The sequence below is a fragment of the Triturus cristatus genome, chromosome 11, assembly GCF_964204655.1.
Source record: "Triturus cristatus chromosome 11, aTriCri1.1, whole genome shotgun sequence".
NCBI lineage: Eukaryota > Metazoa > Chordata > Amphibia > Caudata > Salamandridae > Triturus > Triturus cristatus.
In genome coordinates this window covers 500,075,692-500,147,780 of record NC_140594.1, presented here as the reverse complement: position 1 = coordinate 500,147,780, position 72,089 = coordinate 500,075,692, and positions in this window count along the sequence as shown.

Here is a 72,089-nt window from a genome sequence, read left to right as displayed (position 1 = left end):
CTCGGCCCCTACAAACATATGACACTACTCGAGGAATAAGCACCCTGGGAAAGCTACCAACGCAACCTAGATGCATGTAACCGTGTGAGCCCTACACATAGCTCCCCCCAAACAATGATGTACATAGTAACTTTCACACTATAAAGGAGACATCTCCCCTGAATCTTTAAAGCAAACATTGCTCATCTTTGCATTGACAGAACCCTTCATGCCTGGGATTATTCTAAAATGTGCCACATATTAAACCCGTCTCTTTATAGAGTGGCTCTGTCAGTAAGTAGATCATGTAAAAGGTTTATTTTGAAATTCGAGACAGTCTCTTTCATTTGTCTCATCCATTTCCTCTAAGTATATTTTATTTTTATTGAGAAGATCCTTTGTATTTACACTGGATTTTCTTCTATGCTCAAGTGGGCCTATCACACTAGCACACCATTTCATAAACAATATCACACACACAGTACATGTCATCACACAAACCTACAATTGCGTATTACGCGCTATCGCTCACACCCCCGCACCCTCCACACACACACACACAAAGCATCCCACAAAACACACACCTGCCAACACCAACACATGCATCATAAACTATCATACAACATAATCACATTAACATGCACCTGCACGAAAGTCGTTTCTCACACCAACAAACATCCATATCACACAAAAGCTGTAAAAATAATATTTTAAGCACATCCAGGCTTGTCTTAATGTAGCAAAACCTACACAGTGAACATAGCTTTTTACCCTTCAGACACAGTGAGAGCACATATTTAAAATGTATAGTATATCCCTTTTTTAGGTCTCGCCTACGCAGCACGCAAGCGCTCCTTTGGAGTGACCTCTTGGAATCACTCCATACTTTCTTGTAAACTCGTGCATGTACTGCACTGTTTCCAATGAGTACTCGTGTATGTACGGCGTTTACCTTGCGGGAGCGAGCAGCGACACCATCTGTTTGCAATTATTTCGCCTGCCGCTGCTCGCTCCCACAAGGTAAATGCTGTACATGGACTTCCGGCCGCGCGCCACTGAAACCCCTTTACAGCTTTCGTTGCTTTTAAGATATGCTGCGCCTTAACAGAGACCATCCATATGAAAATAAGCTTTTTTCCTGTCCGAACTGTACATCCCTTCTCAAAGGGAACACAAGCAGCCGAAGGCGCCGCGGCACACGGAGCTCCACTGAAACCCTTTTATAGCTTTCGTTACTTGTTAAGATATGCTGCGCCTTTACAGAGACCATCCATATGAAAATAAGCATTTTTCCTGGCCGAACTGTACATCCCTTCTCAAAGGGAACACAAGCAGCCAAAGGCGCCGCGGCACGAGGGAGCTCCACTGAAACCCCTTTACAGCTTTCGTAGCTTGTTAAATATGCTGCGCCTTTACAGAGACCATCCATATGAAAATAAGCATTTTTCCTGGCCGAACTGTACATCCCTTCTCAAAGGGAACACAAGCAGCCGAAGGCGCCATGGTATGGGGGAGCTCGTGCTGTGGCCTCTCACCAAATCAGCACAAAAGCCGTGGGCTCGCTGGTAAGTTTTTGATTGCCTTACTCTGTTTCTAGACGGGCCTGTGTCATCACAGACAGGATCCACACACGTGCAGAGCAGTCTTGTCTCTCCAAAACGCAACGTTCTTACCCAAATGTACAGGCCATGTGTGCTCTGGACGGCAATATAAACAATACCACATACTCTGAGTGGCCCTGGGCATGCCCCTGCCACTTGGGAGGCTCATTTAGGCAGCACAATAGTGATGGATGGAAATGATTGAATCCATGTAAACTGCTAACAATTATTTTTGCCACAGTCAGTTAGAAAGTTTGTTAGCTTGCCTGCGTCATTAAAGACAGGGACTAACCATATACAAATTAATCCTAACCCTGGACAAACGAGGTTTTTGCTGCCTGTGCGTCTGCCCTGAAGGCACCTGGTTGCTTTGCAGGTGAGCCTGAGGCCAAGACTTGCCTAGTGGCACCTAGAACGGAACGGGGTTGGCAGTGATCCATCTGTTGCTGAGAGTAAAGAATGGGCTTAGTGAATGTGGTAAATCGATTGAAGGCTGGTAGAGGGAGTCCCCCTCATCTCCCACTCCTAAGTACCTTTAGGCCCAGGATGTTGGACTCGGTGTGACAGGGCTGGGCGAGAGTTCTTGAGGAGATGCAAGTGCGTCGCTGCATCTATATTAATATGAATCTGATCCCCACAGGGAGCCGTGACACACGGCCGGAGCATGGGCCATGGTGGCACAGCGGCAACTTTTCCCAGCACCGGTTTTGTACCATGAGAAGCAATGAACTCCAGGGCTGGGTTTTGCACAATAGATGCACTGCTCAACACTGGTGCTGTGTTGTAAAACTCTACACTGAGCCAGCGAATGTGCCCAGAAAAGACTGTGGCATGCATCAAAGGAATCAACAAATATCTGCCCAGATAAAGTGTGGTATAAGGTGGCACTTGAAGTATTGCAGTAACAGGTCAATGATTCTGACCCCTTCAATCTGTGTTATCTCCCTATTTTCTGTACTTTATTTCCATCCTCTTTGTTCCGTTAGTTACTCGTCCTTTTGGTCTCTTCCTATTTCAATTCAGTCCCATTTGACGCAGGCTTTGGATTTTACCTGTGTATCTTTTCCTCCACTTACTCACCCTCTCTTCACCCTTTAATCTTCACCTTGTTCTCTTCTTTACTTTTTTTCTCTTTTACTTTTTCCTCCCAGGTTCCTCTCGCTTTCTTTCTGTCTCCTCCTTGTCACTTTACGCCTCCTGCCTTCTCTGCATGCCCTTTTATCGTTTCCGCTGCGCACCTTCCCCCACTCTCTCCCAACGTAGCTGCCATCTCTCTCGTCTACTTAGCTCTCCTGATAGAACTGGCGATGTTCAGTTTGCCGTGTGACAAGTGCTTAATTTGTAAAATATGAAGTGCAGGTGCTCAAATGTTTGTCGGAGGCCACACCTACTTTTCTCTGGCTCCACCCACTTCCTCCACTGGCTCCACCCACGTCGTCAACTGGCACTGCTACTGTGTGCAACAATGGAAAATAAGCCAAATCACCCAATATCAAATAAATGTGTTGTATAACGGGAGGGTCAATAGGCACAGAATGATCAACACAAGTGCATTTTGCTATTTGAAATTAGAATTCATGTAACTTTCCTCACTGCCATGATGAGGATGCACTAGTAAACCGAGAGCCGGCTATCATATGTACCCCAATATGTGACCTAATATGCAGACTAAGTTGTTGTTGTAAGTAGAGAAATATTAAAGCCTATTACAAGAAAGGTTTTTGTGCAGTGCATGCGGAACTTTTCCATGTCGTGGTGCTCTCATTGTGGTGATATGGGAAAACGAGGCACAGAGAAATACTGGCTTAGAATCACACAATTTTGCCAAATGGAGAAGCGAGGATTTATCCCTGTTTTGCTACTTTCACTTGTGAAATTTAATTTAGGCATTAGATGGGTGTCTCTTTCTTTCTTTAGTTTTAATTCAAAGGTAATGATGAGTCTTCTATAGCGCGAACTTGACCCGAATCCGAATATCAGAGCGCTTTACAGAGCACAAGTTACGTTACATGAGGACACACATTCATTTTTTGTTAGGCAAGGGGAGATTGAGTGATTTGCCCAGAATCACAGGATGTATAGCCTCATTACCGAGACTCGAACCCAGTTCCCCCGGTCTGAGGTCGAGCTCCCTAGCCATTAGGCCAACTCCTCTCACCTGTTAAAAAGCTTAAAAGTTATAAGTGGTAATGCTTACATTCAAAATACACATTGATAAGTGGAGCTGCACATCGTGCAAACCACATCATATAGATGTTTCTTCATGTACACTTCTTTTTATGCGGTGGCTTGTGGCCTTCACAGAGTGATAATGCACAGTGGTATAATCCAGCCCACAGTTTTTGAACAGGGGGCCACTCTCGTGGAGAAGTGTGGCTCAATGATTAGAGCGGCAGACCCTGATGCAGAGGTCTAGCCTGGGACCAGGGTTCAATTCCCCGCCTCGGCAGGTCTTGGGCTCAAAAAATTCCACGGACCTGATAATTCTCGCCTCGGTGCCTATTCCAATCATGGAGTGCAACTCTGGGCAATAGCTTGCTTAATCTCCACAATAGCCCCCACAACGCTAAGGATGCCTTGCCTCCACCTTGGGGTGCCCAGGAGTGGACGCCTCACAGGGAAAGCCAGGATGGGTTCCACAGCGGTATTCATACAAGCGCCTTGAGACCCTTGTGGGTGAGTAGTGCCCTATACAAGTATCAAATTTACATTTACATTTCTCTTTCCCCTGATAAAAAACACTATCAGGGAGATTAAGCATCACTCCATCTCTTTCATGCTCTAACATAAGTTATAACATCTGTGCTCTGAGCGCCAGGGATCGAGGCGCAGAATCAGAATAACATTATTTTTCAAAATCAGTGACGCCGCGGCTGCCCTCAGAAATTCGTCCGGACTCAGTTTATTTTACAAGACCCGGTCCCTGACCAGTCCGTCCAGCATCAGTGTACGATTTTCTGGGAGCGAGAAAACTCGCAATCTCGCCTCGCATTCATATCATAAACTGAACCAACTGACCCTGATAGACTCTTGGAAGGAAGAGAGGCCAGAGCCAGTAGGGAATGTTTAGGCAAGGCAGCCAGGGTTATTACGTGACATCAGAGCATGCCCGGCGCCGGTACCCAGCAATTTGTTGAGTTACTGAGACCAGACACCATCAAGCAGAAACTAAACCAAACTGCGTTTCGTCGTGGGGAACAGCCCGAGAAGTGAAGAGTCAAGTGAAGTAATTTGTGCGCCACCGCGCGCCATTTTGGACTACAAGTACAACAGTGGCTGCTGTGCGGACAAGCCGGGCAGGGCCCGCCCCACCCTTGGCTTTACACTACTGCGGCAGGCCCTATCGAAAAATCACATGGTTAGGACTAGGAGGACGGTTAAAGACAAAAGTGTGTGTACCACCTACTACGGCCGGCGGGCCCCGCAGTGGCTACTAGGGCAAGCAGGCACAGGCACTGGCTGGGCAGGGCTGGCAGTCAGTGAATCTGGATCGCGTAATCATATTCAGTATATTGAATCTTTCAATCAAATCTTTAAATGTGGGGCCGACGGAGGCTAGCTGCCCCGCCGGGCCGCCAGTGCCACCCCTACCACCACAGTGATCAGGTGACTGACGGTCGGGTCGTCACGCCACCCCCACCCCCCACCACCACGCTCCAAAATGAAATGCTGCGTTGGTTTTTGTGGCAAGGCAATGATGGCATATTAGCATCGCTAGTAGCAGCTACTAGTACAGTACAGTACTACTACTAAGTAGGTTAGTACTTAACTTACCGTTGTCTGTGGTGGGTCGGCCGGCAGAGACTCACTCGGGACACACTCACACCGGCTACACGTACGGTCTTTTTTCTTTAATAACTGATTAGGCCTGCCTGGTGCTGCTTAATACTACCAGTCAGACACAGTACTCTAGTGGATGTGGCTGATCGATGCTCTCAACGCCACACTGGGTCGTCGTCGGGTCGGGCGCGCCAGGCCGACTTGACGCGATGACTCGTGGTGAGCTGCCTGCTGTGCACCTCGGTGGTTATGCTCGGGCGTGGCTTTGTGAAATAAATCTGCACACGTTGCCGCACAGCCTGCCCCTACCCCATCAGAACCAAAATCCAGCCCAAACCAGTGTCCTCCGGCCCTCCCACCACATGCAAGAGGCTAAGGCCACGGCGGCGCGCAGTGCAGTGCCGCCATGATTAACACAGTTATATTTAAATTAATAATGATGAATCTCTTCTGGGGGCGGGGCTCAGGGCAGGTTAAGTGTCCCACATGGCAGCACTATTAACCGCTGGCGCAGGCTGACTCACTCGGGAGATGTGATGTGAAAAACACAATGCTGCTGCACGAGAGAGAGGACAGTAGTAAGTTACAATGAAAAATGTGATGTGCACGCTGAGCCTCATGCGCAGCAGATGCGTGTAGAGTCAGAGTCAGGCTGTAGACCCGGCCCTGACAAGGAAGTGCCGGTGCTAAGCACCGGAAAGCACAGGCACAAATTAAGCCCAGCGTGTGACCTCATTACAGTCGACTGAACAGAAATGGGAGCTAAAGTGCTTCATGGATAATGTTGGAGGCGTAGCACCGAGACAGTGGCAGAGCTGCTGACTTACACAGGGTTACATATACAAAGTCGGAGACAGAATAGAAGCTACTGTTAGTCAAAGGGCTGGGTAATGACATGCCTGGGGTCACACCCAGGACCGGCAGCGCTTCTAAACCCAATGAACAACTCCGCCGGTATTTCAATTATAAGAAATATATCGCTGTCCAGCTTATGTCGGCAAGATAGCCTGGTGAGCTGAGCACTCGATACAGAATTGTGACCTGCACATTTGGAGTTTGAACCCCGGTAGGGTCACCTAAGCCTTTCATCCTGCCAAGGTCGATAAATTGAGTAGCATTAAAATGGGTCAGTTTGTAGTACTTAGCAAAAGAAAAAACAAAGTGTGCGCGGCTGAATTCTTGGTACCCCTTTTTAGGGCTTTTTACTTCTCTTGCAAATATGTGATGAAATGGCAAAAATAAACTGCATTAGCCCTGTTGTAAAGGGTTGGGACTACACATTGCATCCTGGCAGCACTGATGAGAACAACCTAATAAAGTCCTTCTAAACAAAAAAAAAGTACATTTCGAAGGCACAAGTGAGTGAAAGCAGACTCGTTAGTATGAATTGTGGTGCAACTTCTAATACTGGGAGTTCACTACATCAATTTAGTACAGTTACACAGAATGTGCTGCTTGGCTAAACACTTACAAAGTCCCAAAGGCGAGACCTATTGGCTATGCCAATGCATGTTATATCATATGCACTGTACACTGTGGTTGTGAGAAGGAGCGGGACTCTAATATGGCCGATATTTCAGCATACATCAAGAAGGAGGCGCGTGTTCTACTTTCCCCAGATGATAGGGTGTGTGGATGGCCACACCACCTTCATGACAACAGGGAACGCCCCCAAGAGAAAAATTCCTGAAGGAGAAGGGAGAAACACCCCCCCCCCAACACCCCTGTGAATCTGAGAGACTACTTGGGACTTGGTCTTTAGTTTCAATATTTCTTTGACTTGAGGAACTTCGATTTTTGATCGCGATCGAAGCGACCCGCCATTTTGTGCTCCGCCGCCATTTTGTGTTGCCATCACTCAGGCAGCACGGCGAACTAAGTCTATTCTGCTTTTTCTGTAGCCTGGTGTCGAAATACACCTTCTGCCTCAATTTGCAAAGCTGGTGTTAGATCTAGCCGAGTACACTAATTCCTGTCTGGCTTTTCTAATCCCCGTCTCAACTATCTGTTGGTTCACACTATTCTTCCCTAACTTTATCTTATCGTCTGGCCTTCACTGTCTTCTGCTAGCATTCTCTCGTTTCACAACTGTTCTCCAAAGCGCACAAACGTATCTCGCCACCTGCAAGTCAGTTGTAGACACATTAATGAATTAACTTGTAGGGAGGGATGACAAACACTGTTGGAGGAGAGGCTTCTTCGAGTTACTCGATATCTTTGTTTTCCAACTCTTTCTATTGGACATGTCTTATTTTCGAACTTTCCTTATTGGTTCTTTGTGTGTGTATTGGGTGTGTTTCTGGTTAATGTATATGTCACCCATGTACTACAGGAGATTGTGCGCCACAGAGTGAAGTGGCAGTCTCCTGAGAACCTACTTTGTGTACTTCTAGGATAACTGTACTAGTTGCAGCTAAATAAACCTGATCTTCTAACGCCGACAGAGTGTCCCGTGTCTCTGTGTAGCGAAGCAGGAGAACTCCGAAGACATTGGGCGTACACTGCGCCGGCAGGTCCAAAAGGTTCTGGTTCTTCAGACTGCTTTGTTTTCCTCAATAAACAAATGAATAGATATACTCTTCAAGACACTGACTACTTGTGTCCCTGCTTTGTCCCGTACCACAGTGGTCTTACAGGAAACGCTTTGGGGGTGACATATTAAATACTGAAAATGGGTTTTCTTACATGGCAAAGTCATTATGTCCTTCTATGCATCATCACAATATCTTCAAGGTGCAGCAAGAGCACAGTGGTGGTACTCATATCAGCATATATTTTTGTCATGTCATCATTCACATGCACCAACATACACACCATCAACCTACCAAACAACACCACTCATACGTCACAAACATCAAATCAACACATACGTCAACACATGCGATCTCACCAATACACAATCCTCTCCAGCGTCCACACAGTCACACTCACCAACGATAAAAGCACATGAGTAAATACACTCACCACAAGACCAACACATATCATCACACCTCTACTCCAATCGCACAATTAAAGCATCACACACATCATACTCACTTCCTATTAAAAACAATACAATTAAAAAATCATTACTGAGGGGTGTAGCCTGATTGAGCTAGATGACGGACACTCACTAAAGAGCTCTACGACCAGCCTCACTGCTTTGCTGCTGGCAGGATCCCCACACCCAAACCTGGCAGCAGCAACAAACCTCAAGGCTCTGAGGAGAGACCTGCTGGTATCGTTATGATCATGGGTATCTTTGGAGTAGGTGAGTGGTGCACCTCCAAGATTATGAGTATTCCAAGATGGCGGCTGAGTGACTCACAACGTAACACCCAAGGCTCCGCAGGAGACCCAGGGACTGCAAGAACTCAACACGGACACCATTCTGCAGGTGATCCAAGCATCTCAAGCCACCCTTGAGTTCGAAATTGGAGAAGTCAGCTTCAATGTTGCGTTCCTATGCCAAGACCTATGAAAAGTTGCAGAGTCACCAAGCAGAAGTGTGAATGTCCACCCTAGAGGATATATCAGGGTAACTCCAGATGATAGTCTTTCCAGCTCTCTTCAGTTATCAAACTCTTGGAAGAGAGGATGGAAGATGCTGAAAATAGGACGCAGAGAAACAACCTTTGATTCATGGGGTTTCCAGAGAGGATGAAGGGGTTTGTCCCCCAAAAAGTTCCTCGAATCATGGGCCCTATCTCTTTTTCCATCAGAGCAGTTATCCTCCTGCTTCCTACTGGAGAGAGCACCACAGAGACTTTTTGCATAACCCCCTCCACCCGGGGAGTGCCTCAAAAGGTCCTTATCTCAAAGGTCCTTCATTAAAAAGATAGAGAGAATATTCTTAGAGGAGCGAAAGAGCAGGGGACCATCCTCTGCCAGTCATCCAGCATCCTGGTATTTCCAGACTACACCCAACTGGTCCAGAAGCGAAGAAAATCATTTGATGTGGTTAAACAGAAACTGTGAGTAATGGGCCTTACTTTTATGTTTCTTTTCCGGGCATGTCTTAAAACAATCCATAACTCCCAATCCGTTTTCTACAATAGTACCTAAACAGGGAAAAGACCTCTGGTGCCCTCCTCTCCATCACATGAGAGACAACCTTAATGGGTGCAGCAGTAGGAGAGAGGCAGCTATGACTAGAACTCCAGGGACATGAATATAAGGACATAGACGAGGCAAGAAAAAGAGAGATTAGGCTAAAAGTCTGGGAAGATTTGTTAGTTGCAGCTGCCTCAAAGAACAATATGAAGTTCTGGGAGGTAATAAATCAACCTTTCTTCTCAGAGCAGATATTCCCAAGGTTGTCAAACAAAAACAATTAAACATTGAAGTGATCCATGTCATGAAATGTTGTCAACATGAGCCCAATGCATTTCGAGAACATCGTCCCTTTGTCAGGGGCATATCTGTAAACAATATGTACAAACAAAATTATAAGTACAGCAGTGGATCAATATATGATTTATACTTTCTTACTCAACAACCCAATCTTGATTGCAATGATTGTTGTTATTCATTATATCGTGATTTACATTCCACATGTTGTAACATGCCACAATATTTGTCATTATCACAATGTCCTGACAAACCAGTGTGTAAATCTGGAGTCTTAGAAACTCCTAGTGGACATATAGTCCAAAATGTCCCAAATTCAATACACCAATATGAGAAAAATCTCCTCCTAAAACTACTCACTCAAAAACATGAAGAATTGTGATGATAATTTCACTAGTGCCTTGGTGATCTAGAGGTAACCAAATAATACTATCTAACACAATGAGAATACATTGTTTAGCTAGACATCACCAGGTGAGTAACTATATTCAAATAGATGAATTAATGACATACCAAAGGTCTTGAAAAATTCTGCTGCCTGTAAATGGGATGCATCACAGTTAGTGCTTATCGCCTCTTAGACATTGATTTAGAATTAAATATAGCGCAACACTAGAGTTAAACGCTATGAGCTGATAACAAAGCTTACCAACAGTCTTCCACCAACGCGTCTAAGTAACTTTCCAGCAAGACATGAAAATGTCCGGGCATTCATTTTTAACAAAAAGGCCATCTCGCTAGGCCCCGTTCCAACCATAGGGTCAACTCACCGGTGAACGCTGACACACAAAGCCTCCTGGGGAAGTTCTGGACTTGAAAATGCTCAGGGTCCATCTTTTAAAGAACGTCACTCGAACCGTGTATACCGTGTGATCTGTCGCGAGTTTCTGATGTGAGTAAAAAATGCTCTGTCCACAATCCGCACCATCTTGGAACGGGCTGTATGAAGCGTTCTCCAGTGATACGAAAATATTACTAGCATGTAAAATTATGTTATAGAATACTGCAAGCACACTTAAAGCCTTAGTAATTGTAAGTCCAATGATCTCCCAACCAATGAACTCCGTATCCTCCCATGTGGGTATCTACAACGTATCGCCTTACATCAAACCGATGAGTTTGTGTCTTAAAAATGTGGATGTATACGACGTACCACCTTACATCAGCACCAGTCACATGTGGCCCTGAAAGCAAGATTTGGCCCCCGTCTAACGACATCAGCAACCAGCTCAACTTATTTTCCAAAATAATACAATTGTGCTACTGATTTATGCTAGAGCCATACCAACTGGGAATGTATCCTCTTCGTAGTGCGATAAAGTGATGATAATGAATCATAACACGTCAATGATGACTTGACAGTCCTCTGTCTAGTCAAGTCTGTGATTCATCTGGCATGTCCACTATGTAATGCTCATGCAATACGAAAGAACAACAAATTTCATAACATTGAATAATCATGAATAACCAACATTACAAACCTTATACAGGAGCAACATGCATATAATTCTTATACTATGTATCCTAATCTCTGGTGATAACGTTGACAAAATATATATGTATTTAAGTGTCTTCATGCTCTGGTATTCAAAGGTGTACTATGCCGATGTGTGTGAATTTTATAATTTGATGTCTGCTCACTGTTCTTAGAAAACAGCTCATTTCTAGCTTATCATTGAGCCCTTTTGGTTTCAAGGTGTCAAGTTTCTTTATCCAATACGTTTCTCTTTGTAGTTATTGTTTGTTGCTATCCATTCCTGTAATGTTCTGTACAAGCTGCACAATCTGGAATTTAATTTGAGCGATGGTGTCAAGTCTAAGGGGTGTCTCCACCACCTGCTATCCTCAGGAGCGAAGATAGGATCCCACCTCTCCCATAGCGTACAGTCAGCTCCTACTCATAGAGCAACAGGAAGACCCACTCATACCCTTAGGGAGAGAAGAGACAACTCAGGACCTCCAGGGAGAAGACACAACAGTTTCTGTAACAGGAAGGGAACTCAGGTGAGTAAACTGCAGGGTATAAAGGAGAGAAACAGAAGATAAACAAGAAATCACTAATACAGCAATCCAAAATGTGTAACCCTAATCACTAAAACTCATATGTCTCTTATTGTGTGTGGTCCCACACTCACCTTAAAATGAGAAGGAGGTCCGCCTGATATGAGAAGACACAGTCAAAATAAGAGGAGGCAGCACCCTTGCTGGAAACACTCTGTCCCAGCACGAGTGAAATGTACAAATAAAACAGCAGCAGCTTTCGTAGGTAATATTCTCTTCCAGCACAGCAAGTCACTATTCTGTTCTTATCAGGCTGAACAGATTAACCCACAACAAAAAATAGAAGTCTCCTTTGTATTCTCTACCAAAAAGAATTATATCAGTTTAAGGGTTGTCAGCGTTTCCTAGCGCAGAATAATGAAAGGAAATTTAAGGAAGTCTTTATCTTCCGCAGTTTTTCGGAAGGTCAGGCGCCTTCATGAGCTTAACGACGATAATTGAAACCAGCAGGGAGGAAATTATCCCAGCGGGGCAGAATCTTGCAGCAAGTCCGGGAGAGCGTGTGGACCTGTACAGGATGAATTGCTTTCTCGCAGCAACAGGCTGGCGCGTTCTCAGGTAGGGACGGAAAATAACGCCCCAAAACAAAAAGTCAATAGTCTCCCAAGAGAGGTTTCAGGTCGGCGCTTCCTAGCGCAAGGAAGGAGACAGGCAAATGCGATGATTAATGGATTTCCAAAGTGCGTGCTGCTCAGCACAGGAGGTCAGGAGTCCGGAGAGTCACGGTGGTTCAGGACAGGCAGGTTCCAACGGTAGTAAGAAGCCAAGCAATTTGTGTGGGGGAGCGGGTCTCATTTAAACACAGGGTCAGCTGATACCTCCTTAGGCAGCGTGAGATCACACACAATCTGCTCACCCACCCAGATGCATTGTGGTACTAGCAGTGTAGTGAGATGTGGGCCTAAGACTAGGTGCAAGAAGATGGGCATGTAACAGATGGTGTGTCTGCTTTCTGCCCAATGTGTGGCAGTTGTTCCGAATCCTACTCTTATATCCAGTTATTCTGATTTTGACCTTTCTTTCTGTTTTGCCTATGTATAGCATACCACACGGGCATTTAATCGCATACATAATGTTGCTTGAATTACAGTCTGCATTATGACGTAAAATTATTTTCTCACCAGTACAAAGATGATTAAGTATGTTTCCTCTCATGACATTGCTACAGTGGATACAGTTCAGGCATTTTCGCATCCCTAGAAATGTTTTGTTCCGGTGTACCGGCTGTTTGGATAGTAATTCTTTGATATCATTGGATCTAGTGTATGCTAACATTGGTCTCTGAAGAAACACATTTTTGAAGTCTGGTTCCTGTTGTAGAAGTTCCCAAAGTTTTATGATGATGTTCTTAATTTTGGGGAAAATTTTGATACAAACACCAATCTGTTTGTTTGTTCTTTGGGTTTATTCTGTAATAATTCCTTATGTTCTAACATCAGTGCCTTTTGTTCCATACTGTCCAGTAAGTCATCTGGATAACCTCTATGTTTGTAATTTTCGTTGAGATCTGTCAATGTAATCCTGCGTTCAGTCATGCCCGATGACAATCTTCTTGCCCTTAAAAACTGTGAGTTTGTATGGCAGGTTTCTAGTCAAGCTCGGAGGGTGGACACTTTGAAACAGCAGAGAATTATGTTTTTTTGGTTTTTTGTACATGCTAGTTTGGAGTCCATCTTTCGTGACTTTGATCCATACGTCAAAGAACAATATCTCTGTTTTGCTGATGCTATAGGTAAACTGAATTCTGGGGTTCCTTGTATTCAAATGATTGATGTTATCCAATAGTGTCATCTCTGAGCCAGTCCAGACCAAAAGAAATTAATCTATATATCGACAGGAGATCACAAGGTTGTCAATCCATTGTGGATGATTTAATACATATTCTTCTTCAAATTTAGCCATGAAAGTGTTTGCGTAAGTTGGTGCCCCCGCAAACCCCATAAAATTTCTGCTTAATGGCAGATAAAAAGCCTTCTTCTACTCAAAGTAACTGTGATGGAGACAGAAGTGAAGTAACTCCAGCAAGAAAATGTTATTTGTCCCAATGGATTCCTGTTGAACCACAGCCCATTCGATGGACTCCAACCTTTCTGAATGTGTAATGGATGTGTACAGTGAACGAAGTCAATTGTGCAGAGCAACCAGTTGTTGGTGTCCTTCTGTGCAATCATTTCCAATTTTTTCAAAAAGTCGGTTGTGTCTCTAATATAAGTTCACCACGATTGTACAAATGGTTGTAGGAATGTATCAATAAACCTGCCTACAGGCTCAAATGATGATCCACATCTTGACACTATGGGTCGAAAAGTTGGGTTGTGTCTGTTTTTGTGGATTTTGGGAAGCATATATAGTTTTGGTCTGCATGGGTGTGGAGTCGCAAGATATTGTTTAGTATTTTCATCAATCCACTCCATATTTAATGCTTTCTCCAAAAACTTCTGTAGCAACTTCATAATTTCCAAAGTGGGATCCATGTCAAGTAACATGTATGTAGAGATGTCTTTAACATGTTCTGAAACTTTCTCTTCTCCTCACCAAGGCACTAGTGAAATTATCATCTCAGATCTTCATGTTTTTCGAGTGAAATAGTTTTATGAGGAGATTTTTCTCATATCATTGTTTTGAATTTGGGACATTTTGGACTATGTTTCCTCTAACAGTTGCTAAGACTCCACTTTTACACATGGGTTTGTCGGGATGTTGCGATAATGACAAATATTATGGCATGTCACAAGAGGTAAAATGCTAATCATGATATAATCAATAACAACAATCATTGCAATTAAGATTCGGTCACTGGCGTAACGAAAATTGAGGAGGCCTCCCTGCACGGTACAAAGAGGGGCACCTCCAGGCTCAATCAGGAGCTCTCTGGCTGGAGTGCAGTGCCAAGTGGGCCCCCTGGAGCTTGTGTCCCCCGCCCCGCACAGCAGGGGCTGTGGGGGCCTGCGTTACGCCCCTGGATTGGGTTGTTGATTCAGAAAGTAGAAATCATGCATTGATCCACTGCTGTACTTCTAATTTTGTTTGTACATATTGTTTACAGATATGCCCCTGACGAAGGGACGATGGTCCTGAAATTGCATTGGGCTCATGTTGACATAATTTCATGACATGGTTTACTTTAATGTTTAATTGTTTTTGTTTGACAATGTTATCTACGTTAGTTTTTAAATATATAACTCAAGATAAGCTTTCAGGAGAAGTTAAATTGCTTATGTTTCTGTGAAAGTATATTAAAGCACAGTTAACAAACAGGTATTATTTTATTAAATTTGTAAAAATAGATGTATATCAGCTTTGAAGTGGTGCACACCTTGTCCTAGAAATCAGGTGGTTTCTGGCCTCATGTACATGTTAGACAGTGTTTGGCAGACACAAGTGAAGGTGTAGCACACAGATCATTCAAAATATTTCAGATCTTTGCCAAAATAAGATTTTAGAACAAAAGGGAGTGCACGATCTACCCACACAGTATTACTGGCATTTTTAGAGGCATAATTAGTGCATCTATCCTTGCCTATTGAGGTAGTTAGGCATTGAAACTTTCAGCACCTAGGAAATCTCCTGGCCTGAACAAGGTGCCAGTAGACAATTCATTCTACAGACCAGGCATCTATCTGTGGGAACCGATTTTAACCAATGTCTTAGGATGGGCGGTGGAGGGTAAGATTCCTGAATGCTGGAGATCTGCCACCTTAGTCCCGATCTTCAAAAAAAGGAGATAAGCTATCACCAGCCTGTTATAGGCCAATCTCATTGGTAGACGCTACTGCTAAAATCCTGGGGTGGCTAATCTTGGCTCTTCTAGAAGCTTGGGCTGAAGAGAACAAAATGTTAACCCCTGGCTAGTTTGGATTTAGACCAGGCATTGGCACCATTGAGCAAACTCTAAATTTGCATCTTATTATTAGTAAGTATATAAAGGCAAAAAAGGAGGCCATCCATATGGCTTTTATAAATATATTGAGTGCTTTTGACCTAGTAAAACAGGGACAAACTCTGGGTAATAATGGAGAAGATGGGGTTCAAATTTGATCTCCTTACCTTGTCAAAACGTTTGCACCACGATTTAAAGATTGGTGTGTTATGGCCCATTGGGGAAATTAACATCACAAATAAAATCTCTCAGAGGGGTTAGACAGTGATGCATTTTAGCCCCATTTCTGTTCCTGGTATATATAAATGGCATAACTGAACATCTTACAAAAGCTGGGGCAGCTGTACCAAAGATGGGTGAGCAGTCACTCCCATACTCCTATATACAGATGAAGGGGTTTTGATTTCCCGCACACCAAAATGGTTTACAGAAATTACTGATGCTTTTTACAGAGTATATGGAGGGGGATTTAAAAATAAATCAGTCAAAATCATATATTATGACATGCAGGTCTACACAGAAACAAAAATAAACCCCTAAGAATGGAGGGTCTATACTATAAAAGGCAAAAGATTTTAACTATTTAGGTATAACATTTAGCTCCAATCGAAGTTGGAAAGCACATATTTTAATGACATCTCAGCAAATGGGAAGGTATATGGAAGCTATATCTTGTTTTTCAACGATTTTAAATCACAAACCTTTGTTAGAGATGATCACCTAGTTCAAGTCCAAATGTATTTCGGCTGCCATTTACTGGGCTGGTGTTTGGGGGTACCAAAATGTGGACACACTGCAGTGCATTGATAATGGTTTTCCACGTAGGCTATTGCCAGTTCCTTAAAACGCCACAAACCTTTTTTGCCACAAAGAGATTGCCTTATCCTTTGTGGAGGACCAAATAAAAATGGCCCCACTTTTATTATGGATCAAATGTTGGCTGAATCCTGAAGCACAACTGGTGAGAAAGTGTATCTCAGATGTCCTATCTTTAGAAAATGCGATTAAGATACAGTGGTTGACATATGTAAAAACCTTTTTTCTTAAATCAGGACTCCCTTAAATGTTTACACATCCCTCACTGATTAAGAGTGATGAAAAAGATATTGTCAAATCTCGCCACGCGGAGGTTTGTATGAGTGAAAGACTACACAACATGCTGAGATTGAAGACCAGGAAGGTGCATGTACCTGTAGCCTCGGTCAAACACGCCAAACCATACTTGTCTTTTTTTGAGATTCCAACCCATCGTTTTTATCTGCAATCTTTTTGATTAAATCTCAGGCATTTTAAATTCATATTCAACGCAAATGGAAATACAAATTACTTCCATGCCACTGTAACTATGTTTTAAAGCAAAGTATGTGCCACTTTACTTTATTTTTCCCTTATACTCAAGCCCCAGAACTTCCTTTTTAGAACCTTTATTGCGCCAAGCTGATTTTAAAATGTATATGTGCTGCTATGGAGTTTTTTTAACAAAGACTTTCTTTGACAGACTATGCAGTTCTGAATTTTATAAAGAGCGCATTACAACTGAGAAACCAATGTGAACAGGTAACCCTCTAACTGATTGTAAATCATGTTCGTTGCTGATTTTTATATTTCCTATTTTATATTTATTTATTTATTCATTTTCAGCTATTTAATACAGGAATTGAAAAGAATCAAAGACATACTTGATTTTGCTTTATTGTATTTTGTACCCACATTTTCTCCTTTTATGGCAAAATATGCCAAATAAAGATGGTTTGAATTGACTAACTAGAATCCCTGGAGAAGGCGCCTGCAGAAATGGAAGGATTTTCCGGGGTAGAGAAGGGGGAGTCCCACAGAAGCAGATGCGAGACTGATACCCCCACAAGAGAACAGACTGAGCCCCGCGCACATTTCGGAGACCTGGCCTATGATCAGGACCCCGCTTGATGCCAAAAGGACACTCTTCATGATGACTTTCCTGGCTTTGGATTGAAATCATCATGAACTTCCCACGTCAGTATCCTTCCTCCGCCACCAGCATAGAATCCTACCATAGATAGTGAGGTCGGACCTAAATAGTCTACGTTGTAGATTATAGAACTTTTGAGTTCATTGGGGTGACAGATGCTTCTAGGGTAGTGGTGGAAGGAATTTAGGGGGCACTGGGGTTGGTTTTGTTTTTTTACTTTTAACGTTTTCATTTCTGTTAATGCTCACTTGTTAAACATAACACACACCTGCCCTACCATGCTAACAGCTGTCACATGATTCAGACGGACCTTCTAGGGGCTGGTGCGGATGGCTAGAAGGTGGCGCCCCAACCAATCCCAGTATACCTACTTTTCCCCTGCATCCCATATGGCCACAATGACCTGGAACATCAATTGGGCTGACTTTCGCTTGGGTGGGGGGCCTATTAGACCTGGCATGGTTTTCCCTGTCTTTTTGCTTCTGGCCTCTTTATTTTGATTGCGTGTTGGACTTTGTTTTTGCTGGTGTTTGGACTCTGGGCACTTTACCACTGCTGACTAGTGCTAAAGCGCATGTGCTCTGTGTCTAAAATGTAACGGTATTTGGTTTCTCCATGATTGGCATATTTGATTTACTAGTAAGTCCCTTGTACAGTGCACTACCTGTGCCTAGGGCCTGCAAAAGAAATTCTACTAGTGGGCCTGCAGCACTGATTGTGCTACCCACATGAGTAGTCACCAAACATGTCTCAGGCCTCCCACTGCAGAGCCTGCATGCACGTTTTTAACTGCTATGTCGACCTGGCACGTACACCGACTTGCCTGGCCCAAACCTTCCCTTTTACTGCATATAAGACACCCCTAAGGTAAGCCCTACATAGCCCTAGGGTGCTGTGTATTTAAATGGTTGGACATGATGTGCTTTTAAGTTTTACATGTCCTGGTAGTGAAAAGTTGCTAAATTTTCTTTTCACTTCAGCAAGGCCTATCCCTTCCATAAGTTAGCATTGGAGCTGCCCTGTAGAATTTTACACGGGTATCTTCCAATTGGGAGCTGATAGAAAACTGGAGTTTGTTGTCTCTGGACTTACAATTTAAAAACATCTTTTTGGAAAGTTGTTTTTTAAATTACAGCTGGCATTTTCTTACTTTAACCATTCGGTGTTTCTGCCTGGCCCTACAATACACGTCTGGGTTTGATCACAGTTAGGCTTTGTGAATTGACTCTAGACAGTCACACACAAAGGGAGCTGAGGTGTGAACACTTCTGGCCTGAGGACATTTCACCAGGAAGAAGAGGTGTCTGGGCTCTGTGGACAGCCCGCTGACCCTCCGGGCACAAGGGAGGGCGGTCTTGCAGGGTAAAGCGAAGCCCTACATGCGTGGACAATCCAAAGACAGACTCCAGAAGATAGTGTGCCTTGAGCCCACGCTGCTGCACATTGAGCATCAAAGGAAACAAGATGGATAGACCAAACAGTGGTTTGCATCACACCAAACCTCCTTGCACCAACTCAGCCTTGAGGAGGCCAAGAAATATTGAATAGCAACTTAAGCGTGGGTCTATGAATGGGGTGATAAGACAAGGAAACTACTTCATTGGCTCGTGACCCGGGAGGCCACAACCTGACTTATCAGATGATTAGGGAAGCTGAAGGAGATACACTTACTACACCGGTGGAGATTGTGGCCGCATTCGTCTCATACTATAGTAGACTGTATGCATAGTGCCCTGGCGCCCAGCGTGAGAGCACACACCCTCTCCTTAACGACCTCACCTTAACTACCCTGGCAGCTGCATCCAGGGCATAACGTCCGATTTATCTGATCAACACTGAATTTAAAATCTACGCCAAAATGCTGTCTGTGACTACGTCCCTTGTTAACCATAGAAGTCTAACGAGGCCCCTCCATTCGCCGAATGGAGGGCAGCAATGGACCATTAAGCTTAGCTGGAGGAGCCGATATATCGGGCACAAGGCTGCCCTACAAACATGGAAAGATTTAGGAGAAGTGGGGGTCTTATTACGACTTGTGCGTGCCCTAATAATGAAATGAGGCTACTGTTTTCCCTTTAATCATTCTATTACAGTGTGCATGTAAGATACCCTTTCACTCTGTTATTTTGTACAGGGAAAATCAATTAGAATTTTTTTAATTTTGTTAATTTAAATAGACCTTTGCTCATACGTGAGCGTTCATATGTATATATTTTTCTGTAATAGGGGCTTTAGAAAAACCTGTTTGTCGTTCTCCACCTTACTAAAGCATTAAAACGGTGCAAATATATTGGCATTGTGCTTTGCGCAAGTTCAAAGAACAACTATTGCCAGTCCTTACCTTACCTGTATTCTTGATTCAAATCAATTGAAAATAAATAAATTAACGCATATCACATCATATTTTCTCTACATGAGTTCGCACGGTTTTCTATTTGGGTATTTCATTCCGGACTTTAGAGATTTATATGTTCCAGGTAAATTAGTAAGACTTAGTTTCCTAATAAAACACACTTATCACAAAAGTAGAATCTTTTACGGGCGCTAAGAGAAAGGTGTGTCACAATTTATAAACATTAAAAAAGAAAAAACAGTTGAAACTGACTTAAATTAAAAGGGCATGAAAGTAAAACTGCCGTGTATGGTTTTTCCTTAAGCTCCCAGACAAAAGAAGTTTCAAGGAGGGCTTGTCTCTCCAAAAACATGGGATTACGAAGGTAACATCATCACAGGATACAGGAGGGAGTTCTAAACAAACGAGAAGGAAATGTAAAATGTCCCTTTCCTCTGGCGTCTTAGTGCTCTTTCCTGAGAGTTGACTGTGCTGGGAGGCAGCCAAAATGGCGGTGTGTTTGACTGTAGTCAGGCAAAAAAAGCATGAGACATTGGGGATATCATGACTTCCTTATTCCTTTTGAAATAGACCTATGTATCTGCCAGTGCGCCCAAGCGCTGTTAGAAGAGATGGAGATGACTGCAGCAACCCTATCAAAGACACTCTGCATTAGTGCACATAAACATACCAAATCTGTTTGCACCGTTTTATCTGCTTCTGAAACAAAGAGCGTTTGCCCCACACTATTGTTTTGGCCCATGCCAAAACAATGTACAAGGCGATTGAACACTTTTTTGCTTTGTTTATCAATTATTTTCCACCATACAAATGTGAAATAAGAGAGTACATTGGGGAAAAAATAAAAGTGTTGTAAGTTTCATCACTGAAATTGCACAAATTGTGCAAATTCAGTGTCCTCTACTCTTAAAAATATAAAGGCTATTCGAAGATTACGATTTTTTTCCTCAAAAAATAAAGTTGATTTATCTAATAAACAATTTGCGATATAAATGAGACAGATCTTCTTTTTGCAATTTTCTCTACGGCAAACATATAGATGCAGTAGAATGGTGCAAAGGGTTCCCTGTTTTTTTTTTGCACTAGTAAATATTTCTAAGATGTCCCCTTGTAACAGGGAAAATTATGATCCAAGTCTTTGACTATACTTTTCCAGACATTCTTAATTCGGTTTCTTATTAAAATTCGTTAATTTGAACCAAGACCACAGGTTCCAGACCGCATTACATTAAAAGAAATTTTTTTAAAGTCAATATAAGAATCTGCAACATTTTTTGCTAATTCCTGTAAATGAAAAAGCAGCAAACTCTTTGCACCAAACAAATGTTTTGCACCTGGGCAAGACATAGAGAAGAGTCATTCCACTCACTATTTTGTTGTTAGAATAATAAGTAAAAACAAAACATTTCTCTCCTTTTAAATTCAGAATATTAGAATAAGATTTAGGGAAAACGTGTATTTATCACATACCAAAACGATGCAAATTTAGTTAGCATTTATTTGTAAAAAATAAAAAAAGGTTCGTTGTAAACCAGTGTCTCTGTGTTAACACTCTATTAGACATAGACACTCATTTATAAACAAAGAGTATGTTATTTATGTTTAGCAACGACTCCACAATCCATTACCTTCCTTCACTTTTGCCCATGGCCAAAATCTCTGTAATAAGTACACGAGCTACATCTATTGCAAAACTTTACACCATGACAAATCTTTCTCTCATACAGCCTTACTGGAAGCCTATGTCCATAGATATGAAACCATCTGGAAATCTTACAGTGCTATATTTGTAACAAATGTTAATTTTTAATGGACAGTCAAAATAACGAATCTGAGGCACAGAATACAGCACTGGAACATTACAGATCTCAGTGTTTCTGCCCTTTTTCCTTTTGAATTAGTGACGCTTTATCCGAGATGTGTGTTTTTATAGTGTTTAGTCTTGCAGAGCTCTTAAGTGGTAAAATTATGGATCAGCTGTGACCTGTTCCTCTAGTCACGTGTTTTTTGTTGTTGTTTTTTTTTGCATGATGCTACATGTACTTTTATGTTTTTTTAGTGTAAATGTAGGGCTGCAACAACCAGTCTGCAAAAAATACCTGGTTAAGGTCAGTTATTCACACATGATATGTGATCATTTCAAAAGCGCCATTACCAATCCCAAACTGGAAAAACAATTAGGGCTACCATATAACTTCACGTCTCCAAGGATGCAATTCTTTAGTCCTGGGTTTTTCTTTCACAAATCATCGTTTTCAGTTGTGTTCGTTGACTGGGATAAACTAAAGTCAATCACTAGCTGCTAGAATGCATTCGTTTAATTATCGAAAACCTAGGACTGCAGCACCACTTCCAGGATGATAAGGTGTCATCTTGAAAACGTAAAAATATTTATACTGACTTGGGAGCCAGCATAGTATAAAAATAAGGAATACTTTTTTTTTTCTCTAGCTCGGCGTGGGTGGCACTGTACTAATTCTGTGCTTATAAACTTAGTGTTGTAAAGTGTACCATATATATAGAAGCTGCTCTCCATGCTTCAGCATCTAAACCTGAAGCATGTGTGTTAGAGACTGTTTTAATACATTCCTGGTTTGCCTGAATGGTATACTCCACTGAATAACACTCTATGCAACTCCCTCTTTACTACCCTATCCCACTTTACTGCACTCTACTTTCTGACACACCAATCTACCTTACTCTACTCTACTCCACTCTACAACACTCCAGTCTACGCTACTCTGTGCCACTTACCTGTACAAGACAGTATGCCACTCAACTTTACTACACTGTAATACACTGTACTCCACGTCACTCCACGATAGAACACTGTAATTCACTCTGTGGCACTCCAATATACTCTACTTTACCACACTTTCCAACACTCTACCATACGCCAGACATTAAAGTTGCAGGGCTTTCCCCTGTAGTTGAGTGAGGCGTTGACCGGTAAACTCGAAGAGTGATATTTGGAACAACCTTGAGGTCAAGCTTCCTTAATGCACACTGCACAGCTTTCTTTAAAATACTCATGGATCGTTCTACAAGGCCATTGGTCTGGGGCCAAAGAAGAGAACCTTCTGATGCTTTACATTGAGATGGTTGAGAAAGTCATTGAACTCTTGCCTATTGAAGGGCGGACCATTGTCAAATTTCAAGATCACAGGGCACCCCAAGTCGCAAAGATGCCATCTAATCTTTCAATAACTTTTTCATAAGTGATGGATGAAAGATCTTCCACCAATGGAAAATGGGAGTACTTATCAACAATGACCATAAGGTGATGTCCATTCTCAAGAGGACCAAAGAACTTGATAGCACTTCTCTCCCAATTATGGTTAGACAATTCTGACATGTTCACAGGGTGCTGTGATGAGACATTTACATAAATGGCAGGCCTTTAGCCCTCTGTTAACCCTATCATTGAGATAAGGAAACCAGACTCTGCCTGGAAGAGCTCTCTTTGTGGCAAAAAAAACCTTGTTGCCCCTTATGGATCACTTCAATTATTTGCTGTCGTAGACTCTCCGTAATGACAATACGTGTACCTCGCAAGATGAGGCCTTCCTGGGTTACAGAAAGTTCATCTCTGACATTTCAGAATTTTAATTACATCTCTGTCACTGGGGATAGGTCGACAGTGCTGGTTCTACGATTGGTGAGCAATAATGCCTTTCAATTTCAACATGTCACTGTCTTTGCTCGTGGTAGTGACAATTTGCTCTAATTACATGGGAAATGGTGTGCTTGATTTTCCGATGAAGTTTATATAGGCTTCTGCTGTCTTAGATAGGGTACCAGGGCATTGTAGGGACACACTTGACTAATAATCAGCAGGATTCGGATCCTTCCCTGGACGGTGAAAGATGGAGTGGTTGCATTTCTGTAATCTCAGACTCCAATGTTCACTACGAGGAAGCATTTTGGCTTTTTGATTGCCAAATATTGTCAGTAGTGCTTGATGAATGATCACTACTGTGAAAGGTTTCTCATATAAGAACGCATGGAAATATTCACAAGCCCACACCTCTGGCAAGCTTTCTTTCTTAGGTTGTGAATAAGCACGTTCAGTATGTGACAAGATTTACTGGTGTATGCCACAATATGCCGCCGGGCACTCAGCTGCCTATTGTGCTGTGCAAGGATTGTGCCTAGTCCAAGAGGGCTAGCATCAACTGCAACCTCGGTATGATGCTTGGGATCAAACTAGGCCATTTCAGTGGCATTCTCGATGGCTCACTTGATTCTCTTGAAACTCTCTTCACACTCATGTGACCAATGAAACGCAACGTTCTTTTTTGTCAGTTCTTGTAATGGTGTACTGACCGTAGCAAAGACTTGTATGTATCTAGAACAGTAACTGGCCACCCCAAGGAATGAACGTAACATTGAAATGTCCTCTGGGGGATAAAGCTTGCACTTTAGCTGGATCGGGTGTCATACCCCCATCAGAAAAGGTATGGCCAAAGAATTTCGAACTTGACCTGTGGAATTCACATTTATCAGCATTCAAAGTCACTCCAGTATCATGTAGCTAACATATTTGAATAAGAGCTTTGTCATGCTCTTTCGGAGTAGCTCCAAAAAACAAAATGTCATCACTATAGTTCAAGGCATTAACAACAGACAGAATGATACATTGAATGATGAAGTGGTAAAGTTCTGCAGCATAGAATACACCAAACCTCAGTCCATTATAGCGAAACAGGCCAATGTGTGTAGAAAAGATTGTTATGTACCTTCAATTCTCTTTAAGTTCAAACTGGTGGTATCCTTTGTTTAAGTCGAGTCAAGAGAAAAACTTTGCACCATTCAATTGCATTTCAGTAATGTGTGGACTTAGATGTCGTTCTCTCTTGATTGGCGTATTGGCCTGCCGCATGTCAACAAAAAGCCGTACATCTCCTTCACTATCTCTTTTAGGCACTACTACTATGGGAGATACCCATGGGGTAGGAGCAGTGCAGCTTTCAATTATATCATTGTTGAGCAATGAATTAAGTTCTCTTTCAACAGCTTCTTGCAAGTGAAACACAATTCATCTGTCTCTTTGGGATACAGGATGAACATCCTCATTTATATTTAATTGTACTTTCATAGCCTTGAGCTTTCCTAACCCATGGAATAATGAAGTAAATTAACTTACTATTTAATGAAGAGCAATTATATTATATTTTACTGATATCAGTCCCATTTCAGCAGCAGTGTTAAAACTGAGCTAACAGGCACTTGAAGTCATGCTGGGAAGTACATGAATAGGTACCACGGTTTTCTTGTGCTTCATCATGGCTACAAAGTAGCCTTGACTTTTTAAGATGTCTACACAGCCCATGTATACACTTTAGTTTTCAACTCCATGATTTCTGGTAAAGGAGACAATTCACAATATTTCTCCTCAGGCATAATGTTTATCGATGCACCGCTATCAATAATAAAAGGTATCAAGCACCCATTTATCTTTAGGTTAATCTTTGTACAATGTTTGTAAGTCTTTCGTGCTTTTTGGTGTCAATTTTTCTTCAATTTGTGGTCTTTCTCACATTCGACTAGTGCCACATGCATGCCTCTCTGAAGTAAATATCGACTTTGAGCAATTATCATTATCCCTTTCACTGGAACCTGACACTGAGGAACTCTTTGACAATGATTTAGATGATGATTGACTTTGTTTGGTGTTGATCCGCCTCAGTTGATGTGATCGCTTGGCCTTGTGGGAGCGCATCAAACGTCGTTGATGAAGCGCTCAACCATTTCTTCTTTACACAGTGACACACTTAATTTTCACTTCAACTTGCAATTCATCACAAAATGGTTCGCTTTGCCAAAGCCGTTGCAAATCTGTCCTATGGCAGGACACCTACGGTCATGTGGAAAGGACAATCCACATCTGAAACACACTTTCTTTTTCTGTTGTGATAGCGCTTTGCATCCCTCAGCTTTAGGCTTGGGCATACTTTTCCTGATGCACTCTGGGCACCTCAAGCCTACATGTAATCGACTTATCAGTTAGCACGTTACTCAGCTCAGGCGCTGTGAGGACTTGCTCCAAGCTCAGAGTTTCCTTCAGCATTTGTAATTGAAAGGAATCAGATAGACATCCATCTATAACTATGTGGTGGGTAGCTTTCTCATCATTAAATTCACTTAACTTACAGTGCTTTGTGGGGAGATCCAGTCCCTCAAAAATATCCTCTATGGTTTTATCTACTCTCAGGCGTTCTTGACTGAAGATGTATTGTCCGTAATCTACATTTGGAGCTGGATTGAATTTGAAATTAAGGGCTCATTTGATTTGATTGCACGTCACTTCACCATTTTGTGGAATCTTTTTCTTGACTTCTTTTACAGCTTCACCAGGCATGTTCTTCAGACACTTCATATTTTTTTTCCATACGTTTCATCTGTGGCATCTATGAAATCCTCAAAAGTCTCTATCCAAGCAGTCCGTCATTTGCCAAGATTGTGTTTTTTGGCAATATCAAATGTTGATGACGGTTTAAAAATGCTGCAGCAGTTAAACCAGTTGAGGCTCTTACTGAAGGGGAGAGTATGTGCTGTTTACTTGGATCTGTGCTATTCATACCATCTATAAGTTCTTACGACATGCTTGATTCAGGGTCATCTTTGACAGAATGAGAAACCATGACCCCACCCTTGCTGTCTATTAGAGCTCTTTATCTTGACAGAGATCTGTGGAGTTGTTTTGGACCACTACGTGACAGCTTTGCTTGTGTGCAGCTTTGTTTAGGGACAGCACCTTAAGCACAACACTGACACTCTCTGTGGGGCCTCTTCAAAGCATGTCGTGTTGCGATGACTCATTTTACTTGCTTCGGTAAGTAGCCAAGTCTTTTTGTATTCGAGTGGTTTGATAAGCAGACAACGTTATGATATTCAATTGACTTTGCGCTTAAATGTCTCTACGTAACCACCCGGTTGATCTCTGCTTCATAGCACATCATATTACAGCTTAATTTGCATTGGATTATCACCAAACGCTGCCTTTCACTCTGTATGACATATTTAAAAGTAGCGCTGTAACTTTTCCATTAGATTCTCAGCCACCGATTCGTAGATTTTCAATTCTTTATCATTGAAAGCTTTGCACAGACTAGTGTTCTGCTGAGACTCCACAGGTTCCAGCATTGGTTCTGCACTAGACTGCAACACACATGGCACGCAAATGCAATTTGCTGGACCACGGAAAACTCTCTGAGCGAGCACTGTCGATCTAAAGGTTACTTATCCCCTCCTGTTCACCAGTTGTAGCGTCCTACCCAGCCTGAGTGCTTCCCAATTACTATGCCAAACATGGGGAGTAATTATACACCTGATTATTCTTCAGCGTGTAAGCAAGAAGTCAATGTTCTAAACCTTCGCTTCATTACCCTCAAGCTCCTACTTCATGGATCTACGGAGTCCATCGAGAACCAAAAGACTTCCTTCATTCTTTATATACACAACACTACAACCTTCACTTCATCTTCAGAAATATTTTCATCTTCACCACTTTCCTCCTCTGAACCAACCAATCTCAAAAGGCAGTCTGCTCATCTGTGTCAACACATAGGATGAATTCCTCCTAAAACATATTCCAGCATGACTATCATCCATTCACAAACACAGTTTGATGTAGAATGTATTCCATTCTTACTGAAGAGTTCTTTCATTGGCTTGTGGAAGGTTTTGAACAAAAAAGCATTAACCCTACAAAAAATCATCCATCTCATTATGGCCCAGAACATAGCTAATGCATCTCTTTCAAACCCTGAACATTTGGTATCAGCCTCTATTAAGCTCCTAGAAATGAATGTATACTTTTACCTTCTTTTCCTGTTACCTGCAATAATACAACTCTGAGTACCATGCTTCCGGAATCAGTTAGAACTACACATTTGTGTTTGTGATGAAAGCATTGTAGGCAGGGAGCCTATTCTGACCTACCATTTACTGCTTACAGTTCTTGCTTACAGACTTCACCCAAATCAAATTCTACCCCCTTCCTCTTTCTTAATAACCTTCTCATCCACTGAGTGAGTACTGGGAATCAATTTGGTACAAAACTTTGCCATACCAAGAGAAATTATAAGCTCTTGCTTTGACTGTGGTAGAGACATGTTTTTGATGGTACTGATTAATACCTCTTTTGATTTTATTCTTTCCCTGGCAATATGTGTCCCAAATAATTCAGTTCTTTCTCCATAACTTTTGACTTCTCAACCTTTAATGTCTACTCTTTTTATTGTAACCTTTCCAATATCTGTCCCATTCTACCATCATGTTCCTGTCGATCTCACCCAAACACTGATATGTCATCCTGCTTCATCCTCATTCTTTTAATGCTCATTAGAACTTTCTTTCTTGCCCTTTGAAATATAGATGCCACCAAAATTAAACCAAACAGCTTTCGAAGAGCCTAAATGTTGCGGTGATGAATGCTATCGGGCACTTAGGGCCCTCATGTAGTTTCTCCTGGTAGTACTCTGATGCGAGGTCTATTGTTGAGATTTGTTTTGCTATCCCAGCATGGACATCATTTCTGTGCTATTTAGAAGAAGGAGCTTGTCTACCATCACACATTTATTGAGTTTACACAGGTCTATGGATAGTCTTATATCAACCCCTTGTTTCCATACCAAAACAACTGGGGCCAACAACGTAGTTGTTTGCACCCCTCTATAATTCCTTCCTTAATTACGGGCATATGTATGAAGCCTTTTTCCCGTTCGCGAATGGGACGATTCTCAGAATTGGCCCGTTTGTGATCGGGAAAACGCTATTTGGGATATATCATTCCAAAAGGCCCTCGCACAATAGGGAATCGCAAAATTTGTGATTCCCTATTCTGTGAATGCATTTAAGGGATCGCAAATTGCGATTCCTTATATGCTATTCTGGAAGCACCCAAGTTGTGCGATTTTGCCTTCACAAATCGCAAATTACTACCTACTTCAAGTTGGTGGTAATTTGTGGTTTCTTTGAAAAATTCACTTTTTTGCATTTTGCAAAGTGCCATGTGGTGCACATACATGCCCTTAGGGCATGTATGTGTGCCACATGTGCACAAATGCTTATTTTAGGGGTGCAACGTGGTGTCCTTTTGACACCCTTGCACCCTTGAAATTGCATTCGCAATTTGCGGGTACATAATGGTTACTCACAAATTGCTAATGTCTTCCCATTCATTCCTATGAGCCTCTAGGCCCATAGGAAGGAATGGGAAGGTATTCCTTAATTGCCAATCGTAATTTGCGATACGCAATTAAGGAATATGTAGGAATCGCAATTAATATTGCAAATCCTATATACATTGCCTTTTGCGAGTCCTTAATAGCGAATCGCTAAAATTCGCTTTTAAGGACTCACAAAACGCTTTCTTCATACATGTGGCACTTAGTCTTTCCAATTCTTTTGTTACTGGCTCTCTAATGGTGATGGGTATGTTTCTCACTCTGCATATCTTTGGTTGGAATCCTTACTTTAGTTTTATCATATATATATATCTATATAAACTCCAGAAAATGTTCATTAAATACTTCTGGAAGGTTTTCCTTAAATATGACTTTTTCACTCTCTGTGTTTGTCACGACTTAGATATAGGTCCACTCCAATAGAATAAGAAATAATCCCATGAACTAAATCCAATACACCACCATAAACTACCAGCCTTATATGAGGTTTATACAACTTTATAGATCTTTGATGTTCCTTTCAATATATCTTTTGGGATAGGTGTTAGTTTGGCTTCTGAATCAAGCAACATTTCCACATCACCTTCTCCCACTGTAACTTTAGCAACTGGTTGTGCTTCCCTTCCACCCAAGACGATTTCCTAATTCGCTCATTGATCTTAATGATCTCCTTTGTGTTTTTTGTTAACCTGCAAGTTTTTAAACAAGCATTTACAATGCAACGGTCTCGGCATTGTTAAAGTTAGAGCTATTGGCATTGCTCATGACAGTATTTTTGTTTATGTTTTTGTTTTTAAAACATTTAAAGAAACGGCATTGTTATTTAAAATGTGAATAGCTTAATCACTCTCAAATTAGTATGGACACTCCCTTGAACTAAAAATGTGCAGAAAGAGCCCATTTTGGAACTGCCCAAGACCCGAATGTGTATTTGTCCGAAGACATATGGTTTGGATTTGGTAGCAAACATTTGAACCTTTTTATATTTTAGATGATTCCCTGAAATCTGAGGCACACTTCAGAGCGCAAAATTCAGTTATTTTGAAAAAAGATTGGTATAACAGAATCTAGACACTCAGATGAGCACGTCATATGGTTAATGATGCCTTCTGAAAAAATCTAAATTGTAATTTTTGAAAGAACAAAGCAATGCTCATCAACATCCTAACCACCCACCAGAGTAATTAAGTCACTAGATTGGCATCTTTTATGGACATCAAAGGTTAATGCTTTGTCCAGAGCTCTCGGAGGGTGAGATGCGTCCACAGGTGACTGTCACAATCTGCATTTTAATGCTGTCGCTTTACCCAGCAGAGCTTCGCCCAAGGACATAAGAGCGCTTTACAATGAACACAGGCCACCTCACCCTTTGTTTTCGGTACAGGGAGATTTGCCTGGATTCATAGGATGCTCAGCCCATGACACGACTGGAATCTGTTCGCCCTGTTCCGTGGCTCGGAGCTGTGGCTCTTGCCCACGTCACCTACAGCGAAAGCTCGGCTCGTTTTGGGCTTGAGGTTCCAATAGGACCTCCTGCTGAGCCAGGGCAAGCTATCAGGCTCGAGCCTGGCTGGAGCTTCCAGCGGCTCGTCCACTTCTACAACAAAGTGTCGGCACGTGACAGCCTCGAGAATCTCTGGGTCGTACTTTGCAAAAAAACCAAAGATGACACATTTTATTAGAATACGCCTTCAAACCCTAAGCTGTCCCGGCGTGCCCCGGAAGTATGCCGCAGAACACCGAGAGCGTTGTCGGGCAGCCCTCCCCCTTGCTGGTGGCTGCGCAAGAGAACACAATGCGTCAGGGATGCTGCTGTTACTATGCGGACCAGTGCCGACCTGTGTTTCTTTGTATATAGATTAGGCGGAAGTGAGAGATGCGATGCCTGAATTTGGAGCTGCGACCTTGTCTCCTGGGGTGAGGCATGTGAGAATCACCCACTCACACTGCAGGAAACGGGGTTCTGACACAAACAGTGAGGTGTCTCTACTGAAAGACGAGAGAGCTGGATCTGAGGCAGTCTTGCGTGACTGTGAAGGCTTGAAATGCCTCGCTGGGACAACATGGCATGCCAGTGCTTTGGAAAGGCCTCAAGAGCAGGAGGGAGTCAGTCCCCCCCATCCAGGCATTCCCGGCTGCCCCTGTGCTTTGGGGCGCTGCGGTGCTGTTCTAACATTAGCTCCCTGGCAGCACTACAGTTTCTTTCATGTGGTCCCGTGGCTCTCTGGAAGCCTCCCTCTGTGTCTGCTCTGCCCATTGACCCCCTTGGCTCTCCGTAGGCCTGGGGTGGGCCGCTTCATGTCACACCCCGTCTAGGCTGGATGCCGAGTCCAACTCCTCTGGCAGGCAGGACCAGGAATCCTTATCTCGAGGGCTCCAAAAAAAATTCGTTTCTTGGTACCATGTGAGGATAATTGTGTTTGTGCCCCTCCCTGAGCCCCCACCACCTCCAAACAAGGAATGAAGTGAGTGTTAAAGCGCGCGTACTCGAGCTCCGAAGAGTTCATTGCAAAGTCGGGGCTGCAGAGGATGTCTCGCCGCTCTCCCTCTCAAGGCCCCGGGGCACATCGTTTTCAGAGCACTTTGCTGAAGTAAAGCCGGCTCTTTAGAATCTCGAGCCATCACACACAGTGCGCTCTTTTACTGTTTTCTTTCAAGAGGCACAAGAAGCGATGCCATTGGTAAAAAGAAGCACACCACTGCCTTTCTCCGAGGCGAAGCAGAAATGCCTCGGAGAAACGCAGTGGCGTTTTCGGATTCGAGGGCGTGTTTTGCTTTACTCTCCTCTTGCCATTGGCTGGAGGAGATAATTAGAAAAGTAACGAAAAAACACGCCCACGAATCCGAAAAGGACGGGGCCTGTTCGGAGTGACAAAGCCTCTTCTCCAATGGCTGGCCAGCATTCAAGAGGCCAGCCAATGGAGAAGAGGGGAGAAGAGGGGCGGGTTCAAGCCCCTCTTCTCCAAAACATTAAATCTCCGACTTCCGGTTCTGCCTTCAGCAGGCCGACGGTCTTCGACCTAAAAATGACCTTCTTTCCAATGAAATCTGATGCTGGCTTACACGGCGGACACGTTATCGTTGTTTATTTGTCCCTGATTTCTACGTCTGAATCCCTTCCTTGTGAATATAATTGTCAGAACCCTTTCAGATTTGTCAGTCTCAATTTGCACATTTTGTATACCACTTTTCTCCCTTCTTTTTTCTTATACACACTCCATGCTGTGCTTAATACTCTTGTCAGTTTGTATTACCCCATTCAAATTGGAATTGTTTGTAAGCCATAGTTCATATCTCACTCTATATGATAATTAAGGCTCCCGGTTTTCACTTTTTACGGATTTTTACAGATAATTACAGACAGGAAACAAAGTGTTTCCTGTCTGTATTTATTTTTAAAAGCGGAAAAATGCAGAAAAGTGTGCTTCTTGTGGTTGACTCTCCATGCTGTTTTTCGTGATTTCTAGGACAACAGCTGAGCAGATAGGCAGCATGGAAAGTTAAAAATAGATTGCGATTTCCGTAAATGCAGGTATATGGTAACATATATTTGTACTAAAATGCTCATATTTTCCTGAAGGTGTAGTGTTTTGCTATATTTGGCTGCTTAATGTGCTAAAACGCGTCAGGCAGCAAAGTATGAGTGCATTTTTTAAAAGTTAAATAAATGTGGAAATATACCATTTTATGACATCATATATATTCGGAAAACACAAAATAAATATGGATAAATACCAATAAGATGGGCAAAAAATAAATATGGATAAATACAGACGGAAATGTTAAAAAAATAAATACCATAAAACCTGGAGCCCTAATGATAATCTCCCTACATTGATCTGTTATCGTTTCCAAAAGATTTCTACTCTACTTGCAAATAGTGGCCAAATTCTGTTACATACTTCTCCACTGATTTCATATTTTCTGTATTTGCTTTCGTAAAAGAAACCTTACAAAAAAGATGCAAACAATTTGGAGAAAAAAAACAAAAGTAGTCCAGTTCCTTTATCAACATGTGAAATCCATTCAACCCAACCGACTCTTCAACAAATGATCAGAATATTTCTTGTACCTGTGGCTCTAGACGTTGCATTAGCAGAGACGTGTATCTCTCTGTGCTTAGGTTGGTACCACACACTCTGTTATAGTGCATTGGCAACCTTTCTCACTTTCAGGCACATGCATCAAAAGAAAAACCGGTCGCAAACGGGCAGATTCTCAGAATCTGCCCCTTTGCAACCAGTATTTTTGCATTTGGGATGCATCATCCCAAATGCAAAAATCGCAATTTAAGTAATCTCTAAATTGCGATTACTTAAATTGCAATTGCATTTAAGGAATTGCAAATTGAGATTCCTTAAATGCAATGAATTAAAGTTACAAAAATTAGCGATTTCGAAAATAGGGGGCGCAAATTACCATGAAGTTGAACTTCATGGTAATTTGCAAAATCTTTGAAAAATGGACTTATGTGCATTTTTCAAAGTTTCATGTTGCGCACACACATGGCCTTAGGGCATGTGTGTGCGCAACATATGTGCACAGATCAATTTCAGGGGTGCAACAGGGTATCCTTTTGACACCCTTGCACCCTGAAATTGCATGCACAATTTGCGAGGACCTATTGGTACTCGCAAATTACGCATGCCATTTCCCATTCATTCCTACGGGCCTGTAGGCCCATAGGAATGAATGGGAAGCCATTCCTTATGCAAATAAGGAATGTGTAGGAATCGCTACTTCTACAGCGATTCCTACATGCATAGCCTTTTGCGAGTCCTTAATTGAGATTCCTTAATTATCGCAATTAAGGACTGGCAAAATCCTACCTTGATGCATGTGCCTGCAAGTCCCTATTATAAGTGGTTCTGGGTGTTGGCTAATGTTCTGGATTTGGAAATCTGCACAGGAAGTTCTCCACAGTCTACATGTTCTTTAGTGCCAAATTCTTCCCAATGAACAATGCTAACCCCTCAGATGACATGGTTGCCAAAACAGTTTAAAACTTAGCATAGTGCACAACGATCTCTCATCTTAAGCCTTCAGAAGTTTGCCTAAGGTAGGATGGATGGCATTGTAGAACTGACTCTCAACCAACTTTAGGGAGGCAAAGCGCAGAGATCCGGCTGAGAAGCAACATGTCAAATATTGCAGACGCTGGATTACTCTGCGCAGGCACCGACCTGCTTTCTGGTTGCGTATCTCCGACCTTCAAGACTGTGCACAGAGACGTAACGAAACTCGAGAGGACCCCCTGCAAAGTACATGGAGGGGCCCCCTTCGGACTCACTCTGGAGCTCTCAGGCCAGCATACTGTGAGGAGAGTGTCCCCTGGAGCTGCCCCCCCCCTCCGCCCTGTGGGGGCTGCGGCGGCCTGGGTTACACCACTGACTCTGCACTGTCTGATTCGTAGAACCCTGCTGACCATGTCATCCAACATGCACCTAGGCAAACTCTTCTGCATGTGTACAGATGTCAACTTCACAGGAGTCTTGATGCTTGCAAATGGACTGGCCAGTTTAATGAAGGTTGTTTACCTTTGAACACCACCAGTTCTACCAAGGTGGGTAACTAAAGATGCAATAGCCACAACTGTACCAAGTTACCACAAGTGATTAGACCCAATTATAGCACAACACTGCTCTTCAAACACTCTAGCCAACTAAGAGGGTTCCCACAGAGGCACAATGAATACATCTTAGATGTTGCTGCATCTGTTCTGCCTCCACAAGCAAATGTCTCAATACTCATTCGGATATGATGACTGTTCACGCTCTACAAGTTGTATTTCAGTTAGATCAAATCATCAGCTTTATGTGGAGTCCTTCTGAGACAAAACACGCCGTGCGCCAGGTGTGCCAAAGGGGGCGGGCAGTGGCTGGTTTAAACAGCTGTGTTGAGATGCTGGCAGAATAGTTGCCCTCTGAATCCTGTCCAACTTTTCAGCAGTTCAGAGTCGATTAATTGCTCCAGACTCGAAGGGGGTTAAATAAGAATATGTTTGTTCATGCAAACACCTGACCCTCCGTCTAGCACTCCTACAAATGCTCTCCCTAACTTGAATCAACCCCATTACAACACTCTACATGATAGAATAACACAGCCCAAAGCGTTCTAGAGGACACCTTGACTTTCCTGCGTCCTAGGCTTGCCTCGCAAGTGTCCCCACAACAGTTTTCTATTAGGGGAAGAATGCACGTCAGCCATCAAATGACAGCTGCAATGCATGTGCCCATTTGGATGCCCCCAGCCTATTGTAAATGCAGCTTCTAAAAGGGCCACTTGAATTATGCAGCAATGGACGATGAAATGATGCTGTCAAGTTGACTAATTTATGCGGCAAGCAAAGGAAGATTTTGTGCCGCATATTCTGTGGCAGTATAATTTCACTTAAAGACATAATAACATAAGGGCAAAAGTTTCAGCTCATTAGCCCCAGTCTATCACATGAATACCCCAACCGTTAAATTGAAATGTGACAAGTTAACCTTTGCAAAGGTCTGCCACTGTGCAGCACCAAGTCAGGCTCACTTTTTGTCGAAATCTGCCAATTGCGTACCAGATGTGGATTAAGTGGCAAATGTGGTAAATTCCTAATTATGCGGAAAATGCAGATGCCTCAGAAATGCATATATCCTAGGCAATTTTCCTCGCATTTAATTTTTTATTTTTGGATATTCTAAGGCGCTGACAGGTTTGAACTTTACAATTAATGGGTGGCCTAAGTAGTAATCCTTGAGAAAGATATGGTTCTTTTACCGTTGCGTAAGAACGCCAACCCTGTGTCCGTCCACCAGTTTTGTACAAGATGAGGCATGGCACTTCTAAATTCTGAGGTGTATAATCAAATCAAGAGCATTCTCATTTTTATACTTGTGTTTGTCTAAGTGATTTGTTTGAATAGACCTTGAGATGCAAGTGTATAAAACATTCCTATGCACACAAAAGACTGCATATTTGAGCCTTCTCATGCCCAGATCGAATTCATTCTCAAAAGGTCATAGTGTCATGAGTGATTTCAGGTGAAGCAGCGTGCTTTGCAATTGTTGCTCGGGCAGCAGGGATTTTCATTCTTTAGGACCAGAGACAGATGTACGGTTTATTCCAAAAACCTGCTAAGGCATGCTGCCTAGTCACAGGCCCTTCACTCCCTTGTTTGGCAACTCTTCCTCAAGACAAACAGTGTTGCATTGATTGACGCGGGGGAAGGATGCCACAGCAGTACAGGAACAGTGGCTATTTTGTACAGCTTACTGGAAATGGAATTTAAGGGCTTAATAAATTACAAAGTAGTATACTTAATATATTGAAATTTAATACATTCACATTTGATGGCAACAAAACAGGGAGGTTAAGTGACGCTTAAGATAGTTTACACTAGTAGAATAGGATCCGTAATTGCACAACTGACATGGCAAACTAGAGCCAATAAGTGTTGACTGAATGCTGTATTGTCCCGCTGAGTACAGCCGGAGATTGCTGTTTCTAAAGGGGACGGAGTATAAGTGTATGCTTCAGAGCTAGCCAGCAGCTGAAGCAGCTCACACATTATAAACATTGTTGGTTTTGTCATTGATTATTGCCAGCAGTGACTCCTACTTTTCAGAGTGACTAGATAGGTAGGTAGGTAGGTAGGTAGGTAGGTAGGTAGGTAGGTAGGTAGGTAGGTAGGTAGGTAGGTAGGTAGGTAGGTAGGTAGGTAGGTAGGTAGGTAGGTAGGTAGGTAGGTAGGTAGGTAGGTAGGTAGGTAGGTAGGTAGGTAGATAGATAGATAGATAGATAGATAGATAGGTAGGTAGGTAGGTAGGTAGGTAGGTAGGTAGGTAGGTAGGTAGGTAGGTAGGTAGGTAGGTAGGTAGGTAGGTAGGTCGGTAGGTAGGTAGGTAGGTAGGTAGGTAGGTAGGTAGGTAGGTAGGTAGATAGATAGATAGATAGATAGATAGATAGATAGATAGATAGATAGATAGATAGCGTAGGTAGGTAGGTAGGTAGGTAGGTAGGTAGGTAGGTAGGTAGGTAGGTAGGTAGGTAGGTAGGTAGATAGATAGATAGATAGATAGATAGATAGATAGATAGATAGATAGATAGATAGATAGATAGATAGATAGATAGATAGATAGATAGATAGATAGATAGGTAGGTAGGTAGGTAGGTAGGTAGGTAGGTAGGTAGGTAGGTAGGTAGGTAGGTAGGTAGGTAGATAGATAGATAGATAGATAGATAGATAGATAGATAGATAGATAGATAGATAGATAGATAGATAGATAGATAGATAGATAGATTAAGCCATTCAAGTCCACCTCACACGTTTTTCAAATACTGATATCTCAAAAACGACTGAACAGATCTACACTGAACTAAAAAAGCATGCTTTCTGAGTAAAGTTCCACATTCATGCCAAATTTAGTTTAAATTTTTTCAGTGGGTTTGGTTGTAGGTGGGAGCATCATTTCCTATGGGAGCTCAAGGAAAAAAACCACATCATTTATTATCCCTATTAACTTTTTTCCCGATGGGAGCTCAAGGAAAAAAAACACATCATTTATTATCCCTATTAACTATTTTCCCCTGCGAAGAACTGCACGGAATTCGGTAAGCCAGAGCTGAGCTGACTACGCTAAGCGAATGCCAAATTTGGTGTAGATCTCTCTATGGGGACCCAAATAGTAGGCAAATCAAAAAAATGGCTGTTCTGTGGAATGTGCAGCTCAATCATAACTACACTGGTGACTCTCACTGTATAATATACATGGAATAAAGTACCCCCTGCTGGTTAATTTAAGGAGATTGTAAGTCAGAATGAGTTCTGTGATATATAGAGGAAAATAATCAGAATGCCGAGTTCATTTGGAAGGTCATGGAACTCCAAGGTGGCTTGCAAATATCCCTATAATAAGTGGTTACACCATCACCCTTCCTAAAACCACTAACTGCTTTAATCCTTAGTATCTTCCTTTTTCAAATGAAAGAATTAGTGTGGTTGGAGAAATGAAATATAGAAGGCAGCTGTTCAGTCAGACTGTTCTATCATGTCAGACTCCTCAATGAGATATAAATGCTTTCTTCTCAATGTTTGCTCGGAGCCCAGTCATCAATCTCACCTAGCTGATTTTCTCATTAAACAGAGACAGTGATGTTCATCACTATAACTTGGTTCCATGAGTCTCCGCCCCTGATATTACTTTTATCCTATCCAATTATGCCATTGAATACCAAGACTGGAAAGGCAAACATGTTGGTGGCATTGCCGTCATGCACCCTACCACCACCACTTGTTCTATATCCCCTATTAATAATCTTGCGTCCTTCAAAGCTCTCATTTCAAGATGTTGTTCTGTACTTATTACATGATACATATTCAGGATTAATATGCCTAAGTAGCAAGTCCCTTCCCAATCAGCTGGCAATAAAAAGTAAGCATTCTGTCCACATGTAATAAACCCTTTTAATGACAATCTTGATTTCCTGCAATTTATGCTAAGATCCACCTGTCAATTTAAAAGAATGTCACAGCTATTAATCCCTAGATGTCTGGTTCTTTTAGGTGTCCGTATTTTATACATGCAAATTTTCCCTTTATGTTGGCTGACACGTCTCAGTTTAGGGTAGATCAGCTTCTTTCTAAAATCATTTACCTCTTTCCTCAGCGCATTCTCTAAAAGTCACTATCTTTATCAGCAGTATGTGTCATGTTAGTGTACCCTTCTACTAAAGCTATTATGTAAGCTTTTTCTATAGGTCACATTAAACAGGTTAAATTGTCTTTATAAACCTTGACACTATTAATGGGTATATGAGGGAAGAAATAGTACCAGGCTGTATACATTTCCGCTGTTTGTGAGTGTAAGTTCATGCTTTCTATTAATGGTACACTGGAATTTATTAGGTCATGATTAGAATAAAAAATACTTGAAATGTCCTCTCCTATAAACTATCAATAATAGGATACTGCAAGAAATAACATAAAATAAAGGCAACAGTAGGTGACTTCTTCTGACAATGATGTAGGTAAGTGTGCACAAACATGGCAGTCTTTTGTGTTCATGGCATTAGTGTATTCTTGTACTAACCTAGAATAGACATCAGTCAAATAATCATTTTTCTTGCAGCTTACACAAGTGGAATGGAAGGGATCTTCTTTAGTGTTGTATGGTATCAATACTATGGTGATCATTATTATTGTTATTATGTCAATTGAACCCATAAAATATTTACATTTGTTTCTAATGCAACACATTCTCTGAGTCAGTTCAAATCACTTAGTTCAATGGATTGTGATGAGGATTAATAAATAGCTTCTTTGGTGAGGTTTTATTTCTTCTTTTTTTTTCTTTCTTCTTTTCCTTCGATTAAGCTCCTAACCAGACAATCCTTAGCTGTACTCCACATTTTTCTAAAATGTTATCCCTATTCTTTTGTAGCTTTCAACTCATACATTCAAAGCAGTGTCCACAAAGGATGATGATTCAAGTGCTGAATACCTGTGGCAAGGAACTTGTGCTCTTTTTGATCTTCTTCATTTTTTCCCTGATTTCGGTCTAGGCTACTTTCATCACTAGACACAGCCTTTTCAGATAATTTGTCTCTTATTCAAACTATTGAACCACTTCTTTGATTTTGTTTTCATAGCTTTGTGGCCAATGTGCTTTTTGATTGATTCTCCTCACACCAACGCTAGCTTCTTCACCTGGATCTTCGTCACTCAAAGCCACATTTGAAGCACTTCCTTTTGGTGGCTCAATCTCTGCTTTTCTTTTGTTAGAGATCTCCACACTATTCTGTGTTACATCTGGTACCTTCACTTGATTTGATGTCCCTTGTTCTTCACCCCTCTCATCCTCTTGCTTCTGGACTAGCAATGGTGCTGCTGGTGTAGGCGGTCAATTGGTGGTGCAACCACTAATGCTCTTCACTCGAGATCAAAGACCAAAGGCACCACTTCTGGAGTGCTCAATCTTTTGGTGTGCAAGGCATGAATCGGTTTGGGATTCCAGCACACCTCACAGCTGTGTGTTTTGTATGGATCACCTGGAAGGGGCCTTTCCATGTGGGTTTAAGGCAAGTCTTCCGAACGTGCTTCTTGATCACGACCCAATCACTAGGATTGAGGTTGCAGCACTGTTCTTGATGCAGATCTTGTGTGTCAGCTGAGATCTGATGAGAGACTGAACAGACTACATCAGCGAGTCCTTTACAGTAGTCCAAGATAATATCATCAGTAATATTTAAAAGAGCATTTGCAGGAATGGCAGAAAATGTTATTGCCCTGCCCATCAATATCTCATGATGTACCCCGTCTTCCTGTCATGTGTACTCTGAATACTCAGCAGCACTATTGTTAAAGCATCTGGTCATTTCAGACAGGTGGATGCACAGACTTTGGCCAATCTAGACTTGATGGTACCATTCCTCTGTTCAACATACCAGAGGCTTCTGGTCTGTAACTGGAATTGACTCTTTGTTCAATCTGTAAGACTTTGCAGATCATCTTCATAACTTCGTTGCTGAAGTGAGTTCCTCTATCTGACTCAAGAGAAATCGGCATGCTGAACCTGAGTATCAATTCACGCAACAACAAATTTGGTACAGTAAGGTTGCTGCTTCTTCTAGTTGGGTTGGCTTCCACCCATCTTGAGAAGACACACACGATCAACAGGATATATCTCAGCCCATTATGAACAGGTTTTTTGATAAAATCCAACTGCATCCTGTTGAATGGGCCAGCTGATCTCCCTAGGTGTGTTGGTGTGACATGTATTCACTTTCCTACGTTTAGCTGTTACCAAGTTATGCACTAATGGCAAACCTCTTCTGCCAGCATTCTGATTCTGGAGTTATACAAATTCTGTTTGATAAGTCTCACCATTGGATCTTTCACTAAATGTGCGTATCCATGGTAATATTGTGTCATTGGAAATAATAAACTATCCTGTAATAACGGTCTCCCATCTGCTGACAATCAGATATCATTTGCATGTTTCTCACAACCTGCTTTTATCCAACTATTCTGTTCTGTTTCTGACACTTTTTTATTTACCCTTTTCAGCTCATGCCACATATTAGTGACTTTCATCAATATGGAAAAAGAACTCTGTTCTTCGGACACACATGTGAAACCTACATTAAATGAACAGGCTAACAGGGTGCAGCACCTGGATACTGAGTCAGCATATTGGTTGCCCATGGAAACGTTTCCCCTTCCTCTTTGATGTGCCAAGCACATCCCCACAGCAATATCTCCTGGCAACTGCAGAACATACAGAAGGTTCTTGACATGCATTCCATTTTTTATGGTGGTTCCTGAGGAAACAAGAAAACCTCTCTGAGACCACAACAGTCAATAATCATGAACTACACCTAAACTGTATTGGCTGTCAGTGAATATGGTGATTCTTATTTGTGCAGTTAAACTGCAGGCTCTAGTAAGAGGCATGGGAGTGCCCTGTGATTCAACTGTTGGGGATCTGGAGTGAACAAACACCCACAGATATGCCTTATCATTCCGTAATAGAGTAATGATGTTGGCATTGTCCAGTTGTGTGGTAGAGAAAGTGGTTCCTGGGTGAAGTGATGGGCCAAAAATATGAACTGGTGCATTTCAGGGGAAGAGACTATTTCTCAGGCACAAGGATGCCCCTAAAAATTCTAAGAGGTGTGAGAGAACTTAGAAACACTGCCTGAGACGAAACGTGATGCCTCCCCAATGGGGACGGAACTTCAGCTCTGCATTTATAGATACTGACCTGTGAAACACAACTGTGGACTAACAAATCCCTAAACCTTATGATCCGGCCTTGAACGATATTTGCTGCTGACCTGTATTGACCCTGGCCCATGGAGCTGTACTGTCCACACTCACATCTATTGTAAAGTCTTGTGTCTGGAGGTTGCCATGTGTTGGGTTTGTTTTACCTTTACAGCTTTAACCAATAAAAATTATTTTTTTATATTAAGAACAAATCAATTCAGCAACTTGGGCAGAAAAAACTTTTGGAAGTGATAAAACTTTGACCGCATCATTTATGCTGCACACAGCACATGCTGCTCTAAGTGTGCCATCATAACCTCTCAAGCAGGAAACATCTACACATAACACATCATCAGGCTCACTCAGAGGTTCATCTTTAATGTCAGGGCGGGGTGGTGCACAATTCCGTGACAACTAGATAATCATGTTCACTTCCATCACAATTGCCATAATCATTTACAGTCAATAACGATGAAGGGAACAACAAAGTGCAACGTTATAAGAAAACATTTTCCGAGGATAGAATGGTCTGCTCATACCCCGTTAACCAATTTAGGTAATGTATTGAGTATTTGTTCTGGCAAACAATAGCTCCACTGAGGACCATGACAGATTTTGGGTATCCCATCACTACAATCTCACTCTTTTCTAGACTAGTACTTACAGCGGCCACCGTTTAAGGCAACTGGGAAGTCCTGCCTCTACAGGGTCAAGGGTGGTAGTAAAGTAAGCAACAGACTTTTGAGATCCTGCATGTGTTTGAGTAAATAGCGAAAAAGTATACCCATCTCTCTCACTGCAAAATAGTGTGAATTATTTTGTACAATCTGGCATTTCTAGTGCTGGAGCACAACACAATTTTCCCTTCAACTCTAGGAATGCTTTTGTACATTCATTATCCCACGGAATTCAATCAGACACATCTCTGTGTGTCAGCCGCAGTAAAGGCTTTGCCACCAAGGTCTAGTTTGGTATCCACTGTCTACAGAAGCCAACCATTCCCCAAAACATCCTGATTTCTCTCTGAGTTTGTGGTGGGTCCATCTGCAAAATCACTTCTACTCTTATTGGTAACACTTTCAAAGCTCCTTTCACAATAATGTGTCCCAGATATTGAACTTGTTTTTGACATTACTGCAGTTTATCTGGAAACACTTTGTGTCCGTTCCAAGCCAGGTGGTTCAGGAGTGCAATAGTATAATTTTTGCATGCATTCTGCATATCTGATGCCACAAGCAAATATTCTACATATTGGATAAGTGTGGAATTGTGTGGCATTGTCAGAGTCTCTAAGTTTCTTTTTAAAATCTGGTTAAGGATAGATGGACTCTCTGTATACCCTTGTAGGACACGGCACCATATTGATACGTTCTGCTGGAAGACAAAAGAAAATAAATATTGGCTTTCTTCATGCAATGGCGCTGTGAAGAAAGCCTGACATACGTCAATTACAGTAAGCCATTCGGCAGTACACGGAATTTGAAACAGTATGGTGGCTGGAGTAAGTACCACGGGGCAAAAGGGCACTACAATTTCATTTATTTTTCTTAGGTCTTGAAATAGCCTATAATTACCATTGGGCTTTTTGTAAAACCATAATTGGAGAGTTGCATGGACTTCCTATCAGTGCTTTCAGGATTTAGTTTTGTAACATGTCATCTATCACTGGTTAGGCCTCGCCTACGCAGCGCGCATGCGCTGCATAGGAAAGAGACCTCTTGAAATCGATGCAGCTTTGCAGGCAAAAACGTGCACACGTTGCATTGCTTCCAATGGCAACGAGTGCTTGTCTGGCGATTCCCTTGCGGGAGCGAGCGGCGCCATATGTTAGTAATTATCGTGCTCGCTCCCGCATGGGAAACGCTGCCTGCTCTCGGCCGCACTCCCCCCCACCCCTACTTGAGCGAGGTGCGCGCGCTGGTTTATTTAATACGTTTTTGTGCGTAAAGGATTTCATGATATGTATTTGACTGTGGATAATGCAAAAACAACAGTTGATGGACAGAATGCAGAACAATGTCATACATTCACCCCAGTACAGAGATCTGGGCCTAAATCCATCGTTTTCTTTCTCACCATGTCATTCCAGTTTGAACCCAGCCATATGCAAATCAGTCTTGACCCTGTGCTTCATGGGAACAGTCCAGCCCGAACTGCCAAGCCAGGTCCCCCATGGACTGGAAACAAGCATCCTAGGACCGTTTCCAGGTTTTCACTGTGGATAGCCAGCGTGCATAAGAGGAGATATCGATATTCGATTCTTTTGAACAGGCGGAAGGCACGTCAGGCAAAGGCTCGGCTGATTGCGCCCCGTCCCATTTCTGGGCTCATTAGACCTATCGCGAGATGTACGACCATCAGATAGCACACCAAAGTCCGCGCAGGCAGGGGGTTCAGCTTGGAAGAGCTAAAGGTTAGAACCTGGTGGCAGGGGGTTTTACGTAGATGAACTCTAAGATGTTTTTTTAAAGGCATCCTGTGGATTAATGTAACACTCGTTCTGAGGCCCAGATCAAAGTTCAGCAGTTTAATTTGAAATATATAAGTGGTGCGATATTTCAGTTTGTGTGGCCATATTAAGGATGTCTATACAGTACTACTTCAGATGAAAGTACCATGTATTCAGGATGGTTCTTAAATGGTTTTGGGTTATTTCTAGTTTTCGCAATAAGAGCTGGACTTGTTTTAACTCGCTTTGGGTTCACACCCGGTCTGTACAGACTGTCCGATCACCTATTCCTTCTCACTACAGCTTTGACCTGTGCACGATTACATATCCAGACTAACCTTGCCATACATGAACCGCCAATGCTTCATCTGTCGCCTTTCAACTGGATGCTTGGCTCGACCAAGTTTTACACTTTGTACGATCTTCTCTTACCTTGAACCCTTTTATCTGATGACTGACTGGCAGTAAGGAGAGCGTCTGTCTAGAGGCCGCGTGGAGGAGGTCACGCTAACTTGCTCTTCTCTCCACAGTTGGCTGGCATCAACAAGAAGGTGGCCCGCATCGTTGGTATCTCTGTGGATCCCCGTCGTCGTAACTCAAGTGCCGAATCCCTCCAGTGCAACGTGCAAATACTGAAGGAGTACCGCTCCAAACTGATCATCTTCCCAAGGAAGGCTTCGGTTCCGAAGAAGAGAGACAGCTCGGTAAGTAGTGCCATTACACTTTCTCGCAGCAAGGAATCCAGGATATGTCGGCAAATTTGTTATAGGCACGTCCCCAAATGCAAAACCCGCAGAGCGTGATCTTGAAGTCTCCGTCTCCTTTGAGAATGGCTGACTCTTCGACTCGCACCGCTCTTGAGTTTAACTGATTTATTCTCATACTATGAAGTATAGGAGAGGGAGGTCGGCTGGGGGAGGGCAGTGTCCTTTCTCTAGTCCCCCCACACACTTCTCGAGTGGCTAAATACCAGTATTGGCGAGGCCGATAGGGCTGGCCTCAGGGCCGGTCTGGCCGTAGCGGGCACCGGGCAATCCCCCGGTGCGCCGCACGGGTGGGGGCCGGTTTTGGGCCCCTGGGGGCAGTTTTTGTTACAGGGCCGTTTTTGCAGCAAAGAGCTCGGCAGCACCCCCAAGTCCCGTGGGGCCAGCCGAGCACTTTGCCAGGGCCGGTTTTGGTTCCCAGTCCGGCTGTGGCTGGCCTTGGCAAGCAAGAGCAATGCCACAAAGTTAAACTGGCAAACAGAAAAAACGCTTTCACTTAATGGGGCAGTCATGCTTAGTATAAAAATTACCCATCACATTTAATTTTAATATATAAGTGATTGCATGCAGGCAAGTGTATTTAGAAACGTTTATTGTAAAGTATCTCAGGCAAACGTGCAAGGCATTTCTGTTGGCTTTTTTTACTGTAATCTAAGCACAATTTAAACGCACGACTAAAAGGTTGATAATGCCAGTAGTCTGTCTTACAATTGAAGTGCCTTTTCATTTACTGGTGAGTTTAATTACCCAATATCTCTTCATATGAGCATTCTTGCAGCCTCATACTCATGCATCAATGTTTCCTCACAATTGTTACATTCGCCCGTCGATAATTAAACGCACACCAATTCAACAAGCTTCTGCAAGATAAATTAAAGGAAATAAAATAAAAATGCTACAGCGTGAACTTGGTGGGCGTGTTTATATGTGAATAATACAAATACTTTTGAGTATAGTGATTAACAGCTATACTTGCCCTAGATGTCTGACATTTCTAAGTGTGCTGGTTATCTTGGAATGGTGATACACTATAGGTGTACCCTTCAAGATGGTTGCTCTATTTAGAGTCCGTGTCCACGTGAGATGCAGGGCACTTCATATTAAAAGAACAGCTTAGTAGGATTTTCTACAAAGCGGTCAGCCATTCAAAAAATAAATACAAATAGACCAGGCTAATAAAATTACTAAAGCGACTGGCTAGCTCTGAAGCATATTTGCATGTGCAATGCTATCACGCGGGGGTGCTATAACGCTTACGATTGATGTGGGCTGACCCATTCCTGACTCTGTGTATGCACTTTATAAACCAAATTTCTGCAAGAGCCTGGCAAATAGCTAAAGCTTTCAGGCCAGATTTTAAAACACTAATATACACCAGTAAATGCTGTGCATAAAATTTCAAACCTGTATCAAATTATGGTTGGCAAAAACAAAATGTAACTCCAGCTAACAAAGATTCTCAAATTCAAATCTTCTAACCTCAGGCTAACAAACATAGAATCCGTAAGTACTATGGTAATTTGTCAGACCCCATATAATAAAGACTCTGTACAGGTTTGACCCTTCAGGGATATGAGCTAGTCGGGCCCATAGACTTTCATTGCCCTCTTGCTATAACCAACCCTGGCCTACTGCATCTCTCACACAAATGGCAGTGAGGGTTGGGGAGCAGTTTCTGAGAATCTTCTGGGCCCTCACAAAATAAAATAAAGCAAAACACTGAATAAATAAAAATACATTTTTATAGACAAAGGACACATTGTTCCCTAAATACTTTTTAAACTGATGCGCAATAATGGTTGAACTGGGTTGATTCATTGGCCCATGCTGCAAGCTGTGGTGGGCAGAAACACGCAATGAATGACACTGCAAAAGACTAGTAGATGAAATCCCCTGTATGTATGTTTGTATGTATATGTATGTACCATTAAAGATTTTTTCGGGGAAAAACAGAAGCTCTTGGTTATTGCAGACCATAGCAAGCATTGGGAAAGCAAAGGCCTCGCCTTTGCAATCTCTTACCTTTGCGTTTTGGCAATGCTGTACAACATAGTTAAAAAGAGAATTGATTTTTTGCTGATGCTGTGGAGAAATAAGAGTGACACTAACGCCGGGCAATGGAAGCAATGGGCGGGCTCTAAGCCCCCTGTACATTTTTGGGATAGTCCACAAGAGGGCTTTTTCAACCGAACAGCTAAAGCTGTCTGGTAGAGAAACCTAACAAGCATTGGTATAGCCAATAGGTCTCGCCTTTGGGAACTTATAAGTGTTTAGCCATGCAACAGTTGATGTTGTTGCACCAAGAATATTGTGCTGGATAACTAAACACTTATTAGGTCCCAAAGGCGAGACCTATTGGCTATGCCAATGCTTGTTGTATTCCTGCAATTCTCTCTGGTGTCAAATGGTATGGAGGTGTTCTGGGATATGTTTGGTTACATCATTTGGTTACATCATAATTCAGACTGATTCTATACATGTAAAATCCCAAACTTTGGCATTCACTGATTCTTTCAGATCTTCAGGTAACTCATCAATAGTTAACAAAGAGAATATTCCTGTCTCAGTTTTTTGCCTTTTCAATGACAGATCCACAACCTCATGTGTTTGGAAAGCTACACCATCCGTTTACAGTAAATAGTGCAATTTAACTTGCACAATAACTCTCTCCCTAACAAATTTACAGGGCTTGAATCACAAACAACAAATTGGTGATTCTCTTCAAAGGATCCTATCTTTACTTGTACCCTTTGTGAGCCTGGATTTTGAATTTTTTTGTTTACTTCTACAACTTGGATAGTTTGCCCTGAGAGAGGTAAGTCTGGGACATCCAGTGTTCTAACAATGGACTTGAGAGCGCAAGTATCAATGAGAAATGATACAGGGTGGCCATAAACCTCTGAATCTACATATGGGCCACTATGGTCATCCTCTAAGACTGCGGCAAGTACGCATTCTTCCTCCTCTCTCAGGCACCATCATCGAGAATTCTCTGAACCAGAACCATCAGTTTCGAATTTTTGCAAGGTATTCCAGTTTGGGTTCTGAAATTGTGGCATGACATTCTGAAATTTATTTGTATTCATTTTTGGCATCTGATTTAAATTGAATCTGGGAATCTCCTTCAGTGCATCATTGGGACTCGCCCCTGCATTGTCATTTGCATTTTGTGTGCGGGCACATTCTGCATTTGCATACCTTGCAGTATTTTCACATTTCCTCCAAACTTTTTTAGGATTATATCGACATTACCTCTTCCAATTTCCAATTCTATGACAGATGTGACAAGCTGTAATCTTTCATAGCAGCAATATCTGATAAAATCCTGTAACCACATGAATACCTCTACCTCTTCCCTGTGACATGGGCATTCCTCCTTGACTTACCTGAAAACCTGATGCGGCATCTCAACTCCCTGCATGTTTCCTTGTTTACCTATAAAAGAAGGGTTCTGAAAACCTTTCTGAGCCCGCTTTGTCCGAGCCAACATGAATTTCTCTTTTGTCTTCTTCTGCTTCATGTCTATTTCAACGCTACAATGTTTACCGTATCTCACAAAAATCCCCATATCCTATTCCTCAGGATATTGATGCCCACTATACTGTTGGAAAAGCTGCAACAATCTCTCATAATACTCATGTGCAGTCTCCTTTGGCTCCTGATGAGTTCTTCTAATTTTGAGTCAATCCATATCTTTTGGAGGCACGCTGCCCTTTAAGATGTAATTGCTTCATGCTCCTCAATCACCATAGGGGAAAGCACATTTGTCCCAGCCACTCTTACTGGGTCCTCTCTAGGCCACTGCACTGCAATTTTACATCCAGCCCACAACTCTGCAGGCACTACAATGTCCAAAAACATTCTCAAAACATTCCACAGTATATTTGAAATCTTTATGAACATTTCCACTTGTGCAAACCACTGCACTGGCTTGTCTCTCAATTTGGGAAAATTGTCAGTGAATGCCCCCAAATCACCACAACTCCAAGGAACATGCACATATGTTCCTCCTGCTATTTCTCTAAATGGATAAGCTATTGTTTCTCCCTCACTTCCTTCATCTTGCTTCCCTGCAATAGCTGCTTCCCTCTTTTTCTCATGTTTCTTAGCCCATTTGAGTTCAAATTTTTCAATCTCACCCCACCTACGAATGCACTTAACTAATTCTATATTATGCAATTGCAGTCCTATAATCCTCGTATTTTCAAATGCTGAATCATCTAATTGGACACTATAGCTTCTGTATAGATGCACATTTTTTGTAAGGTCGTTCTCATAGTTCTGAGTGAGTTCACTCAATTTGTCATGAGTTAAGGCAGCTCTTCTCCTGACTTCCGTGCACATGTACAATAACTGTTTCCTTTGATAATGTTCTATGTGTTCGAACTCTAAACACCCCTTATTCCTTCCAATTCAACTTTCAATTGGGAGATATTTAAGGGCTTTTCTTTTTCACTCTCTGACCTCTTAGGTGTTCCTACATTCTCTGCCTTACTAAGTCCTGTTGTTTCATCAAACCAACCTGGTATATATCCTTCCTCAGTTGACACTATTTCTTTCTATGAGATTAGGGCTGTAAGTACTAGCATCCCTCCATCTATAAGTGTTTGCACCATAAATGTGACTTCCGGGCAACTATCTGTGAGGTCTGGGAAGTTGGAACAAATCCTGAAGTGGATACTTATCGGGTAACTAATTGAGTCTCAGGTCTCGTTTCTATAAGCAGAGGAGTGCTGGTTATCACCTGAATTACAGATGGTGCATTAAAAACAGGTACTGTGGCTACGCTGGTCATTGCAGCTGTGGAACTCACCGTTGGAACAATGGCTTGTGGTCGAGCTACTACTGGGGAGGCAATTTTCAGGGGTCATCTTATTTGGGATGTGCTTTGTTGTACTGGAGCAGTTGGCACTATTAAACCTTGTTTGTAGACCTTAGTGCTCAAGCTTGTGTGCATGCAAAAGTGTATCATACATTTTCTTTTCTGCCAGGAACTAACTGCAATATTCAGGTTGTTGGCCCTCAGAAAGTAACTTCATGATTCTGTATAAAATGTATTATTGTCCTTTTTATTAGTCATTCCATAGGTTATTATTCGTTTATTTATTTTGGAGTTTTATATAGAATGGGCCATACCTGATAGGTCTCACCACACCTCACATGAGAATAGTTACACAACATTTTGCACAGGACATGTTTCAAGTTACATTTTACAGTTTATCAAGCACAATAATTCTTAGTGTCAGTTTGTGTGCATTTCCCAAATTGCTTTTTCTAACTACTCAGCTTCTATTTCTATGTGGGAAACCAGGCAGGAAACAGCCTTAACCATGCAGAGTGTGCATAGATAAACCACGTAGGCGGTACAACGAAGTGCCAAGGGGCATGGCAGGGTAGGAGTGCCTATAATGCCTTGACTCTCTAACTAGGAACATGTACTCTAGAGAAAGCCACTAAACATGTTGCAAAAACAGGTGACTATATCATCAGCATCCAATGGAGGAAGATCTTCACAAGGAATGTCGTCTTCATCCGCAATTCCCTGGGTAAATGTCCATGCCAAGATGAAGTTATTCAGCGGTGGCTACAAGGTATTACTAAAAGTTACACCTATGAAGGTTTTCATGGGAACCTTTTGCAAGCCTGCTCTATTAGCTGTATTGTGTTATATTGTGTAACAATGAGCTGCTCTATGGAATGAAACATTAGAGATCTGGTATGTCCTGGTTAGATCATGAAATGTAAGCGTCATTAAGCATTTTCTTTTCATAAATAAGCTTGTTCATTATGATTTTGAGGCAAAGACAACAATGTAGATACAATGACGTCATGTGGTGTGGGAAGAAGAGAAATACATTTTGCATAAAACAGCATCATTTCACAAAAAGGTCAGGCTCTATAATCAGTTATAACATTAAATGACTATTTATGGAAGGCATTGATTTTTCTTAAAGGTCAGAGAAGAATAAAAGGATAGTGCGGCCTAGCAGTTGGAGAACGATAGTAATGAAAGCTTTCTGAAAATTTAAGCAGGATTTCCATTTTGGCACTTTTAATAAAACCACTTTTCCTAATGTTTACTTTATTATGTATTTCTCATTTAACGTTTCTGTATTATAATGTGCTACATTTTCCATAAAACGTTTCAGCTTCCTCCAGTGCTTAATTTGTGCCGGTGCTTTCCGGTGCTTAGCACCGGCACTTAATTGTCAGGACCGGGACTACAAGCATTGCTGCACGTCATTGATTTTTATTTTTGATATTATTATTTACCTCACACCTGGACTGGTTGAATTTGCACAACACACAGTACTGTGGACGAGAAGTTGGCAGTGGCACAATCTGAGTAACTTGGTACTCGTGAGACGGACAAGTAGGCAGTCCCATTTCTAGCGAAGCTGTGATGCTGTCCTTCGCCTGCATTCACTCCCACCTGTGGCCAGCCCCCTCTCCCTGCACACCGGCGCAGCCCCCACCTGGGCCCCAAGCCCCAGGGGACTGGTTCCAGTCACAACACGCTTGCAGCCGCCAAGGGAGGGGATTTTACGTCTCGCATGAGTATTTTTGGGAAACTCCGTCAAGCAAATAATTGAGGCAAAGGCGTTTTTTTGTCGTTTACACGTCATATAAAACAAGCAGGCAGGGCGGGACAGCCCACTCACAGGCAGAGACAGAGGCTGAGGGACGGGCAGTGAGACAGGCAAAATGTGCACGCAGAGACAGTCACAAAGGGAAGAGGTGGCATGGACAGGCAGTCATAAAAAGATAGACACATAGGGCAGAGAGTAAGACAGACAGACAGAAAGGGAAGAGCAGAGACAGTCATAGAAAGATAAAGTCAGAGGGACAATGACACAGACAGAAAGGGATAAGACGTGCACGCAGAGACATTCACAAAGGGAAGAGGTCACATGAACCGACAGTCATAAAAAGATAGACACAAAGGGACAGACAGTAAGACAACCAGAAAGGGAAGAGGTCCGACGAGCAGAGACAGTCATAGAAAGATAAACAGATAGGCACAGAGGGGCAGTGAAACAGACAGAAAGGGACAAGATGTTCATGCAGAGACAGTCTGAAAGGGAAGAGGTTGCAAGGACAGACAGTGATAAACAGATACCAGAAACCGGTCCAAGGAAGCTTGTTTCCGGTCCAGGGAAGGCATGGCTTGGCAGTTCGGGCTGGACTGTTCCCATGAGGCACAGGGTCAGACTGATTTGCATATGCCCATGTCTGAACTGGGGTGGCAGTGTGGGCTAAAGAACGGTGATGGATCAAACCCGGATCCGTTGACTGGGTGTGAGTGTTTGATTGGTTCTGATGCTCCGTCCATCACCACCCCTTTTGTACCACTTTGTTTGCCATAAGTTGGCAGGGTATGCTCAGACGTGAGTCCCTTGCTCACTTTGCCACTGGATTCAAGCAAGCCTGGCTGAAAACGGCTGAAATGCCAGAAACCGGTCCTAGGGAGCTTGTTTCCGGTCCAGGGAAGGCATGGCTTGACAGTTCAGGCTGGACTGTTCCCATGAGGCACAGGGTCAGACTGATTTGCATATGGCCATGTCTGAACTGGGGTGGCAGAGGGGGCTAAAGAACGGTGATGGATCAAACCCGGATCTGTTGACTGTGTGTGAGTGTTTGATTGGTTCTGATGCTCCGTCCATCACCACCCCCTTTTGTACCACTTTGTTCGCCATAAGTTGGCAGGGTATGCTCAGACGTGAGTCCCTTGCTCACTTTGCCACTGGATTCAAGCAAGCCTGGTTGAAGACGGCTGAAATGCCAGAAACCGGTCATAGGAAGCTTGTTTTCGGTCCAGGGAAGGCATGGCTTGGCAGTTTGGGCTGGACTGTTCCCATGAGGCACAGGGTCAGACTGATTTGCATATGGCCATGTCTGAACTGGGATGGCAGAGTGGGCTAAAGAACGGTGATGGATCAAACCCGGATCTGTTGACTGGGTGTGAGTGTTTGATTGGTTCTGATGCTCCGTCCATCACCACCCCCTTTTGTACCACTTTGTTCGCCATAAGTTGGCAGGGTATGCTCAGACATGAGTCCCTTGCTCACTTTGCCACTGGATTCAAGCAAGCCTGGCTGAAGACAGCTGAAGTGCCAGAAACCGGTCCTAGGAAGCTTGTTTCCGGTCCAGGGAAGGCATGGCTTGGCAGTTCGGGCTGGACTGTTCCCATGAGGCACAGGGTCAGACTGATTTGCATATGGCCATGTCTGAACTGGGGTGGCAGAGTGGGCTAAGGAACGGTGATGGATCAAACCTGGATCTGTTGACTGGGTGTGAGTGTTTGATTGGTTCTGATGCTCCGTCCATCACCACCCCCTTTTGTACCACTTTGTTCGCCATAAGTTGGCAGGGTATGCTCAGACGTGAGTCCCTTGCTCACTTTGCCACTGGATTCAAGCAAGCCTGGCTGAAGATGGCTGAAATGCCAGAAACCGGTCCTAGGAAGCTTGTTTCCGGTCCAGGGAAGGCATGGCTTGGCAGTTCGGGCTGGACTGTTCCCATGAGGCACTGTGTCAGACTTATTTGCTTATGGCCATGTCTGAACTGGGGTGGCAGAGTGGGCTAAAGAACGGTGATGGATCAAACCCGGATCTGTTGACTGGGGGTGAGTGTTTGATTGGTTCTGATGCTCTGTCCATCACCACCCCCTTTTGTACCACTTTGTTCGCCATAAGTTGGCAGGGTATGCTCAGACGTGAGTCCCTTGCTCACTTTGCCACTGGATTCAAGCAAGCCTGGCTGAAGACGGCTGAAATGCCAGAAACCGGTCCTAGGAAGCTTGTTTCCGGTCCAGGGATGGCATGGCTTGGCAGTTCGGGCTGGACTGTTCCCATGAGACACAGGGTCAGACTGATTTGCATATGGCCATGTCGGAACTGGGGTGGCAGAGTGGGCTAAAGAACGGTGATGGATCAAACCCGGATCTGTTGACTGGGTGTGAGTGTTTGATTGGTTCTGATGCTCCGTCCATCACCACCCCCTTTTGTACCACTTTGTTCGCCATAAGTTGGCAGGGTATGCTCAGACGTGAGTCCCTTGCTCACTTTGCCACTGGATTCAAGCAAGCCTGGCTGAAGACGGCTTAAATGCCAGAAACCGGTCCTAGGAAGCTTGTTTCTGGTCCAGGGAAGGCATGGCTTGGCAGTTCGGGCTGGACTGTTCCCATGAGGCACAGGGTCAGACTGATTTGCATATGATCATGTCTGAACTGGGGTGGCAGAGTGGGCTAAAGAACGGTGATGGATCAAACCCGGATCTGTTGACTGGGTGTGAGTGTTTGATTGGTTCTGATGCTCCGTCCATCACCACCCCCTTTTGTACCACTTTGTTCGCCATAAGTTGGCAGGGTATGCTCAGACGTGAGTCCCTTGCTCACTTTGCCACTGGATTCAAGCAAGCCTGGCTGAAGACGGCTGAAATGCCAGAAACCGGTCCTAGGAAGCTTGTTTCCGATCCAGGGACGGCATGGCTTGGCAATTCGGGCTGGACTGTTCCCATGAGGCACAGGGTCAGACTGATTTGCATATGGCCATGTCTGAACTGGGGTGGCAGAGTGGGCTAAAGAAGGGTGATGGATCAAACCCGGATCTGTTGACTGGGTGTGAGTGTTTGATTGGTTCTGATGCTCCGTCCATCACCACCCCCTTTTGTACCACTTTGTTTGCCATAAGTTGGCAGGGTATGCTCAGACGTGAGTCCCATGCTCACTTTGCCACTGGATTCAAGCAAGCCTGGCTGAAGACGGCTGAAATGCCAGAAACCGGTCCTAGGAAGCTTGTTTCCGGTCCAGGGAAGGCATGGCTTGGCAGTTCGGGCTGGACTGTTCCCATGAGGCACAGGGTCAGCCTGATTTGCATATGGCCATGTCTGAACTGGGGTGGCAGAGTGGGCTAAAGAACGGTGATGGATCAAACCCGGATCTGTTGACTGGGTGTGAGTGTTTGATTGGTTCTGATGCTCCGTCCATCGCCACCCCCTTTTCTACCAATTTGTTCGCCATAAGTTGGCAGGGTATGCTCAGACGTGAGTCCCTTGCTCACTTTGTCACTGGATACAAGCAAGCCTGGCTGAAGACGGCTGAAATGCCAGAAACCGGTCCTAGGAAGCTTGTTTCCGGTCCAGGGAAGGCATGGCTTGGCAGTTCGGGCTGGATTGTTCCCATGAGGCACAGGGTCAGACTGATGTGCATATGGCCATGTCTGAACTGGGGTGGCAGAGTGGGCTAAAGAACGGTGATGGATCAAACCCGGATCTGTTGACTGGGTGTGAGTGTTTGATTGGTTCTGATGCTCCGTCCATCTCCACCCCCTTTTGTACCACTTTGTTCGCCATAAGTTGGCAGGGTATGCTCAGACGTGAGTCCCTTGCTCACTTTGCCACTGGATTCAAGCAAGCCTGGCTGAAGATGGCTGAAATGCCAGAAACCGGTCCTAGGAAGCTTGTTTCCGGTCCAGGGAAGGCATGGCTTGGCAGTTCGGGCTGGACTGTTCCCATGAGGCACTGTGTCAGACTTATTTGCATATGGCCATGTCTGAACTGGGGTGGCAGAGTGGGCTAAAGAACGGTGATGGATCAAACCCGGATCTGTTGACTGGGGGTGAGTGTTTGATTGGTTCTGATGCTCTGTCCATCACCACCCCCTTTTGTACCACTTTGTTCGCCATAAGTTGGCAGGGTATGCTCAGACGTGAGTCCCTTGCTCACTTTGCCACTGGATTCAAGCAAGCCTGGCTGAAGACGGCTGAAATGCCAGAAACCGGTCCTAGGAAGCTCGTTTCCGGTCCAGGGATGGCATGGCTTGGCAGTTCGGGCTGGACTGTTCCCATGAGACACAGGGTCAGACTGATTTGCATATGGCCATGTCGGAACTGGGGTGGCAGAGTGGGCTAAAGAACGGTGATGGATCAAACCCGGATCTGTTGACTGGGTGTGAGTGTTTGATTGGTTCTGATGCTCCGTCCATCACCACCCCCTTTTGTACCACTTTGTTCGCCATAAGTTGGCAGGGTATGCTCAGACGTGAGTCCCTTGCTCACTTTGCCACTGGATTCAAGCAAGCCTGGCTGAAGACGGCTTAAATGCCAGAAACCGGTCCTAGGAAGCTTGTTTCTGGTCCAGGGAAGGCATGGCTTGGCAGTTCGGGCTGGACTGTTCCCATGAGGCACAGGGTCAGACTGATTTGCATATGATCATGTCTGAACTGGGGTGGCAGAGTGGGCTAAAGAACGGTGATGGATCAAACCCGGATCTGTTGACTGGGTGTGAGTGTTTGATTGGTTCTGATGCTCCGTCCATCACCACCCCCTTTTGTACCACTTTGTTCGCCATAAGTTGGCAGGGTATGCTCAGACGTGAGTCCCTTGCTCACTTTGCCACTGGATTCAAGCAAGCCTGGCTGAAGACGGCTGAAATGCCAGAAACCGGTCCTAGGAAGCTTGTTTCCGATCCAGGGAAGGCATGGCTTGGCAATTCGGGCTGGACTGTTCCCATGAGGCACAGGGTCAGACTGATTTGCATATGGCCATGTCTGAACTGGGGTGGCAGAGTGGGCTAAAGAAGGGTGATGGATCAAACCCGGATCTGTTGACTGGGTGTGAGTGTTTGATTGGTTCTGATGCTCCGTCCATCACCACCCCCTTTTGTACCACTTTGTTTGCCATAAGTTGGCAGGGTATGCTCAGACGTGAGTCCCTTGCTCACTTTGCCACTGGATTCAAGCAAGCCTGGCTGAAGACGGCTGAAATGCCAGAAACCGGTCCTAGGAAGCTTGTTTCCGGTCCAGGGAAGGCATGGCTTGGCAGTTCGGGCTGGACTGTTCCCATGAGGCACAGGGTCAGCCTGATTTGCATATGGCCATGTCTGAACTGGGGTGGCAGAGTGGGCTAAAGAACGGTGATGGATCAAACCCGGATCTGTTGACTGGGTGTGAGTGTTTGATTGGTTCTGATGCTCCGTCCATCGCCACCCCCTTTTCTACCACTTTGTTCGCCATAAGTTGGCAGGGTATGCTCAGACGTGAGTCCCTTGCTCACTTTGTCACTGGATACAAGCAAGCCTGGCTGAAGACGGCTGAAATGCCAGAAACCGGTCCTAGGAAGCTTGTTTCCGGTCCAGGGAAGGCATGGCTTGGCAGTTCGGGCTGGATTGTTCCCATGAGGCACAGGGTCAGACTGATGTGCATATGGCCATGTCTGAACTGGGGTGGCAGAGTGGGCTAAAGAACGGTGATGGATCAAACCCGGATCTGTTGACTGGGTGTGAGTGTTTGATTGGTTCTGATGCTCCGTCCATCACCACCCCCTTTTGTACCACTTTAGTCATAAAAAGATAGACAGAGAAGAATAGACGATGAGACAGACAGAAAGGGAAGATGTCCCATGGGCTGAGACCATTATGGAAAGATAAAGAGATAGGCACATACGGACAGTTAGACGGTCAGAAATGGATGAGACGTGCATGCAGAGACAGCCAAAGAGAGAAGAGATCGAAAGTCATGTCATCCAGTCTTTTTGCGGTTTTGCCTTGGCTTTTGAGCTCCTTGGAAAGGATATCTTAATAAAATCAACATATATCAAGTCAACCATCATATTACTAATGTAGGAATTCAGATAGGGTGTTAACGTGGCTTTCAGCCGTGCAAGTTGAGGTCAGGATGTGGGTGGAGCCAATAGAGTAAGTGAGTGGAGCCAGTGAAGGAAGTGGGTGAAGCCGGGGTAGTGGGCGTGGCCTCCCACAAAAATTTGAGCACCTGGACTTCCTATTTTACAAATTAAGCACTGGCTTCCTCACAAGTAAAAACCAAGGAGGCAAGAAAGGCAGAAATAATACAAATGTGTAGAAGATAAAGACAACCACAAACATACAACGCCAAGAAAACATAGGTCACATTCACAAAGTCAATAATAAAATCAGAATTTTTTTTTTCTAAACTGAAATTGAAAAAAACACAATTGTATACGTGTGACTGTGTAAGAACAGGAATATGAAACTGGAATGAGAGAATGGTAGAGAGATATAAAAGTGGGGACAGTGGAAACATAAACTTTAGGGGAATGCACAGCTCAGAAACTGTAGAAACGTGCCAAATCCATGTTAGGTGAAATTACAAAGTTTTACAGATTTTTGTTGAATTCTGCCAAATGCATATATTTTTCTCCGCACCATGTTTGTAGCAAACCTGCCAGTAAACTGAAGTCTCAGCTAGGCTTTCCCATTTGCACAGGACTCGTGAGAACAAAACTTTAATCTGTGTTGCAATGCAAACACCTACAAAAACTAGCAGCGGAGAGGTAGCCTTTGCCACATAATTGATGTTTAATGCAGTTGAAATCACACATATTTAAATAAGGGTTTAGAGGCTTGCTCCATTGTCTGGTTACATTCACTAGTAATCAGCTGCATTAGGTCCAAATGTTCCTCTTATTCAACTCATAATCCACCTGTTTCCCTTAAGGATAATTCAAAAAGCAAGGAGGGATGACGAGTGATAATGTGCCACTTAGAGTCTTATATAGCTTTACTGATGACTCTCTGCAGCAAGGTAGGAAGATTTCATGCATGGCAGCAGAAGACGAAAAGAGCATCGGATTAGAGAGCTTCCCATTAAGTAAATAAAGTAGGTTTGGTTAATGGCATAAATGTTTGAATCTTGTGGAATGGCCAGACTGTGAGAAACTGCAGGAGTTTGCAAACACAGCAATCTCAGAATCAATTTTCGGAATTAAAGATAGAAGACGACAGCTTATTCCGAAGTCCCTTGAAAGCTGCACTGTGCACACCAAATTAGCAAATTTTTAAGTCTAAAAATATTCTACAAATTATTCATTGTATAAACCAAAAATGTGTTTAACACACCTACCTCTCTGCACATGATGTATGAATTCTAAGATGTGCCAATTGCACGTTGCTTCAAAGGGCAGTATTAGCCAAAATTGCTGAAAAGTTTAGAAATATTGTAAGCTCTTTTGAGAATATTATTCTGGATTCATTTATCTCTTGTGAAGCAGGAATTTTTGATCATACCTTTCGACATTAGAGAAATTCCTAATTTATTGTTTCATACCATCAAGATGAAATCAGTTTAACATGGTTAGAGATCAAGATTTATCCTGTCCTTTGCTGCACCAACAAAAAGTTTCATCTATTCCCATAAGCATGCGGTAGGTCATAACTAGGCTTAGGTGGAAATTGGGTAATTGCCTTTGTGGAAATTATGCAAAATCCGGAACAATTATTCAAAATACAGATCAGGCCTTTTGTGCTATTTTTAAGCTCAAAATGCGTTGTTTCGTCCATTTTGGATGCGAGGAGCACACTGCGTACTACAAATTGGCAAACATTCACATGTGACACGAACAACAACCACTCGCATTCTGTTCGTTCGCGTTGTTCCATGCCTGCGTTATAGGATTTCTAACTTCTCAGAATCTCAATTAGATGAAGAGGTATAATGGTGTAATCTTGGGTATTTTGTGTAACATGCGTAATGTGAGATGCTAGAAATTATGCAAGATTCACCAGCATAATCACAATTTATCTAGGGCATTGCCATAAGGAGGCAGATGCTATGCGGCCAAAAACATTCAGGCTCTGAAACATGCTATTTAAAACATCTGCGCAATAGCCAATAAAAACAAAATCTCAAAACATACCATTGTGAATCTTCAAGCATCCACACTACATGCGAAGGAACACTGTTGCCCAGATTTACAAAATTGTCACATAACACAGCAAAGCACCCAAAGTTGCTATGTAGCGTTGCATGACAGGGAGAGAGCAGAAAAGCACTATATCTACTTAGATATAGCACTATGTTGCTCTCTTCCTAGCAGTGGTTTAAAATAAGGGTGCGGAGCACTACGCACACACCTTTGAACCATAGTGTAAAGGTGTCTGGGTGAGTCTAGCGTAGGTGTTGTACTGGAAGGGTACTCTTCCAATACAAAATACTTTGCGTAAACAAGCTTTAAAACTTTTCCCACAACGGATGTGATCTGTACAGTGCAGCGCACATCCAAATTTTGGAAAGGTTTAGAAAAATAAAAGCCTTTCTCTTTTATAACACCTGCTTACAATTGGTGCTATTTTTTGGGCGCAAAACCCTGTCTACTATTGTTAAGAGATAGGGTTTTGCATCAAACACAATGGGTGGTTACATGGAAACGCCCATTTACTACTCATGCAACGTCCCCTTGACACAGAGTAATGCAAAGTAGCATTAGGTGCTGCTTTGCGTTACTTTCAGGCAACCTTCCAGCACAAGGCAAGTTTTGAGATGGAGAGTAAATCCCTAAAAAAATATTTTGCCTAGGTTTGCCTTACTTTTGTGATGCAAACCTAGCACAAAATATTTTCAAATGTTGCCCTTTCTTTCCAAAGAGTTCACAGATCCAAGCTCATTAATTGATTGAATGATCATTCATTTAAAAGGATGGATTACTTTGGCAAGGAAGACAATTTATTCAAAAAATAGAATGCATAAAACTTGAAATATCATTCATGAAACAAACATATTTAGCAGAGATGATACCCTGATGTTTTAAATTATTCACTTAGGCATCCATAGCAGCTTAAGCTCAATTCATGGTCATTGGGAAGAACATAATGCTGATTCTTTTAGAATTCCATGTGCTATGTGGTGCAAAAAAAAGATGTCTCTGTACACATGGGCAATGTTCTTGCTAACACAAAAGCTACATCTTATCCATGGCATAGCTCCAGAAGGCCTCACTTTAATCTTCAGAAATAACCCAAGAAATTCAGGAAGCTGTAAGGCCACCATGTCAATTGCATCCATTTGCATATCACAGTGGACCCCTTTGTGAGCTTGAAAGTAAGTCTCTCCTGTTGGAGACCGGAGCTGCTGTGTTTATATGAGTTTCATATTCAGCAATATGGGATAAGCTTGAACTAAAATTGACTCAATAATGTCTTCGTCCAGGTCAATCCCCATCAACCCATGCTCAACTGTGGTTGCCTACTTGGATATCGACAGCAAGATCGCTGACTAACTGAGTTCATATATATCCTTGACTGTCATTCGAATTGTCGGTTTCGTATACTTCACATACTAAGCATTTCCTTCTCCTCTACACTTGTGATCACCACAATCAATACAATCACATCTTAGCACAAAGACCATAAAACGGCCACAAAGTCTATGATAACCTGAGATTCTTCTTGGAATTAAACTATACTCTATATTCCAGTTTGCACTCATCATTCAGTGTGGGCCTCTAATTTTGTTGCTTATTAAAATCCACCAAGCATTAGGTGAAGGATGTGCTCAAAGACTAGTGCATACTTGGAGTAGGCTTAAAACTCAGTAGTTTGTGCGTGACTACTCATTCTTTCCTTCACTGTCTTCTGATCTGTGATCTCTGGAATGAAAAAACATTATCTAACATAATTCCCTTGAAGCCATGTGTTGGGCAAAGATGAAAGTTGCAGGATATTTTTGATATCTAGCCCTTGTTTGTAGACCTTATTGCTCAAGCTTGCGTGCGGCCTTGAGGAGCAGGGCAGATACAAAAATGTATCGTAAATGTTTTTTTCTGCCAGGAACTAACTGCAATATTCAGGTTGTTGGCCCTCAGAAAGTAACTTCCTGATTCTGTATAAAAGTTAGAATTGTCCTCTTTATTGGTCATTCAAGAGGTTATTATTTGTTTATTTATTTTGGAGTTTTACATAAAATGGGCCAGACCTGATAGGTCTCACCACACCTCACATAAGAATAGTTACACAACATTTTGCTCAGGACATATTTCAAGTTACATTTTACAGTCTATCAAGCACAATAATTCTTAGTGTCAGTTTTTGTGTATTTCCCAAATTGTTTTTTCAAACTACACAGCTTCTATGTGGGAAATCAGGCAGGAAACAGCCTTAACCATACAGAGTGTGCATAGCTAAACCACGTAGGCGGTACCACGTACGTCTAAACCATGAATATGTCTTTACCACACATATGCGTGGTTTAGATGTTAGTGGTTGTTAGTGGTCTAGACTCTGAGCGGTGGGTCGGAGGTGTTGTAGACTGGGCAGAGGGTTGGAGGTGAATTCTTACCCGGATGAGTATGATTTTTTTATTTTAATATTTGTTTTAAAAAAACAATATCAGGGGTTTTAGGGCTCAGGGAGGGTGGTCAGGGTACTTTCTATGAATAGGGGGACAGTTTTAGGGCTCAGGACAGGAGTTTTTTTAGGGCTGGAGTCTGCATTTAGGAGTCAGGGCAGGAGGCTGGGCTGTTTTTAGAGCTGGGGTCGGGGTAGAACTCGGGGCAGGTGGCTGGGATTTATGACTCAGGGCGGGGGCTAGGGCAGAACCTTAATAACACATATGCCATTACAACTACATGAATTGTAAAAGCATACGTGGTAAAGGCATGCGTGGTTAAGACGTGGTCGTTGTTAAGACCACGTTGTTCATGCATGTGTGTTTGGGGATAACGTGCTTGCGACATTCAACCTACATTACCACCTCCTACAGGACCTTAGTATGTAACCTGCTATAGTACACACTGGACAGAACACACTTCAGGCACGATATAATAGTGACATAACAGTGATGTACTTTGCCTGTGAGTAGGATAGTTTGGGAGTCCCAGGTTGCAGGTGAATCAACATTTGGCTAAATCTATTGTACTCAGCTAACCACCTGGTCCAAACGTGCATAGTCACTTTCACTACAGTCACTTCCAATACATATCCTTTGTACTAAAACTTTCAATTCCAGTTTTTTCGTCGTAACCATATTAGAGTATGTGTTTGTGTCTGAATACGATATGTTGAGTTGTTTATGATTCCCTCAAGGGAGCTCCGAAAATTTTCGTGAAATTGCACGTATTTTATTTTTGAGAGGGCTAGGAGGCTTAGACAGTCTTTTTTCACATTTAAAACCGTGAATACTAAGAGGCTCTTACTCATTGTCTAACCCATCTAATAAATGATCACAGATCGGTTCTCAAAATCACACTGCAGCCTCGCTTATAATCTTATTTTATTTTATGTTGTTTTTAGACCATAAAATAACTTCTTCTAGTAAAGGAAACACCAGACTCTCCCAGCCTAGTGTGGATTTGATTTAAGATTTGGCAGGTGTGTATGTAGAGATTAAATCTTAATATTTTTGTTCTAGAAAGGTGTGCAGTCTATTGTGCGGTTGACACAAAAGGTTGACAGCATTTGCATCAGCATTTAAAGTGAGAGGATGCCACAGGAGGAGCTGGCATGCCATAGTGAGCTTTGGCGCACGCGCTCCGAAGATCCTTCGAGTTGTGTTGGAATAAGTCTGATCATACTATAGGGACACAAACTAGTGCACTCTGACAGCATCGGGCTTGATTCACAAAGGGCCTCGTGGCTGAGTCCCACAGCTGGGCAGGAGTCTCTGCACTCCCGGCGGAATCTTCTCATTGAGATGCCTCATTGTGGACACTACCGCCCAAGAGTGGAGACTCCCCGGCGACCGCGAGCGTCCGCCATGAGTGCAGAGGCCCTTTGTGACTCAGGCCCATTGCCTTCAATGGTAGGCCCTCTACAGACAAAAGCCCCAAAAAGAATGTAAAGGGAAACAGAGAAACGAATGATTAGTAGGTGGGTGCCTAATGGGGTTTGCTTTTTCATGAGCTCTGTGATTAGCCTTTGATCACATACGTATCTACATAATACTTGTCAAATATTCCAAAGAGTGCCTCATCAAGCTAGCCTGACTTCTACTGAGAGGTCTGGGGAGGGTTCTCACACAGAGAAAATGTTGAGATATTATGTGGTCAAATGCTGCATTTTAAAACACAATGTTGACATTAAAGTGTAAAAATCAATAGGCTCTGAAAGGGTTCTCTTTAAGCATTCAAGCACTTTCATGATGAGCAAAGCCAGTGAAAGCAGACGCTCCACTGAACTTGACCCCATGTTTTTTCAAATGATGTGATGGGCGCCCCAAAGTCAATAATTACCACCATTGTACCAGCCAAAGTATTTTGTCATAGGTCATGTGTGCACCCTCTTGCCAAGAATTGCATACATTATGACATGCCAGAATTTTGCCATTGGTACCTTTCACACACCATAGGTAACACAAATGTCACAAAATAAACAGCATGTCAGGGTCAGCATTTTCTCGTGGTTGCCTACCCCCACACCCACCATATTCCCTGGTTGTCCTCCCTTATGCTAAGAATTACCTCCAGTATGCCAACACCAGCATTTTCCAACGGTAAACATATGCCAAGAATGACCTCCAGTGTGCAAGCATCAGCAACATCCTCACTCACACTTACCCCACTCACATTTCTTCTCGCTCATTCTCACCCATTGATTATCAGTCACTCACTCTCTTATACACACATGCACACGCTTTTACTCACTCTCACGGTCTCACTCTCTCATTCGCACTTATTCTCACCCTGACTCATTCATTCTCACTCACTCCTCGGTCACTCGCTATTTCACTTTTCCTCACTTTCATTATACACATAGACACAAACACCTACATTCTCATAAGTAAAACAAAAAATGGAAAATTTATCAAAAGGAACAAATTTGCAATATAAAAAGAAACACAATGGACGGATGTAGCAATGGGGGTGTAAATATCATCTCAGTGTGAAAATAAAAAGAGAAAAAGTCTATCGGCATGGTAATATTATAATTGTCATGCTTTTTTCTTCTAGGTGTCCCCTTATAGGTTACACATGTTAATAATTTACATGTTAATACAAGTGTTTAAAATAGAATGCATGTTTATTACATGCCATATTTCTTTGTAACATGGTAATCCCGTCTGCTCGAATTTAATCACAGTACTTAATCTGAGTTTATTGTTCTGTACTAAATAGTTGTTACTAAGTTGTGAACAAAATGTATGAAAAGCTGATATTTATTTTTCTTGTTTATTATTCAGAGAACACAGTCCAACAGAAGGAAAATAGGTAAATGGGCACTAGGCTGTTTTCTGTTAATTGTTTATCATGAAAGGTTCAACAATGACTAATATAACCCGAGCACAGGGTGCAAAGGATGAAAGAGGAACTTTGTGCCATGCTACACAGACAAGATTGTCCATGCTGTATTGCATTACCTACTTCTGAAAAGGAAAACAGAACTTGCTAAGTTTATCAGCCTGGCTGCAATCGCACATGAGAATAACAGACATTACTATTTATTATACGGACCGAAAACCTTCATCATTCGAACAGGTATGGAGGTGTGAACCATCTCTGAATTCAAATTAGATTTTCCTTTTAGTGATAAAATGAGATAGATTAGAGTTTTTCTGCTGTGTACGCTTTAGTAAACATTGCAACTACCATTCTGTTTGTTTTTATTGCAGTAACATATCCTATCATATGCACTGGGATAGGATTTTGACTTTAAAATACATATTTAAAATCTAGTCAATGTTTCTTAGTATTCTTGAGTGCGCTTTCCTTAATGAAAGGAGCTTGTGATACCACTGACTGTCCCTGTGATGTCTCTTAGGATTGATTGTTACCGGAGACACATCTCTCTCAAACATTGCTCAGTGCCTTGTTGTGGGGTGGTTGCAAGCTAACTGATTTTCTGTCTCGGATTGGCACACTGACTAAGCCCTTAGAACAAAGGGGATGAGAAAAACTAATTCTGGGCCGTGTTCCAGATGAAAAACCCCAAAAAGGTGTCAGTAGCTATAGAAGCACATTCTACCAGAACCGTGACACCGCACTCTCTTGGGCACCAGAGGTCACCCTTCCTCAGTATCTCAATGAGTGTTCCACAACAGGTGACACATTCGAACGCCTATCTTTAACACGTTAAATAATTCAAGCAGAGGATATCGGGTGCACCTATGGGCAATGTTGTCCCTTCATTGATCTACTGGTCTGGTCTGAAGGGGCGCGGGTAGGAGGCGTGACTAGGCCATGGGGCACTCTGTGCTCCCAGTTGTCTAGGACAGTACAGAGCGCTCATGTAGAACTTTTACAAAAAATGGTAAGTGAACAATGACGTATAGACTAATGCCAACATTGTCAAGGATATGAACATTAATTTAATTATTTGTGAATTTAGTTAAGTTCAAAGTGAGGATATTTTCAATTTGAAGTTATAATTGTTGTGAATTGATTTAGTAAAAGTCAGTCAAAATCTGTTCCCAAACAAATGTCATGTGGGGTGTTCCTGGAGTCCAGGAAGAGTTTCAGTACACCTGTGCCAATTATCATATTGCAATGCTGGCATTGCCAGCTAAGAAGCAGCGTTAATGAAAGGCTACTGTCTGTTATGCGAAGAAACCTCCTTCCTCACCTCCCAGGGGCAACACTGAGCATTCATCTCCCTCTCCTCACAGGTGAAAAGATAAACTCTTCACCTCTCCCTGATTATGTACAATACTCTGGCCTTCATATTCACCCCCCCCCCCCCAAAGCCCTTGCCAAAGCATTAACTGTCCTTTCTTTCACTCTCTCCTCAATGGCACAGTATTTCTCACAGCGTTTTCACAGATCATGGCACTCGTAAGGGCAGCATTATTGCTGTAACCCTCTAGCACTCTCCCAAAAGTGGTGCCGCAAAGGTGCTATAGCCCCTAATGGAAACAAGGAAAACGACCCCTCACTCATAACTACATAGAAGAAGACAGCAATAATTGATCTGAGGTGGGCCCTCAGCCCTGCAATGAGGAGGGCTCTTCGGGTCCCGGCGCCGGGCCCCTTCTTCAGTCTCCTGTCATCTTCGCCCTGAATGTCTCCCTAGATATGGGGGAATCCACTCAGACAATCAATGAAAAACAATTAAAAATGAAGAAAGCAAGAAACAGGGTTCTTACGTCAAAATATTTATGTGGGTAAACAAAGGACCACAAACATATAAGGTGCTTGATGCTGAGGGTGCTACACACTAAGCACAAGAGAAACTGGCTCTGCTTGAACACAAAACAAACAAACTGCCATATGACCACCAAAATGAAGGTGTTTTTCTCAAATACAGTAATATCGACATAGAAAAGAAACTGCATGCGTGTTCGTATGTCACTAAGGCAATGGCGTTTCAACCCTTTCTTAATACCAGGGTCATCGTCAGGAGAACAATAGTTAGGAGACGACTGTTGCGGCTGAAAGGAAATGTGACTAAAGGATCAAATTATTCCAGAGAAACCGTCAGGTGTTTATGGAAAAATAGAGTCTGAACACAGAACTTATTCAAAGATTTGCAACTTTGAAGCTCGTCTATGAGAAGTAATGGTCCATAGTGTGTGTCCAGGGAAGGAGAAAACCTGTGGCACTAGAGAGACAAGGCTAATACGATAAATAATGAGACGAGGGTAATCCATCAAGTAGTGCCAGTAATGGAAAGAAACAACCGATCAACCCAGGCGCGCATGATATGCAGTGGGCCATGGGGACCTAAAAGTGTGGTCTGGGCAGTGCAGGGATGACTACAAATCAACAATCATAGTCACAGTGCATTGCTGATGGTTGCTGAGAAATGAAATAGGTGTTAAAGTGCAGTGTGACTGCATCCATAATTGAGCTTCCCAGTGTATGATGGAATAATTGTAGGGGAAAGTGCTGCGGGCAGAAAGAGAGAACTAATGCCACCACTGTGCTCCAACCGCAGAGGGCTGGCGAGCACTGAAGAAAAGCCTAGCGGACAAACTAGGATGCAAGGCAGATGTGAAAGCTGTAAAGATCCCGCCTTTCCTTTGTGAACTAAAAGGTGCTTTTGCCTTTTCTTGCACATGCGCAGTCTCGCTGGCGAGATTTAATGATTTAGAGGGAATTCTGTAAAGGGCTTCAAGCCCCCTTTCCTATTGGCCGGCGTCACCGTTTATGCTAAACGGTGGCCAGCCATTGGGAAAGAGCACTTTGTGACTTAGACTTTTCTATTTTTCGGCCGGCCCACTTGGACGGACTCGTCCGCTTTTCGGCTGAAGTAAAAGCTTTCTTATCTTTACGGGGCCATGTGTTTCAAAACACATGGCCCCATAAAGACAAGAAATTGTTTTGCTCCAGACGAAAGTGAAAGCGGACCGTGCTTGTTTAAGTCGTCTTTCTCCCTCCTCTATCTGACTTGGATTCTCGTTATGTGGACTCTGATTACTTCTGTGCTTGAAGTAACATGAGAACGCCTATTTGCCGGAATCGCCTCAGGTAGTCTTTCCACCACCTAATTTTTATAAAAGTGCGCTCTGGGAGTTGCAGTCTTTATTTTATTTTTTGGGCCCGCTTGGACTAACACACTTAATGACCACGATTTGTAAAAGGAAAGCTCTGTACCTGATGCATCGTGTTTGTTGTACAAGAACGATCTGTCAGTCCTACATGAGACATTCCGAGAGTCGCAGCCATTTAAATGCAATGCGACATATCTACATATGTAGCTTGGCAGGCTCAGGTTAGGTAGGTTAGGTATGACTACCAGTGCAGCACAGGCGCCTCTCTGCTCCCGAGGGGTTTCTAGGCACATCGAGCCTCTGTGTACCCCAATGTGGAGTTACTGCTGAGAATCTAGCAGTGCTCCTCTGAAGTTCACCAATACTGCCTCGGCCTCACAGGGGTGGAGAGGGCCCGTGTCACACCGTGACCGACAGCAGGGGCCAATCTAGCCCTGCGAAGTCAAGCACAAGCGGTACCGGTGAAGTGTCATGTCTTGTCGGCCCAGGTTGGTGTGCACTGCGCATGGCCACTTCTCGGGTTTCACAAGACCTGAGGAACAGGCTCTCTGTGACCTGCATTGGAAGAGAACCGCTCATACCCCAACGGATCAGGATAGTATAGGGCTCTTCAGCTCTCTGTGTGACCCTAGACACACGGAGAGAAACCTGTAGCAAGCAGAACGGGAAAGATGTGTGCAGCCTTAAGTACTCTGTCCTAGATTACCTTTCAAATGATCTGCGTGTTCATTTGACGTCACCTGCGTTGTGCACAAGTGTGTGAGTGCCTGCACTGTATGTGTCTGTGTGCTTCTGTGGCCAGTTCTCATCAATATCAAAACGCTGCCAGCACCCCCACGCACCCCCCAAGCCCTGCTCTCTAAGCCCTGCTCCAGACTGTGCAGACACCAACCTTTCCCAAAAGGCAGTTTCTAATAGGACACATTATCATGTGCACTTTTAAATAATGTAAATAGATGTAGTCACTTTCAACGAAATATGTCAGACAATCATTCCCCATTATCAATGCATTTCTTCTATTGCAATATAAATGGCAGGTCACAACAAGTGTGATACGAGACACTTGTGACCTAATCCTCACTGGCAGGATACACTTTATTTTTAGCGCTTACATTCATGCTTCAGTGTTTAAGCACTGTAAATAACCGATGCTGCTTGTACAGTTTTTATGGTACTCAATTTCCCAACCTCCGATCTGGAAAAAAATGCTTGCATCTTAACTCCAAACTCCGTGACTCGCTTGGGTGAGGGCCTGTCCTTATCTTTCCTATGTAAAGCACCGCCTGTGTGAACGAGGATTTGTGCCTTTTGACCCATGTGAGTTTGTGCCTGTGAGTTTGTGGTCTGTGTGTGTGAATGTGTGAGGTTGTGCATGCACAGATTCCTGCCGCTGCGTTATCGATGCATACGTGATAGCTTGCACCCCTCTCTCTGAGTGGGCGTCCATCTCTCTGCCTGTCGATGTGTGTCTCCCTGTGTGTTGTTTGACTGTATGTGTGCTGCTTAAGAGAGAGCGCGATAGGGTGTGTGTGTCCATGTGTGTGTGTGTGTGAGGCACTCGAGCCTCTCTCCAAGGAGGCGCTTGAAGTGCACAACCCTCGTCATGTCTCCCTTGTCCTGACACTCGATGCCCACACCGGCCTCAGTAGTACATTCCATGTCTGCCTCTTCCGGGACGTGGGCACAGCTGTCACCAGACTCACTAGAAGGAAGGTCTTGCTGTAATGGAAGCGAGGGGATCCAAAGAGGGTTTCACGTCACTGAAAGGGGGCGGGGCCAGTTGGATGAACCCAAAGCTGGGTGCTTTACAAATGTGTTGATGGAATATCCCACCCAGGGAGCCGGAGAGCTAAGATCTGAAGCCTTTGATAGAGTTATCTGTTAGTCTGTCATTAGTCAAGACCTATTGGTTTTACTATTATTATATGCAAAATATTCTTACTTATGGGAAGTGGTCGAAGTGCATTAAAAAGAGTATGGGAACTGTGATGCTTCATGCAAGGTGGGTGGGGTCAGTGAGCGTGGCGGCGGAATCCAAGGTGTGGTTAAAAAAAAAATCTGTACTTTTTTTGATCTTCACCTTAAGGTAACTACATATAAAATAGTGCACAGCTGAAATGGGAGACATGTAAAAAGTGAAGATAATCAGTGTGCAAATACACTAACGTGCATTATGAAATCTCTATTAGTTAATGCACTGCAGAGGTCTGTGTGTAACCAGAGAACCACAGCGTTAAATGTGCAATTTTAGTGCTATGAAGCCACATCCTGTGACAGAAAGCGCTGTAAATACTTTGGTCATTCTTTTAAACTTCCATTACACACAGTGTAAGATAGACCGCTACAAAATGTAATACCCACACTGTATGTAATGCATTTTTTTTATATAGCTGTCACTTAAAACACTTCACCACAAATTCCAGCACACCCAGACATGGAGTGGGATGAAGAAGACGTTTCTACCTACATGCACCAGGGAGGCCAGAGCAGAGCCTGGGAGGCAGGACCAGCTCTTTCAGAAGAGCCATTTCAAGGGTCACCCGGAGAGACAGATGGAGAGATGGGGGTGCACCCAGCAGTTGACTGCAAGAAAAGCAGAAGCGAAAGAGAAGACAAGAAAACAAGCATTAAAAATGCAATAGGTCTCGCCTTTCATTAAGTTAAAGCCATTTGCTTTGCTATACAATACCATTAGCAAAGCAAATGGCTTTAACTTAATCAAAGGCGAGACCTATTGCATTTTCAATGCTTGTTTTCGTTTGGAATCACTTGTTGTTTTCATCTTGTTTGCCTAATTAACTAAGTGCATCATAATCTTTCTGCTTCTTGATATCTTAAATTTGTAATTGTTTGACATTAACTAACTGAATTGATTAATTCTTTCTATATTGTCCAGTACGAACTGTGTGTTGGTTCTAAACTTGTTGCCTGGGGTTCCTGTGTATCAATTGGATTACCCATGGTTCACTTGTATCTAGGTGCAGGGGCCATACATCATGTTCTTCGGAGTGGGGCCATCGAGGTCCATTAGGCCCCGGCGGGTCCTTCCTATCCTTGGACCCTGGTGGCACTGCACCAGCTGCACTACTGATTGCTACGCCAGTGTCCACCAGAGAGCCTCCATGTCTCCTAGCAGCGTGGAAGGTGCTTTGGTTTTCACGCAGTACTCTAAAGAGCCCCCCCCCCACCCCTTTACAGGGTACTAGAGCCTTCCTCCTTCCTCCATTGTAGGGGCTGTGTGCTCTATGTTCTTTTCTTAAAACATCGGAGCAAATAACTTCTCTGTGAAAGTATTCATTCAGTTGTTTATACTTTGGCAGGGGCAACACCAAACCAGCTCCTCTTGTCCACCCTTCTGTTCCGAGAGGTTGTACCATCACCTTCCAACTCTTCATCCCTTCGAATGGAAACGTTTGCGAGCCTGCTCTTTCCTATACATTCCCAACTGTGACGTCAGTTTACCTAATGTGTCCACCCTGCATAGGGTCAGGGCACTCAATTCACACAGAGGTTAAAAACCAGTCAGCAGAGAAGGTGTCCTGTCATTGAATGCTTTGGCATGGCGTTCCGTGCCATGGGACAGTCTTTTCTAAGACAGTGTGGAAAACACTGCTGTTTAGGTGGGACATTAACCAAGACCGTCTGATTTTATTGAAATTACACATATAATATACTTAGATTTGCACGGGGAAGCGAGTCAACTACTTCAACCATTGGCTGCCTTCACTGTGCGTCACAGCAGTCAGGTCATTCTCAAGGAGCACATCCACACCCAACGGAGTTCCTTTACGTTCCAGGGGTTACTAGGAACTGTGTGCTTTTCAGACCAAGAA